This window comes from Lissotriton vulgaris, chromosome 10 (genome assembly GCF_964263255.1).
Source record: "Lissotriton vulgaris chromosome 10, aLisVul1.2, whole genome shotgun sequence".
NCBI lineage: Eukaryota > Metazoa > Chordata > Amphibia > Caudata > Salamandridae > Lissotriton > Lissotriton vulgaris.
In genome coordinates this window covers 330,006,922-330,079,010 of record NC_141698.1, presented here as the reverse complement: position 1 = coordinate 330,079,010, position 72,089 = coordinate 330,006,922, and positions in this window count along the sequence as shown.

Here is a 72,089-nt window from a genome sequence, read left to right as displayed (position 1 = left end):
GAAAACACTTAACTAAGGCAGATCTATTTAAAATGAGGTCAGGATCAAAAATAGGTATGAAATCAAGATAAAGAGTATCCACATTGTTTCTGATCTTAGGCACTGTTTTGGATATATGATCAGTTTCAACAACATCTGAAAAAGCAATAGCCGAAGGGTTAAGAGGTGGCTTTGGTTTGGAAACTATAATTGAAGTTGGATTTTTTTCTTTCACCACTTCAGTTTGCTCATCAAGATGTTGTTGACTTATGAGCGAATGATAATCTTCTTGTATGTTTGTTGAGTCAAGATCCACTGGATTGGAGTTATCCAGCGAGGGTTCTTGTTCACAATCAAAAATTATTTTCCTTTGCCTTTTTTTGTAAAATCTACGATTTGGTTTTCTTTTTTTGCATCGTTGTTTTTTTGATGCTTTTATTTCCTTTTTTTCTTCCCTTAATGATGAAATTTTTTCTAAAGTAGTAGGAGGGACTGGAGTTTCTTTATTTGATTGTGGAATGAAAATTGGGAAGATGGGGGGTAAAACATTACTTGAATTATCCTCTGGGGGCAATAAAGTCTCGATCTCCTGACTAATAAAAGCTACGCAATTACCATTAGATGGATTCTCCTTCCTTTGTACAGATGGTTCAGGAGTAACTGCAGTATTAGTATTAGTTTTAACGAGGGGATCTGACGATAAAAGTGCCTCAGGGGTTGCTTTTATATTTTTTATTTCCTCATTTGCTTCCATATTTAAATTATTAGATGGAGTGATTATTTTTTGGTCAAAAACGCCATCTAATCCTATTTTGTTACTCAGCAGTGCCTTTAAAATCAATGTTACTGTGTCTAATACATTATCTGATCCATTAACCATTCTTTCCAATAGCTGTAAAATTGATGAAATAAGCCGTTCCAGAGAAGATAAGGAATTCGAAATTACATTATCTTCTCTTGTAAAAGAATTTCCTAGATCTTTGTTATGGATATGAGTAGGACTGAGAAATAAGTTCATTTCAGGGGTGGAAATCTCTGAATTTTTTGACGGAGTACTACTATACAGATGTAACCTAGGGGTAGTTATAATATCCTGAGCATGAAAGGGGTTCTGTGTTTTAATTGATTCTTTCTGAGATTCAAGATTTATATCAGGGAGGGTGTAATCCTCTGGAAGGATATGCAAGGGGGAAGAGATTTTCGAATAGATTTTTTGGCTTACTTTAGAAGGAGAGAGAAAATTGTGTACTAGAGCCACAACAGGAAAGACAGAAGTGCTGCCTAAATCAGCAGCATCCACTGCTTTTCCTTGGGTTTCAAAAAGATAGTTAGTATCTCCCTCTTGATTTTTATTTAGTATATCATCTGGGGTGGGTAAAACTGTAATACCTGACAGTATACTATCATTTTTGACAACAGGAGAATCTTGTACATATTCCTTACAATTAATGTTAGTAGTTTTCGCAAGGGCCCCCTCCTGGTCTACTTTCTCCTTACCCTTATCCCATAAAGAATAAAGTTGACATTTACTCTTTAGTTGTAAAGCAGAGCCATCTTTGTTTCGTAATGGATTGGATTTAGTTTTAGAACAAGCTCTACCAACTAGAACTCTTCCTGATCTCAATTTCAATTTCTTGGTAGTCATGCTATCTAGAGGAACAGTGTACAATTACACACTAAAGAGGGGTGGCCCAGCCCTGCCTCAATCAGTCTCTGTCGGTCACAGTCGTTCCCGCCCTTGTCCCGGGCTTCTCCCGGCGCCCTCCCGCGCAGCGGAACACCCTAGTTGTAAATATACTGGCTGATAGGTGAGGGGGAGGAGCCTGCAGGGAGAGCGTCCCAGCTGTTACTACTTGGGAGTTGTGGGTGCTCCTGGGACTTGGAGTCCTGCGCCCACAACACGCTCGCAGCCCTGCAGGTCCCAACACCCAAGGGAAGGTTCCAAACACTGGCGCTGTGCAGAAATAGCCTCTGGCGAAGCGGGACCCGCGCAGCGGGTACCGCGAGTTGTAGGTTGATGAGAGGCAGAGAGTTCTGTACTCACAGGCAGCACGTCGAGCTCAGAGTCCAAAAAGCAGCAAGATTGCAGAGAAATCCTCAGGTGCAGGCAGGAGGCAGGTTTTTACAGCGTTGCCTAGCAAAGGGAGGAGCCTGCAGGGAGAGCGTCCCAGCTGTTACTACTTGGGAGTTGTGGGTGCTCCTGGGACTTGGAGTCCTGCGCCCACAACACGCTCGCAGCCCTGCAGGTCCCAACACCCAAGGGAAGGTTCCAAACACTGGCGCTGTGCAGAAATAGCCTCTGGCGAAGCGAGACCCACGCAGCGGGTACCGCGAGTTGTAGGTTGATGAGAGGCAGAGAGTTCTGTACTCACAGGCAGCACGTCGAGCTCAGAGCCCAAAAAGCAGCAAGATTGCAGAGAAATCCTCAGGTGCAGGCAGGAGGCAGGTTTTTACAGCGTTGCCTAGCAAAGGGAGGAGCCTGCAGGGAGAGCGTCCCAGCTGTTACTACTTGGGAGTTGTGGGTGCTCCTGGGACTTGGAGTCCTGCGCCCACAACACGCTCGCAGCCCTGCAGGTCCCAACACCCAAGGGAAGGTTCCAAACACTGGCGCTGTGCAGAAATAGCCTCTGGCGAAGCGAGACCCACGCAGCGGGTACCGCGAGTTGTAGGTTGATGAGAGGCAGAGAGTTCTGTACTCACAGGCAGCACGTCGAGCTCAGAGTCCAAAAAGCAGCAAGATTGCAGAGAAATCCTCAGGTGCAGGCAGGAGGCAGGTTTTTACAGCGTTGCCTAGCAAGGGGAGGAGCCTGCAGGGAGAGCGTCCCAGCTGTTACTACTTGGGAGTTGTGGGTGCTCCTGGGACTTGGAGTCCTGCGCCCACAACACGCTCGCAGCCCTGCAGGTCCCAACACCCAAGGGAAGGTTCCAAACACTGGCGCTGTGCAGAAATAGCCTCTGGCGAAGCGGGACCCGCGCAGCGGGTACCGCGAGTTGTAGGTTGATGAGAGGCAGAGAGTTCTGTACTCACAGGCAGCACGACGAGCTCAGAGTCCAAAAAGCAGCAAGATTGCAGAGAAATCCCCTCACACACCAACAGGCCCCTTGGTGTCATGCTTCATCATCGGGGCCTTCGCATCCCTCTACGGGACGCGGCGTGCTGCGACTCACAAATACGTAGGAGCACTGATAGTGAACTATGTGTGTGTGTGTGTGACACTTAATGTTTGGGAAGATATTTGGCGTATCTTCAATTGGTGTATGTCTCTGTCTATTGTGTGTCTTTTTCGTGTTTTGTTCCACAGGGTCCTTGAACCTCACTTTTGGTTCAACTTTACCCTCCCATGTATGGAATAATTTTTTCCTGATCCTGGACATCCACCTGTGATGTTTATTATGCTTTTGGTTTATCCTACAGGTACTATATCTTCAACGTCAATTGGGCGCAACAGAACTTATACATACGATAACACGTATAGGTACATTTCACCTAGTGCTTTTTGTAGAATACACTTTTACATTCAATCCCATGTGAGTAAGGTGAGGATAGTCGTGCATATCCTGGTGCTGAAGAAGGAGTCGCTGTACTCCGAAACATGTCGACGCACTTTTTGAGGTTGGTATACCCTAATACGTATAACTGACAACCTCGTCTTGCACCCCTTTCAACAATACCAGCCGAGGACATAATAAATATTTTTTCCTACGAGCCAGGTATTTTTTAACCTTCACTTTCTCACCTCACCACTCACTCCCCCTCTCACACACACACATAGTTCGCTATAAGTGCTCCTACGTATTCGTGAGTCGCAGCACGCCGCGTCCCGTAGAGGGATGCGAAGGCCCCGATGATGAAGCATGACACCAAGGGGCCTGTTGGTGTGTGAGGGGTATTCAAACAACACTGTGTGCTCCCCATCACTTTAGGGATCACTACCACCTTCTGAGTGGATTCTATTTTGTTGAAATGAATTGTCAGGGGAGACTGAATCCACTTCTCCCTCTCCCTCCCTACTTTGGTTGTATTTATCTCCATAAAATTGGCCAATTGTCACTGCACTACCTTTTTTTGCATTTTTGCTGTCGCTGGCAGCAGAGAAATAGGTCTACCATTATTCAGTTCCCCTGAATCAACATTAGGTTTTTTTATTAAGGGGCAGGAGAATGGCATGCTTCCATAAATCAGGGAAAATACCAGAGGTAAGGGAGGCGTTCCATATTTTGGACAACACATGGATGTAGAAATGTGCCAAGTCTTTCCGCAATTTAGGGGGTTATTCAGCAATCATGACTTGCATCCCTGGATCGCAGGCTGTGCCACCTTCTGGGTGATAGGAGCAAATTCTGAAAAAAGAAGCACCGGAACTCTCCTTTCAATCACATCTAATTTGGCCATTTCAACTACTGCTGAAAAAGAATTGTAGACCGTATGAATTTTATTATCAAAAATATCCGAAATTCTCTCACACAGTAACACAGAGGGCTGGGCCTTAATCATCAGTTCACGAGGTTTGAGAAAGGAATTGACAACCTTGAAAATTACCTTACCAGGTTTATCAGCGTTATCAATAAACTTAGCTATGTAGTCCCTCCTAGCCTCCTTCATCAATTTATACATTTCATTCAAGGATTTCTTATATATCATTTTAGCGGTAACATCATAGTCCACCCTCCACTGTTGTACCAGACGTTTGCACCTGCTTTTAATTGTCCTAAGTGACTCTGAGAACCATGGGGCTGAAGGGGATTTTCTAATAGATTTAGTGACTCTGGCTGGAGCAGTAGACTCTACTGCAGTGGCGATCCACTTATTTAAGGCCAGAGTATCTGCATTGGGATCCATAGATAATAGGGGTTTGCTGGCCTGCTGCATGATGTCTTGATAAATATACCCCTTAAATTACATGTACATTCCAAGTATGTGGCAATACATGCACCCAGGGCCTATAAATGATCTGCTAGTATTAGGTTACAAGACTCAATATGGCACATACTAAAGTAGCCATTTAAAATATGTTTCAGGCTTTGCCACTGCAGCCTCTGTGTGCAGTTTTAAACTGCCATTTTGTTGAGGCAAAATAAAACTTTTGGCAAGCCTAAACCTTCTTTTTAATACTGGGAAGCCTCCCTTACAGTCGACTTGGGCAGAGTGCATTGTATTTAAAAAGTAGGACTGACTGACTTAATTTTTACATGTCCTAACAATGAAGAACTCCTAAAGTAATTATTTTCTTTTTTAGGGCCTATCTCTCCTATTGAGTAATACCTTATCACATGTAATAAGTGTTAATTTTAGATTGGGAGCAGAGAAATATGCTGGTTGCACTCAAATAGATTTTAGTTTTCCATCCTCCTTAATGGTAAATCTGCATTTTAAGATACACTTCTGCAAATGGCACTTTTAGAAAGTTGGAATTTTCTTGTCCTAACCATGACCTCCTGCCATTGCCCTGGGTCAAATGACTGTGAATGGCATTGCTGCTGGGGTTTGTGTATTGAGTGTAGACAGTAATATAAAGGAGGGCTTAGGGATAGATAGGAGGGGCCATCCTGGCAGCATGACTAGGGAGAGGTTGTACCCTGTCAAAAGTGCACTTCAAAAGTCTTTGCCTTCTTCACACACAAAGAATAAGAAATCAGGCTTGATCAGCCTTTTGTCACCCCAACAGTTTGGAGCCTTTACAAGGGAAGTGTAAGAACTTCCAGAACCAGATGTGGGGTTAGGCCAGGAAATATTCGCACACCAAGGCTGGCACCAGGTATAAATACTAGATCTCTAGAGCTGTTCATCAGAACACTTCAGGACCCATGGAAGATTCAAAGAAAGGCTGCTCTTCTGCCAGAGGACTGCCCTGCTATTTGAAGGTTTGCCATACTGTCTGAGAAAGAAGATTAAAACTGCTTGCCTCCATCCCTTGATTTACCCAGTGTGACTCAAAGGCTCTGCTGGCTTACCTCTTGTGCGAGATACAGGGACACAACAAGCTTCAGAAGCCTCCCTGTAATTTCTTAGCTGACCTGCTACAACTGGACCTGCCTGGACATGCAACTGGATCTACCTGAGCATTATTGCTGGCCTTTGCTTGAGTGAGTCTTGATGCCCAAGAGGTGCCCTCCAGGTCCTGGACCCTTGGCTAGCATAAGTAGGAGCTCCTCCCTAAAGAAAATGTTAAACTCCTGAAGTTTGGCTTCCTCGCAATTGTGATTGAGCTCGTTCGTGTCAAGACTTTGCCTGTCATGATGATAGGCAATGTAAAGCTCTGGTATAACCTTCTCTTTGCACTGTCTCCGGCAACTGACAACACAAGATCTGCACTACACGTTATAGCAACAACATGCTGCAACAATCAAAAACATTAAGCTATAGCAGCAACCATCCATGACACCGGACCAGCTATTCGTGCTACAGCGATGATAGTCCATGACCCCAACCTGCTCTTCGTGCTACCGCAACTAACATCTGTGTCTCTCAACCTCCTCACAGCCTTCTCCAACTCAAATGGAATTCTTCATGCAGGACTTGAGTAGGTAAGTTTTCAGTGGTGCTAACCTCCTCTCTGTACACGACCCATGGTATATTGCTGTTGACCTGAACTTGTGAATTTTCCCCAGTCTAGTGCGACCATATGATCTTGTGTGGTGCATTATGCTTTTATGTGCTCTTTTTGTATTGAATAGCTCTGGTTCTACTGATAATATTTTTGCTATTCTGGTGTCTATTTATGTATTTATTAAAATTTACTATTTTTCTAAATTGGTTTGGGATTTTTATTGTGTTTTCGCTTTATTACTGTTTGTGTGCTGCATAAGTACATTACACATTGCGTCTAAGTCAGGGGTCTCCAACCATTTCTGTAGTGAAAGCTACTTCTGATCAGTGAAAATCATTGTGAAATACTGAAGGCCAAGCCACTCGAGCATTATTACCAGACACCCCTCTGTCCAGTTTCATTGAATTTAAGCCTAATGTCCATTTAGCTTAAGACTATAGTTTGAACAAAATAATTTGAATAAGGGCACCATGACAGGGCTGCCATGTGTGTCAGTGAGAGTGTGTTCTCTGGGAATGTGTGAATATGTTATTGTTATTCAGACTTATTAAGCGCACTGTAACCCTAGGGGCATCTTGGCGCTGAGATACATGTGCACTGCCGCCATAGTTTAAAATGTTACTATACAGGGACTTACGCTCTAGGGAATAGCCAGGTTTTTATTTTCCTTCTGAACTTAAACAAATCCTGCATCTGTCTTAGATCAGTTGGAAGACCATTCCAAAACCACGCTGCCGCAAAACTGAAGGCTCTTCCACCCGATTTTACTCTTTTAATCCTGGGTAATTTTAGCAGGTTAGCCAAGGAAGAGCGAAGACTGCGGGTGGGGGCATACCAGCTGAACTTAGTCCGCAGAGGTCTAGGCCCCATCCTAGCAGTGTCTTAAAAACAATACAAAATGATTTGAATTGTATCCTCTGGAGTAAATGGAGCCAATGCAGCTCCACCAGCGCCAGAGAGGTAACTGTTGTGGTTTTGATAGGGCAAGCTTTGACGCCACAGTCTGGATTCTCTGGAGTCTCCCAATCAGACACCTTGGGGGCTCCAGCAGCAACGCATTGCCATAGTCCAACCGACTCAGAATACCACTCCTTACTATTTGTGCTTATGCCTGAGTTGGTAACAACAGAATAATCTTCCAAAGTTCTCTAATGAGCGAAAAGCTGCTTCCCATGATTTTATTTACTTGACTTTCTAGGTTCAGCTTATCATTGAAGCTAACCCTTAGATTACGTACCATGGTAACGGGTATCAAAGGTGTTTCCGTGGGGATGGGTCAACAGCCCAATGGAATTGAAAATGGCACTTTACTTGCTGCACAGCAAAGTATCTCTGTTTTATCGCCATTAAATTGCAAGAAGTTGTTTCTCAACCAGTGCACGGTTTCTTGCATGCAGGTGTAGAAATTTCCCAGTGAAACCGCTTGATCTTCCTCCAGCGATAAAATAAGCTGAGTGTTGTCACTGTAGTTCACAAGGCTGACACTATGTGACTTGATTACTGCATCAGAGGGCTCATATAGGCGTTAAACAGTACTGGGCTGATTGCAGAACCCTGGGGTACCCCATGCCTAATTTTGACGAAGTTCGATTGATAGGGGGTAGAGCCACAGCCTGAAGTCTATTTGCCAGGTAAGATTGAAACCATTCCGGGGCTACGCTTACCACCCGTACTCTCTCCAATCTTGCTAGAAAAACTGTGTGGTTGACTGTATCCAATGCAGCAGACAGGTCCAATAAAATCAGTATAGCTGATTGTCCCCTGTTTGCTCACATTAGAAGATCATCCAAAAAGGTCACCAGAGCTGTCTCTGTCCCATGACCTGGGTGAAAACCAATTTGCACGTCCTCCAACTTGTTATTAATCTCCAAAAACTGGGAGAGTGCCCTACTTACCAGGCACTCTGTGATCTTCACTGGAAAGGGTAGGAGGGAGATGGGTCTATAGCTTTTAGGGCAGGTTGGGTCAAGCGCAGGTTTTTTCGAAAGAGATGTTAGTATTGCTTGCTTCCAGCTTAAGGGTACCAACCCGCTACTCAAGGACTGGTTGCACAGCTGTCGAAGTATCGGAAAGAGTCAGGTCCTAACTCTTTCTAGAGTTTATGAGGGAAGGGATCCATTGGGGAGCCGGAGGAAACTCCTAAGGCTATCATGTTACACTCCTCCTGAGACGGAAGATCAAAATGATCTAAAAAGACCACCTGATCTGCTGACTTAGCCCCACCGCAGCAGCCCTCTTACTTACTTGGTGATGACCTGCCATCTATCGCACCAAATATGACCAAGTCATCCGTTTTCAGCCCTTCAATGATTTTGCTTATTTTATCCTCGAAAAAAAGGTGGCTGAACTGTTACGTAACTCTTGAGTAGGCAGAATCTTATTTTTTGTACAATCTGGACTGGCAATATCCTTCAGAATTTTAAAGATACTCTTGGTGCTATTGGGTGCCTTCAGGCTCACTTCTGCACAATTTCCTTTTTATAGCTACCTATGTTCTCGTTCCATGTAACTTTATCTGTTTCTGCATACGCCTTCCTCCATTGCCGCTCTGCCTGTTTGCATTCCTTTTTTAAAGTCCTTAGTTTTTCATTGTACCACGGAGCAGAAGGTCTCCCCAACTTCCTAATATTCTTTAAAGGAGCAATCTGATCAAGCTTTCCAGTGACATGTCCGCAGAAAGTTGCAAAGTTCTGTTCCACCTGTTATTTGTGATCAAAAAACCCATCAACATTAAAAACAGTGGATAATTTTACCCTCTTCATGAGTCCTTTTCAGTCTCTGCCTAGGAAACTTCTTCCCTTCTTGATGGTGACTGCACTTGACCTGGGATTGACCACCTGAAACTTGACCAGGTAGTGATCAGACCAAACAACCGGTACAATATTTCCCATTCTGACAGTCTTTTTCAGCGAAGATCACATCCAGAACATGCCATCCTTTGTGAGTTGATTCTGTGATCAGCTGTGTTAGATTCAAATGCTCGCAGGACTGTATAAGATTGTTATACCCAGATTCCCAACTTCCATTGGCCCACAACTTAAAGTCTCCTAGAACTACCAATCTAGCATGGGTGAGTGCCATGTTACTAAATACGTCAGCCAAATCCTGCTGATGTTAAAGACATACTGTCCCGGGTGCCTGCAATATAATTTACCAGTCAGCCAATGTCCCTTACAATCTTTTAAACAGAAGCTCAGGCATTCAATGCCTGATACTTCATTAATATCCATTGGTGAGATGTCCCATACCTCCTTAAAGGTGATCCCAACAGTTTCACCTCTACCACTAGATCTTGGCTTGTGTAGCGCTTTATAGCCAGGTGGACACGTCAAGCCCAACTCCAAATCTGACCCGGGATGCTCCAGGTCTCTGTCATAAATAAGACATCCAAGTTATGTGTTTCCAACAGTAGTTGAATCTCCAAATGGTCTTTGGCAATGACCTCACATTAAGCAGGCGACATGTGTGTGTATGAATGGGATATATCTGTACGCGGGAATGAGAAACTGTGTTCTGTGTACTTGTGGCACAGGAAATACCTTTCACAAGATGTGGAACTGATTAACGTAGAAGACAAACATACAACCTTTTTATAATGGGAGAAATTAAAGTGCAAAAAATGTTCTACAAAAAAATGTTCATCACATGGAACATTTTTCTGTACTTTAAATTTCTGGTTCTTAAAAAATAGCTGTATTTTTCAGTTATAAATTAGGCTTTGGCCAAGTTCGTGGAGTCGCAGTATGTGAAACTCTGCGGAGTGGTCAAAAATCTCCACCACTTTATGCAGAGTTCCATGGGCAGGCAGAGTTACCTGGTGCACCTGTGTTTTTATGTCAAACGCAATGCAGAGTACATCCTCACATTGGAAACCACAAACGAACGGCACCCCGCGATATGCATGTGCACGGCCATCATGTTTTCTTACTCATGTTAATGGTGCTGGGCCTGTTTTTTTAATCCCTTCTTAATCTTTTTAATCCTCTGGCCTCCTAATTAATCTCACCCTAATTTTTATTTATTGTATTTGTGTGTATTTTCTGTTTTTTTTTATTGTATTTGTGTTTTTTTTAGACTTTTTGTATGTTTGTTTATTTTTCCCTTTAATTCCTTATTACTTCCTTTCTTCCTTCTTTTCTTCCTATCTTTTTCTACTTTTTTTTTCCACCCCACTCAGTGCCATGGCACAGCAGGGTGACCAGAGGACTGGCGGTGCCAGGTCTTCCTGATCAGCCAGCAGCAGGCACCTACCTTGCAGACGGTGGCACCGCCAAGGGATGCAGCCATGGGCAATCGTTTGTGAGGTGGAGGTGGCAGCACTAGTTTTTTGTGCAGCGCCACCTCTACTCTATTCTGGCAGCAGACGGCAGGCCTGGCAGCGGGTACCCCCTGCTGTAGCGTCAACTGCATTGGGGGAGAGTGCGCAGGTGTGCTCAGCATGCCGGCCAAGTCCAGGGCACCACCCAGCTCCTGATGCACCGCGGAATGGATATCCTAAACAGGGGGAAGGACCTGCTCGATGTGCTAGGAGTTGAGATTGCAGGGCTCAGTGAGTAATAATTATTTGTTGTGTTTGTGTTCTACAATGCTAACAGTTTTTTCCGAGTAGCATGCTGCTCAAACTCAGAGGTAAGTTTTTGTTCAGTTTACATTAAGAATATTATTACTTGATCCAGTATGAGCTAGGCAGATGCTCAGCACTACCTAATCGTACTCATCAGCACTCGCTTGGGCTGATTATTTAAGAAGCCATTGCAGACTCCTCTGTTCACCTGTCACCATAATGAATTAGTGAAATCAATGAGTTAGCGTTCTCTATGACTTTCTTTATGTAGGTCATACAGCCCAAACAATTTTGCATTGATGCTTTGCAAAAAAGGGAGCCTGAGTTGGTCCATCAAAGGAGTTGAAAATAAGAATAGAATCGAAGATCATTCATTTAAATGCATTTGTTCCAACTGTAGTTTATTTTATTAAGGACATTTGAAGTAGGAATTTTAAGATTAGTATGGCTAGCTGACTGACAGTCAATACTAGTACTATAGGTGATCTCATTTACATAAGTATAATGTTACTGCTGGTGCCTGTCATAATAATTTTGTGGAGATTAACTGTATCAGTTATTTATTTTTTTACCTTCTTTATTTCTTACATTAGCACACAAGGGCAAGAAGAGGGACAGCATAGAGGCAGGTCCAGGAAGATCTGGGGTGGAGGTACCGACAACCAGCGCCACTGCTGAGGGCTCTGCTCAGCCCAGTAAGTCCTAATATTTAATATTATTATTTACCTAATTTTTTCTATTATTTATTATTGTTATTTCCCTAACTTATACATCTGCACACTATTATACTACTTTAAGTGTTGCCTTATTTTTTTTTATAATGTCTCCTTTTTTTAACTCCTCTATCCAATTTTTGGTTAGTTTCTGTTATTCCTGCATTATCTTTTTCTCCTTTCTTCATTTTTTTTTGTTAGCAGATTTTTCCAGTCTCTACTAGCCAGTAGCACAAAATTGGGTGCTGCATCTGCATTCTCCTTGGCGATGCCCATCACATGCAGACAAACTCTCTTAAAACGTTCTTCAGTGCTAAGACCTGTAGATATCTTTTGCTTTACCCCGCAAAAGAGATCCAGTTTGCAGTGATGCACATGTAATCAGTCGCCTGAAAATTAATCCAAATGTCTGCCGTCAGGTGGACAGTGTGAACAACAATTTGTTGCAAAGCTTGTCTAACCAATTGCAGTGCATCGTGATGCAATGTTGGAACAGCAACGCTGGCAAAATAGGTCTGAATTGGAACCTTTTATTTTGAGCAGATGGCTGGCACACATTCTAAGAATCCCACTCTGTCCAAAAAGAAAAAGTAAGCAGGTCCAGCTGTCAGAATCCCATTTAAAATCCCCACTGAAAGTACACTAGAGGCCAGTGTCCAAACCAAGAAGCAGAAAATTATTGGAAACAAAAGTCAATGATTGGAAACTAAGCTGGCAGCATTGGAATCTTATGATGGCTGCCAGATCAGTTTCCATGTTGAGCACTAGTTGTTGGTCTTAAGGCATGAATGAAATGTGAGGTGCACACTGGTGAAAGAATGCACACTTCACTGAAGAGAATTCTTCAGAGAGCAGCATTATCTGTATTATCCACCACGAAAGTTCAGTCAGGGTAGTGACATCGCTTCTCTGCGTTGTTGTTGTGTCTCATGATATTGTTTTGCATCAAAGAGTCTGACAATGGAAGCAGTGTTTCAACTCTGAGTCTGCTTTCCTTATTGTTCCCATTGCAATAATGCAATAATAGTAAGAGCCGTGTTCAGTTTGAGACATTAGGGTGGAGAGTAATATTCAGTTTTAAAATTGCCTAACTCAAGCCTACACTAATGTATTAGAAAACAACACTGACTGTAGTTCTAAGCATTATTTACTTACCTGCTTAACATTTAAGGAAAGACTGTACAGAAACGATAAATTAAAAAATGTAAAGTTGATGTTCAAGAGAGGTCAACTGCAGCTAATAAAGATCAGTGCTTACCTATGTGTTCCAGAAGAATTGTCTTCTGCTGTCTTCTCCAGCAATTCTTGTACAAGTACTTCCTCTCGAAGAAATGACGAGAAACTATTTAATTTGCATGTACAGAATTATACTCTGTATAAAAGAGAATGACCAACTCAAAAGAGTAGAAATGCAGTTTTAGATGAAGAAGTCCAGCTTTAAAAGTTATCAGCATTTGCAAGAATATAACCTCATATTACACCAGAAGAGGAGATTACGTCTTAGACAAATTGTCTAGTAGCAATATGGTAAAATGTGTTGGAGAAGTAATTTAGTGCAGAGTAGATAGGATGTATACCCAAGGTTTGTGTTCTTTTGCAGTTTTCAACCTCTGCAAGGAAAGGCATACTATTAGCATCTATACTAATGCAGGTTAGAAGATAGGAGCACCTTCCAGGAAAAGAAAACAGCAATTGACAGGATTTCTCTTCCTTTTCTCACCATCCCCTTTCTTCTTGGTGAATAATTGAGAGAACGTACAGTGTTCCGGGTCGGGCATCGAGAACTATCATCATTCTGCTCCCATGCCAAGTCATAAATAAGAGCCTAATAACACCAGTGCTAACATTTTTCCCAGCTTCCCATTGTACAAAGTGTCATTGGGTAGTTCCGGTCTTAGGGCCCCTCCTGCCTCAACATGCCTGTAATAGTAGCCTGTTTTTGTTTTTCTGTGCCATTGACACAGGTGAATTTTGAGAAGTAGGTGATGGTAGACTGAGTGCACATTGTGGTGGGGCAGTTACTCAATCCTGTGATGTCTCCATCTGGCTCTGAGTATTGTGCCATTGTGAAATCTATGAGGTGGGAGATTCTGTTGGTGCACTTTTTGGGACAGGTCTGCTTTGCATGAGGATATCACCATCTTCTTCCTCATTATCGCCTCTCACTGTGATTGGACTTGTAGCTGATGTTCCTCGCTCCCCTCACTTTCACCACCACGACCATGTTCAGCAAAGTTTTTAAGGTGCTCCTCCCACCGGATTGCCTGATATTTTTTCCTATGGGTCATTTGACCTCCAGAACCATAATGTCAAACAGGCTTACCTCGACAAACACTTGTGTGGCAAATGGTGCATATTGCAATGTTCTCCTCATCTTTGCTAATCGCAAAAAAGTCCCAAACTGGGGAGGAGAACTTTTTATTGGGTCACTGCCAAACCTGAAGAAGAACTGGATATCGATGGGCATGTCGTTGATTGCCTCTCTACACTGCATATTTCTACTGAAGTAGTGGCTAGTGCTGGTCTCATCTGGAGCTTTGCATATATGGGAGCTTGCGGTGCTACCTGTGCAACATCCATCGGAGCAGGGGCAATAGTAATGTCAGACTCCTCTGTGTCACCTTCCACAATGAAAGACTTGTTGTTGTAATCCTCCTCATCATCCCGTTCCACAATTCTAAGGCTTTCAGGAACTTTTCTTTGCCCTTGCCTTTCCTGGCATCTCTCAGAATCTGGCAGGTCCACACCATGTCCTTATCATCATCATCAGAAGTGGTGCTTGAAAAAGATGGTGGAGTGGTACTCTTGCTTTCCTTTGCTCGAGGTCTGCGAGCTAAACATTCTAAAAGATGTAGTATTGCTGGCTGCAGCTGTTTTCCGTTTTGCTCTGTTCCTGGAAACAATAGGGAAATTCAACATCTCTGCTCGTCTGCATCACTATAATTGCAGAGGCTGCCTCACTGATAGACATGGAGCCAGATGTAGGTAATCTCGATTTACCTATTCTTAAATACCGAATCATACAGATTCGGTATTTAAGAGTAGGTAAATGGGATGTAGGTAATTTCACTTTTGAAATTACCGAATCGGAATGATTCGGTAATTACCGAATCTGTATTTACCGATTCGGTATTTGCCATTGATTCCTATGGGCCTTAAGGCCCATAGGAATCAATGCCAATTACCGAATTGGTAAATACCGATTCGGTAAAATTACCGAATTTGCAAGGGGAACAGGGTGTCACTTTGACACCCTTTTGCACCCCTCATTTGTGCATGGGTGCACATGTTGCTGACATACTTGCCCTTAGGGCATGTATGTCTGCAACATGGCATGTTTTTTAAAGCAAAAAAAATGCTTTTTGAAGGGTTTTCATTATTTACCACCAACTTCTAGTTGGTGGTAAATAACGATTCTTAAACCCTTGTAGTACTGATTACAGTGCTACCTACATGTTGAATTACAGAATCAGTTATTTTACCAATTTGGTATTTTACCGAATCGGAAAAATTACAAATTCGGTACATTTACCGATTCTGTAATTTAACATGCCCCTACTTCTCAATATCCAAATACCGGTCGGAAACGGCCGAAAATCGGTATTTTCGGCCGTTTCGGACCGGTAGTTGGATACCTACATCTGGCCCTTGGTCTTTTGCTTAGGTTGTGGTGATGCTGTTCATGTAGGAGTGCTGCTCCTACCTTTCTGCCCGTAAGCCAGTACGGCAGACACACAACATTGTCTGAAAAAGGCTTCGACCAACATACCGCCCAAGGCAAGCTTCTTATTTTCACTGTCCACCTTCTTGGCAGCAAATTTCTTTTGGGGCTATCTTAAAGTTCTCAGTTGGCAGTGGCACTAAGCCACACAAATGGATGAGATTGGAGGACTGACATGTGACCTCACTCTCAAGGTCTTCTGTTTGGTAGCGATGCGTCTAGTGGTGATGTTGCTTCTTCTCTTGTGCACCTAAAAGCAAACAAGCAAGAAAACATGTAGTGAAACATGGCATTGTTGCAGTTTTAGTACAGACAAAGGCAATATTAGTGTGGTTGGTTACTTAGGTAATAACCACTTTAGGGTCAAACCACCCCACCATCCAATAGGATGTAATTCCCCATCAGGATAACACACAATATACAGATAGAGATCTTCCCTTTATGTCCACATATTACAAAGAAGAAACCTGTGGTACTCAGTGAACTGCCTGGGTAAATGGACTAATATATATTTTTTAAATGGAGGCTAGTGTGCGCCTATGGCCGGAAATGTGGTCCAGGCGAAATGGAATAATCATCAAAAAAATTAAGCTATGCACCTATGGTGAATGGATGGATGGATGAAATGAGGAAAAAAGAAGATTTACTTTTATTAAATAACAACATTAAATAACAAAATGTAATATTAAAAAAGAATTACATCAAAAAGAGTAATATCCAATTGAAAATAAAAAGAATACCAAACAGAAAAAAATTAAAACAAGTAAGTTAAAAATAATTTAAAAAATGAAACAACAATAAACAAAAATTCAATCATTGCTGATGTTTGTATGGGAGAATGGGAAGAAATCTATAAGAAATCTATTGTGAGGCAAGGAAGTGCAAAATAAAAAATAAAAAAAAATCTATCTAATATATAAGCGCTATTTATCAAAATCATATTGTTATTATACATACTACAATGATCCTCAAGCATATCATTAAACTGATATCAAATCCATCCATGCAAGTCTATGGCATAGGCACACTGGCTGGATGCACAAAAGGGCTGCCAGCCAGTGCCACATGGTCAACAACAGCATCAAGCAAGGTGCATGGGGAACAAAGAGTGCATGCAAGCCAATGACAAAGGCACACTGGCTGCTAACCACATGGCCAAGCAACAACAGCAAGCAAGGAGGTTTTGGGGCACAAAGAATGCATGCAAGCCTATGGCAATGGCACACTGGCTGGATGCACAAAATGGCTGCAAGCCAGTACCTCATGCTCAAACAACAGCAGCGAGCAAGGCGGCATGGGTAACAAAGAAAGCATGCAAGCTTATGGCAAATCCCACTGCCTGAATGCACAAAACGACTGCCAGCCAGTGCCACATGGTCAAACAGTGAGCAAGGAGGCACAGAGAATAAAAGACACATGCAAGCTTATGACAAAGACACACTGGCTGGATGCACAAAATGGCTGCCAGCCAGTGCCATATTGTCAAGCAACAGCAGTGAGCAAGGAGGCATGGATAGCAAACAATACATGCAAGCCTGTGGCAAACACACACTACCTGTATGCACAATATGGCTGCCAACCGCATGGCCAAAGAAAAACAGCAAGCAAGGAGGCATGGGGAACAAAGAGAACACTTTCATGCCTAAGGACACAGACAACACAAAATAGCCCCCAGTCACATGGCTTAAAGAACAAAGACAAATCAATGGTGCCCTATGGAAAGCAATCACACACACTCTAGACAGAATAAGGTGAGATGGTAACACTGAAGAAAATACTATCATTAATTTAGCAATGCCAATAATCAAAATGAACAGAGTCATACATTTTTTAACACAATACACATCCTCCCAAGGCATCAAATATTACCCCACATATAAACTTTTTGTGCACAAAAAAGTAAAATATAAAACATACACCACATTTTTCATTTAATCCAATGACATCCGATCCCTACATGATGTTTTTAAACAACACACACCACTAAAACAGTTGTTTCATATGCACATGATTAGCACTGACCTGGCCTACTGGATGGCCCCTTTGCAGACTAGGCCACATATTAAAATAAATAAATATTGCAAATTTAACAAACATGAAGAAAATGTGCTGATCTCTGCAACATTGTTCCTTTAAAAAAGAAGAAAAAATAAATGCAAAAATATAACTAGGCCTATACTACAAATGCAGGCTACCCATCACAATAACTTTAACATTTGAATAAAAGTACAAATAACTACTGGTGCATGACCTCTATCAAACAAACAACACCCTTATACAAGAGTTTTCAAACTTACTTGTGAAATCTCAAATGCAAAGTAGTTAAATTCAACAGTATATGTTCAGCAGACAATGAGATAAATCTTTCAGCTCCAAATCCAAATGAAAAGTGACCAGGAGATGGACAAAACACTGGGAGGAGCCTGCTGTAGGGGAACAGGAAGTTGGAGTCTCTGGGGTACTTCATTCCTGTTGTAAAAAAGCTCAAAAAAGGCTTCTCGCACAAAAAAATAACTCCAACGCTCCCTTGGAGAAGAAAATTCACTCGAAAACCTCTTTAGCACCTTCTTGAGCACAAAAACTACTCGAGTGGTGTATCTGTGACTGCGATTGACGCTAAATTGGAGCCGTAACAACTGGAAGCCATGTGAGCATGTGAGAGATCTCACACTCATGCACACTCGCTAGTGGCTGAGAATATCTTGGCACTCAGGAACAAGTGGCAAATCAAATCTCAAGCGTGCAAATGGAATAAAAACTCAGCTTCATGCCCAGAATCCAGAATTCAGGCACTTCACGCTCCGCTGCAGAGTGGGGGTGTCCGAATTCCACAAACTCTGCGAGTAGAGCAGAGTTTATCACCCGGGCCTATTATAAATACTGGCTAGCAAGATGCCAGCCGTGAGTAAATGCAACACTTGAAATGGCAGAAAATTAAACTGAAAAGATAACTTTATTTTTATATGAATTCCATAGAAGTCATTATTTAAAGGCTTTTTACACCCAGTGGCCAGTGGACATGGTGCCATATTTCTAACAAAAAAATATTGCAATTTGTTTCAATAGGTGGAATTTAAAGTGACGAAATATGACGTAATTGGCTTAATTGAAACTTGAGAAAAACATTGATTAAATTTTTCATAGAACTATTTTTATCTACTTAAAATTTTTCTTATTTGAAAAAAACTACAGTATTTTTCAGTTATACATGTGGCACAGTGTCTACTGGCCCCAGGGAGCAAGAGGGCTACTGTTTGTAAATGCAACACTTTGAAATGGGATAAAGCATTCAGAAACATCATTTTGTTTTCATGCTCAAATACTGAGTTGACAAGTACTGCTATTTAATATTTAAATACCTTAGTGCTTCTGTTCTGTACCTCTGGGCCCTGGGTCAAAAACCTGACTCCAGCACTGCTCATTATCAGGCCCTGTTGTCTGAAGCCTAATGATAATAACTCAAAATAAACACAGCCTTCCCTTAACTTAACTTTGAAAGTAAAATGTGACCCAGAAACTATTTAAACATGAACTCAAGGCTGAGAGCTACTCTGAAGGTGTCTGTGATCTACAGGTAGCTAGCGATCAACAGGCTGGAGACATCTGCTCTAAGTTAAGCCTGACAGCTTAATGCCAAACTTCCAGTAAGTAAAGCATGGGTTAATTTATTGACTCTTGTGATTCACCCTGACAGGAATTGTGATTGTTGCCTGAGTGCAGCTTCCACCCTCATAAACCAATGACCCAATTTCGTACAACTACAGTTTATAAATAATATGCTCAACTGAACTTCATAGGTAGTTGATACCATACCAATGAGAAAATACAGGAACTTTGGAAGAAGCTTGCAGGAAGTGCAAAGAACAAAATCAAAGTTTAAGCTAATGCTTGACTCAGAAATCCAAGTTGGGGAGATTATAGCTTTTATGCTATCATGCTAACCAGGTAATGCATTACGTAAGCCTATACTTCGCCAATCAAGACTCAGGTTGGTGGAAAAGCCAAGATGACCCAGGTTTTTAACCATACAAAAGATACCTGTAAGATGATTCCTTATGAGTTCAATCCGCTAAGTTTCTTCACAAACTCACATTTTCTGAACTAGGTCCTTGATCATAACTCACCACAAACTGGAAGTTATTCAAAATACCTTAATCAACTAATCTGGTTTTAGTTTCCCACCATACCAACATTTCATTTTGTGCATTGATTCTGCCCTTATGAAATAAAATTCAGTTTGAAATGTCTGACTGCTTATCTCAAATAAATGAACTAATCATTAAGTTAATGTCCATGGCAATGCAGATTTTCAAAGGAGTCACACTCCTGGCAGTGGCAGAGAGATGGTAAAAAGTTTACATCATGTAGCAAGACTCACACAGTTTACAGTAATACCTGACTAAGGACAAATGTAAAATGTTCCTCAAGTAACTGATTACATGAAAGCATGTCTCAGCTCATGGCTCAACTCAGGAACATGGTTAAAAGCATTGCAAGAAACAGCTTAACACAGTTAAAAACATCACATAAATAAGGGTGGTGGAGGCGCATATGTTCATTGTTGCCTCTGTTCAATGTTTTACCATATTCAAGGCCTTCTGCCTTGCAAAACTTGAGGTTGGTAACCTGTCTAACACAGGGCCACGGAGTCACAGTGTTGTTTACCTAGTCCAGGGGTCTTAAAACTGTGGGGCGCGACCCTCAGGAGGGGCGTGGAAAGATGCGAAGGGGGTCGCGCCTTCACAGTCCTACTTCTTCCCAGGCCCAAGGGCTTCAGCCCCCCTCCTCCCTCGTCGTGTCTCTCAGCCCGGCTGCTGCTGCAGTGTAACTCGAGCTGTGGGCCGGGCTGGGCAGTGTCTGGAGTCATCTCCAACACGCCCAAGTTTTTCACAGGTCTTTAAAGACCATTTGCATATTTACTTGCCTTTGTAAACTGTTACAGAGGCTTAGTTTTTTCTTGGTTTCAGTGCCCCCTGGGCCCCCACTGTGCCTGTTCCTTACACTTGTATTTTACAATTACTGCTGTAGTGTGCAAATGTATTTAATGAAAAGGAATATAAAGTAGGGTTTGCCAAAAGAAAAATGCCTGCCTGTTTTGTTGAAAGAGCCTGCAACGATCTCCTCTTGACACTAAATAGACTTTTAAATGCAAAAGTATCTATGCATTAGTTATGTGACTTTTCTGTCTTTGTCAGTCAGGGATCATTGAGGCAGCCCTAGAATACAATTAAAAGTGCTTTCCATTTATATTTGTTGTTCGAAGTAGGCACAGATAAGTGCTTAAAATATAGTTTTAGGTGTCTGCTTATTTTTGTACCGACTGGGCCATCAAAATAATCTGCTGGCAACCCGAACCATGGGACTTTAAGTTTGTTGCAGGATCAGCACATTATTTATTTCCTCCACCCTCGATCCCCGATTAATGCCGCAGTAGTTTAACTTAGATCTTAAACTCTATGCTGCCGTCAAGAACATGCTGAGTTACTTCAAGTGTATGGAAATGCACCCTGCATTCAGACAACTCGCTCCTCATTCTGATCACCATGCACTCACACTGATCACCATACGCTCACACCATTCACCTGCTCACCCTGCACTCACAGTGATCACTCTGCACTCACAATGCACTTGCGTTGTTCACCCTATACCTCACCCTGCAGTCACACGAGTACACTACTCATCCTGCACTCATGTGACACTTCACTCACCTGATCCCTCACTGCTCAATAAGCAACTCACTCAAACAAGCCCATCAGTAATCATACATTCGTTCATCCCATTCTGAACTTGCATCCGCACCCAAATCTTCTCTTACCCTACTCTTGCACTGTTGCATCGCTCACCGTGCACTCACATGGGCACTCTTTTCACCCACACAGTATGCAGAGGGTTAATGTGCCTGCTACAAAGAACGAGTATCATGCAGATCACAGAACTGAGTGTGAGTAAACTATGAGTAGAGCTATAAAAAACATGAAATGTTTGTCAGAAAGGTGCTATAGAGAGATGAGGTGCATTGTTAAAGTGAGAGGTTGAATGGGGAGAGTTCAGATATTGTAAAAAGGGGTGAAAGAAAATGGCCTGCAAAGTGAGAGAAGGATCCGGGGTTAGGAGAAGAGAGAGGAATGGAAGGGAGGGGGTGAGAGGAAATCTGCATGGGTAAACTGCTTAACTCTGCACAAAACCGCCAGGTTTTTAAGGAACCCTGCCTCTACTGGCCATGGCCAGGTGAGCTTCTAATGTGGCAGCACGTATTCCTGCAAAGTGGAAGGCCCTTCTCAAAGGTTGACTAGAAATATTTCTGATGCTAATTGCTGTATTTTGGTTATAAATGGGTAATGATGGGGTGAAATCTTTCCTCAGTGTTACTGTGTGTAAAAAATGTCAAAATAATGAAGCAATGCTAACCAAAATATGCAGCATCACATAACATCACTTACATTTTCTTCCCACACAATTTAGTCAAGCCTGTCGCGTAATTTGGTCCTCACTTGCCTCATAATTCTAATAGCCCTGCCTACAGGTTTAGAAATTTTTGTCAGGAGGGGGTCCTTATGCCTCAAAATGTTGACAGGGGGGGTCTCGGCATCCAAAAGTTTGAAGACCTCTGACCTAGTCCCATGTATGTCTGGTGAATGTCATTTCGTTTTTCTACTCGCAACTGCATGCAATGCATTGTGGTACTAGGTAAGGAAACCACAGTGCCACAATTCTATTGTATTGTGTTGTGTTGTGGCTTATTGCAGCATTGATGTAGCACTACTACCCCTATGTGGGTCGTTGAGGCCTATACCTATACTAGTAGCACATTACAGCATGTAGGGTGTGTGAAGGATGTTGTTTTTGTTTTGATCCCATGTGGGGTAGTGTTTCCATGTCATGCTTGATAACCACCAAGGTGTGATTATCGTCTTATGAGATGCAGCACATAGCAGTGTGTGAGTCAGGTCTGCATTTCTATGATGTTGAGCATGCTGATAGCTTTGAAAAGTTCTGCAGGTCCCTTTATAGTATTTCATATGATATTGTGTGCTGAGCTGGTTACTGCACTGGGGTGTCCAATCTGAGATTTTTTGTATAGTTCTGGTCCTGAACTGGATTGGTTTGAGGAAGAAAGAAGTGGAGAGAGAGATCTGTTGGGATGGAAAATGTTACCACTGTGCGATGCAAAGAAGTGGTCAGATCATATTGATATTCGGGACCTGCAGTGAACGGACTAAATTAAGGTCCTCCAAAATTGTCCTGAAATGTGTGAGGGAGATCTCTTCTGTTAGTCCATGCCTGCTTATTGGGTGATGTTTGGCTATAGAGTGGTGGTGATGGACAACCTGCATAGCAGATATGTCTTATGTCAATTTAATAGGTATAAATTACTGTTAGACTTGGCATCCTTAGGATGGTTACCGCTGACTTTTTGCCTCTACCCCCCGCATTTTTGACCATGTATTGGTTTTGTTTGATGCTTTGGGCACTTTGCCACTGCTGATCAGTGCAAGTGCTCCCTGTGTAAATTTTGATAATGGTTGGTTGTCCATGATTGCCATATTTGATTTACGGGTAAGTCTCTAACAAAGTGCACTGAGTAAGACAGGGCCTGCAAATCAAAATGCTACTAGTGAGCTTGCAGCTAGGTTGTCCCACCTGCATGAATGGTCCTGTAAATTTGTCTCAGACCAGGAACTGCAGTGTTTGTGCACGCAGTTGTTAACTGCCATGTTGACCTGGTGAGTCCATCCAATCATCAGGCCAAAAAAACAACTCACCAGGCCGTAAACCTCCCTTTATTTACATGTAAGGCACCCCTCAGGTAGGCCCAGGTACCCCCTTGGTTAGGTTGCAGTGTATGTGAAAGGTAGGACATGTACTGGTGTATTTTACATGTCCTGTTAGTGAAAAACTGTGCATTTCGTTTTTCACTTTTGAAAGGCTCTCTGTCCTTTAGGCTATCATTGGAGCTGCATTGTACAATTTTACATGTGTAACTTTCAATTGGGTACAGCTAGAAATTTGGAGTGTAGGCTCTCTGAATCAGTATTTAATGACACATCTGCTCTTAAAGGTGGTTTTTAAATTGTGTGTTTGAAAATGCCACTTTCAGAAAGTGGGTATTTCCTTGTTTAACCATCTTGTGTGTCTCTGCCTCTTTGTGTATTCGCTGGCTGGTTTTTGGAGTGGCAGGAGCTAGGGATGTGCATTCACTTTAGATAGTACAGTCACAAGGAGGGTTGAAGTGTGCCCTGCCTGTCTAGAGCGACTCATAGCTAGGCTGAATAGACCTGTTTGCATTTAGTGTGGTGTGAGGTGTTTTCACTAGCACCTTAATAGGCTGCGTCTGCTCTGGGCAACGCTGTCTTCCCCCTCTCCTGTAGTGAAGCGGGACCAAGGAGGACATACATGTTTTTTACTGAGCTCAGAGACTCTTGCAAAAAAGACTAAAAAGAGAAAATGGGGTATAAGCATTAGACCTGAAACCCCAGAACTTTAGGTTACGTCTTTAATCAAGAAGAATCGCTGACAAGGAATAAGAGGTGAAGAGCTGTAATTAGGAGTACTGCTCCTTTGCTGTGTGTTGCTTTGCTGGGTTGGTCTGCAGTTGCTGCTTCTGCCAAGGAGAGGGGAAAGACTGGATATTTGCGGTGAACCTGCTTGTGAAGAATCTGAAATGGCTTGTGTGTGCTGGCCTCCTGTTCTGAAGTCTCAGGGACACAAAGACTTCACCACCAGCTTCCTTGAAATCCAGTGCTGGGGGTTATGACTTGCCAGGAGGTGCCTGTTACAGTTCTGGGCCTTTGGAGGTTGTTCCTTTTGCTGGGAGCTGAAAGAGCTTGAAGAAATCAAGAAAATCAACGCATCGCCTTACTAGTGCCTGTTTTTATTTCTGGTGCAGCACCACAAGAAATTTCCATGTTCTGCCGCTTTGCGGCCGAAGAATCAACACAGCGCCTGCCAGCGGCTGAAATATCCACTGCATGCCGAGTCCGGTGCACCGATCTCTGAAGTTTGAGATCACCCCACTGACTCAGCACAGGCCCTGCTATGTGGCTGAAGAATTAACGCATCATAGGACTGAAGCTGAAGAGATCGACACAGCCACTGTTTGCTGATACCACCTTGCCTACCAGTAATTCCAGGTTTTGACACATCACATCTGTGTGCAAACTTTTCCAATGCATCACCTGCAGACCAGAACCATCTTGGAATTGACGCATCACTTCCCCTATAGTCTGGATTCAACGCACCTCTTCTCTTTGTGCAGCAGAACTGTTGCATCGCCTCCTCAAGGACTCAGAAACTGACACAGAGCTGTGTTTCTTTTTCGTTCCCCTCCCTGCTGCTGTTTTACCCTGTCAAAGTTGGCTCATTTGCAGTACTTTGTGTAAAAGGCACAATTCTATACTTTTCTATGGACAGAATTTCTTGAACCTTTTAAAAGTCATATTTTGAAATGTGAACGTTGGAATTTTGTTGTTTTGGTCTGCTTCAGTTTAGATAAAGATACTTTATTTTTCTAAACTGGTGTGGTGTCCATTAGTAGTGTTTTCACTATTACTGTGTGTCTGGGTGCAAATAGTTTACACATTGCCTCTGGGATGAGCATGACTGCTCTGTCAAGCTACCAAGGGGTTGAGCACAGGTTATCTTGGGTGTTTAACTCTGTTACCCTGACTACAAGCAAGGGTCACAAATTGAATAAGGTGCATACCTCTACGTGGCGGAGTCCAAGATGGCAGAGTGAGGACTCTGCTTGCGGCGGACCAGGAGCTTTCTTCCTCCTCTCAGCAATGTCGGCAGCGCTAATAGATCGCTAAAACCTCCCGACCCTGATAGCCTGATTCAACGAGACTGGGTGGCGACGAAGCGGAGAAACATACGGAACCTAAGTACTCAACGAGACGGAGTGGTGAAATACACACAAAGTTCTACTTCGACTCACCCGTGGTGGCTGTTTGCCTGACGCGAGGCATTGGATTCGGATCAGAGTCCTTTGTGAAGAGCTTTTCTGGGCTAACCGCCTCTGGTCTCTGGCGCTCATTGCAGCGTTCATGGCGGCGTAAGGAGAGAGCGATCTCTCGGAGGTATCAGCTGGGCTGGGCGCTACTGGCCGACCGTGTCAGTGCAACGCACCGATCACCCCTGTGCTGTGTGGCGAGCTGCGGCAGTGCTCGGACCGACGAGGAAGAACGCTGGAAACTTTGTTGCAACTTGGTTGCAACTGTTACAACTGTCTTTTTTACGGTCGGAGTCTGACGGATGCTGTGGCATACAACGAGGATTTGGCGAGCTGTGAAGGTCTGGCTTGAGAGGCGGATCACTCGCTCTGGGATCGTCGTGTTTGGTCTGGCCAAACCAAGGCTTCCAACTGCAACTGTAACTGCAACTACAGAAGGCATGTCACCCAAACACCCTCCGCGAACCACGCAAAATACTAAAAATTCAACGACAGCTGCGGCAGCAGCGATCGTTATACCCGTATCTATGCCTATGGCGGCAGATTCAACGGCAGCCCCTGCCCCAGTTCAACAGACTACAGGGATGTCAATAACCAAGACGCCGGGAGGAGCCGAGAAACCGGCAGCGAGCGTGGCAGTGAACGCGGAAACAGAAGTAGAAGTGGCAACGCTAGTCTCATCAGTCCAAGGAGGGAAAGACAACCCCAATAAAACTGCTATTATCAAGGGGAGCGATAAGAAGATGGCAGGTAAGACGATCCTGCGTCCTCCTTTACTAAATTGTGGAACAGTCCCTATAAAAATGATGTCCAAAAAAAATACAGACACTAATGAAAGTGCTAAAGTCGGGACAAATACAGGGAAAGATGGAATTACAGTTAATAATAATGGTGATGATTCTGCTCAGCTATCTAATACTCCTACCCTGACTGAAGGCAATAAGACTCAGGAGATAATAGAATTGGAAAGTCCTGAGACAACAATAGGGGTAGAGGTGGCAAATGGGATGGTAAATGAGAGATTCCAACCATTAAACACAGCTAAACCATTATTATAGGATGCTACTTCAGACTGTGTTTCCAAAACTACAGAAATTTCTTCAAGGATGGAAACTACCATAGGCAATGGCAAAAATGCAATGGAAGAAATTAACAATCTTGCCACGGGACCCATGAGTAATCACGGGATAGAACAAACTCTGGACCTTAATGAGGAACACCTTTCTTCTGAGGATTGTGATTATGACACAGAGGAGGAACTGGACAAATCTGCGAATAAGACTTTGAATAAGCTACCTCCACGGAAACGCAGAGGTAAAGCCAAGACGATTCACAACAAAAGAGGTAGAACTCTGTCCAACCTGGCAGCAGGAGCAATCCCCTTGATCACAAGAAAAACTGCTATTGACAAAAGCCCGCTAAGAAAGTGGATGGGGGCTAAGGGATTAGTTAAAAATATGACTCTAAGGCTCTCTGGGGGTAGCCCTACAGACAATGACAATGAGATACAGCAACTTCAGGAAACTGGGTCTTATTCAATGACGCAAACTCCTAATCTTATCACTAACAAACAGGCTAGTGAACAAATCACAGGGGGAAATGAATTCCTATTAGCTGCTTCCTCATTGGATCCAGTAACCTCAGCAGACTTGGGCTTGGACTCTGAATTAAATAAGTCATACGTTGATAGCAGGAAGGCAAAACCAACGGAAGTGCCCAAGCTGGGTAATGCTGACCACCCCCAGCTAGATGCTATCTTAAAGCTCCTTGTAAACCAAAGGGTAGAATCGGAGGCACACTATCAGCAGTTAAAAAACGACAATATAAGACTGCAAACCTCAATAACTGATATAGCCTCCATATTAAAGGGGGTCACACAGGAGATAACAGAGCTCCAACAGCGTACAGTTTTGGTGGAAGAAAGAACACAACGGGTTGATGCCAATGTGGAGCGCCATGACACAGTACTAACTCAGCTCCAGGGGAAAGTAGAGGACCTGGAAAACCGCTTAAGAAGATCAAATCTTAAACTGTATGGAATCCCGGAAGGGGCAGAGGGGTCTGACCCTAGGGCCTTTTTGGTGAGACTGATGCCCCGCGCATTCCCGGATCTCTCCGACTGGGACTGGGACTCCCAAGTTCAAAGAGCACATCGACTACCTCTTGGCCAAAAACGCCTGAATAGCAAATTCCCACGCCCATTTCTGATTTATTTTGGCAATTTTTTGCTACGGCAAGCGGTGTGGCAAAAAGCTAAACCCAACACTCCTATAACTATCGATAACTTTACTATTTTTGCTCGTTCGGATTTAAGCAAAGTTACGATGGATAAGAGATGGGAAATGCGCAAATTAATTGACCCAATTAATAAATTGGGTGGCTTAGCATATCTGCAGGAACCTGCTCGACTTAAAGTGATTATGAAAGGACATACAAACTTCTTTAATGAAGTACAGGAAGCACAGGCATTCTTAACCAGTGTCAATAAGAGTAAATAGCCACAGAGTTGAAATGAAAGAGTGGGGGCTTATATTTATCTCTGTATGATGGAAATACAGACTAAACAGACATATCTATCTGACGGTATCAGGAGGGAAAAAAGGGGGGGAGAAGGGAAAGGGGGGGGAAATAAATAAATAAATAAATAAACTTCTGTTACCCTATCTATATATGATGAATCAATACTATTAGCAGACACAAAGACACTAAATGTAGAGGGGGGAAGGCCCTAGGTTTCTAGCTGCAAGTGCTGCCTCATCAACGGCAGCAGTAGGTAAGGGGGGAGGGGAGGGAAGGTCTTCGCAGTTTGGGGAGGGAGTGTGTGGGGTGGACGGGCGGAGGAAGGGTTGGGGGAAAAGGGGGGAAAAAATATTTTCAACCTGGTAGAAAGACTCGAGGAGAGATTTATGTTTGCAAAGTACTTTTTTATATATTTGGGAGAACACAAAATTATGCTGATAATAGGTATCATTGATTATACTTACTATTTTAAAGATCCAAAGTATTAGATGTTTGGTATGGAACGTCTCAGGGTTAAACAATAAGCGTAAGAGACATTTAGTCGCTGAAGAACTAAGTTTATATAATCCCCATCTAGTATTTCTATCAGAAACTCATATCATAGATAGTGATAAGAAGCTGCTGAATCAACTGGGCTTCGAGATGATTGTCAACTCAGCAGCTGCCTCTCATATTAGAGGGGTGGCTATATTAAAAGACAAAAGATTCAAGGTAGAAATAACTAGCCGCAATCTGATAAATGGGGGAGGTGGGCAATCACTCAACTCTGTCATAACAATGTGAAGCTTGTAGCATGTGTTGTATATGGACCAAACAGAGAAGATCCTAGAGTATTTGAACAATTAAATATAGCCCTATTAGACTGGGAAGGAGAAGTTATAATTATGGGTGATTTTAATTGCATCATGAATTGTCAGACGGATACAACACGCCCAGGTAATTATATTCGAATGCCTAAAACCAGAACATCTATCTTAAATTTATGTAAGCTACATAATGTTAGAGATGTTTGGAGTTCACTATATCCAAACACCCCAGGCTATACATACTACTCTGCTCCTCACAAACTATGTTCACGTTTAGAGACATGGCTTTAATATCAGACTCGTTGATGAGATCCACAACAACAATGGTCATACACCCACGTATTACATCTGATCACAACCCTATTATGGTTGAACGAATTACCTCTCAAAAACGCAATCCTCCTAGAGCTTTTACGTTTCCAAGGAATTTAATATCAAATATGATTTTCATCACACAACTGAAACAACATATTATAGAATTTCTGATCTTTAATAGAAACACTGCCTCATGCCTAACAGTATGGGACACATGTAAAGCCAGTATCAGAGGGTTTACACAGACTTTTGTTCTAAAACAAAATCAAGAAAGACGCAAATGTAACTTAACCCTGATTTCGGATATTGCCGCAGAAGAGACAAAACTAGTAGAGGCTTTAAGAGGAAATCTTTCAACTCTGGCTATTAATACAAACCTTAGTCAGCTAAAATGTAAGACCAAAGAAACTTTATTAAAAAAAATGGAGTGCACAAATTCACAAATACAAATTTACACAATATGAGGGGGGTGACAAAATTGGGAAAATTTTAGCATTTAAAGTAGCAGAGGATAGAGCAGAGTCTACGATTTCACAAATTATAGGGGTCGATAATAAGAGATATAATCAGACAGATAATATAATACAACAATTCGCCAAATATTATGAAATTTTGTATACACCGGAGAATACGCCTAATGGCAATACAATTGATAATTATCTAAAAGAAAATCCAACTAATAAAATAACAACATATGAAGCAGAAAATCTGGCTTTAGAAATAACTAGAGAAGAACTAAAAGAAGCCATAAAATCACTACCATTAGGTAAAGCCGCTGAGGAGGATACTATTCCTTTGGAATTATATAAATCATGCCTGGAAGAGCTAACACCCCTTCTTCTAGAAGTAGTTACTCATATAAGCAGAACAGGGTCCGCTCCACACTCTTGGACTAAAGCGAAAATTGTTTTTTTTCACAAAAAGGGTAAACCTAACGAGGAGATGGGCTCATACAGACCTATCTCCTTAATTAATGCTGACGCTAAGATATTTGCAAAATGCTTAGCAAGAAGACTTGCACCACTAATGCCTAAAATAGTAAGCACGCAACAACACGGGTTTGAAACGGGGAGGGACACATCAGCCCATGTAAACACGGCAATAACAGCTTTCGACATAGCAGAGGTAGAGTCTACTCCCTTAGCAATGATAATGCTTGATGCTGAAAAAGCATTTGATCGGGTGGGGTGGGACTATCTATGGCACATAATGGGACATATGGGGTTCGGCAGAAACTTTTTAAATGGGATTCGGGCACTTTATGACAATCCATCCGCATACACTAGTTATGGTGGTCTTACGTCAAATTATTTTTCAATCAGGAGAGGCACACGTCAAGGGTGCCCCTAATCACCTTTATTATTTGCCTTATCATTAGAACCGTTTTTAAAGGCTTTGGATAATCAACCAGAAATAATATCCTTTAAAACCAGCAGGCAGAGCTTAAAAATAACTGCTTATGCGGATGACATTGCTATTTATTCGACTGAAGTCACTGACTCTCTGAGAGCAATCAATCTGGAAGCATCCAAATTTGGCAATGTATCTGGCTATAAACTAAACACTCATAAAACTCAAACAATAGCTAATTTTGATCCCCCCAACCAATGCCTGAAGTTTGTAAGACCGCGACCTATCTTGGAGTACAAATCACCTCAGATATTAAAGAGTTAAATAAGATTAATTATAATAAACTAATGAAAACTACCACTTCGAATTTAAAAAAATGGCACCGACTTCCATTAAATTTAATCGGTAGAATAAATCTAATAAAAATGAAAATTATACCCAGATACTTATATTTATTTAGATCAATCCCTTTGGCACAAAATAGGCTTTTTTTAAAGAACTAGATAGCGTCTTCTGTAACTTTATCTGGGGATATAAGAAGGCTAGGAGATCGCTAAAGGTGTTAAAAAATCAAATCGGATCCGGCGGCCTTAATTTTCCCGATCTGAAACTCTACTTCTGGGCCTCATTTATAAGGCGTATTAGATCCTTATTAGACACAGAGGATTTGCTTTTCTACCACCATTTATTACTAAAAGGAGATTCCAAACAATTTTTACTTCGCATTACAGACCCCAACTTCTACAAAAGGGTTAAATTTAAGACCGCACGGGATATAGTAAAAATATGGAAAGATATACTTATCCACTGCAAAAGCACCATATTTCACACCCAATTAATCCTATGGGATAATCCTGGACTACCTAGCATATTCAGTGATGGGGAATCTCGAAGGTGGCAATCGAAAGGAATTGCGGTACTAGGGGACTTATATACTTCTCAAGGCATAATGGATTTTCGCACCTTAAAACAAATATATGGACTGTTTGACACACATGAGTTTAAATATAGGCAAATATACGACTTTCTAGTGCGGAAGAATATAATTAAAATCTTGTCGAGCAGGGGTATTTGGGATATCATAAACTCTAAAAAGGAAAAATCAATAATCAGTTTGGCATATAAGTTCTTTATAGACTTAAGAACGGACGATAACGAAGTATTAGCTAATAAATGGATCTTAAAACTGGGAACTAACATAACAGGAAAATAAATAAGCAAATCGTACACTAATATTCATCATCATGTTAGATCTTCTAGCCTACGACTACAGCAGTACAGAACTATATATATGTTATACTATACCCCAGAAAAGATTTCTAAATGGACTCCAAATAACACCTTGGGAGAGAAAACCAAAAGCCCAAAATGTGAAGAATACGCAGCAGATCTTGTACATATGCTGTTTACATGCCCAAAACTTGGGAAGTTCTGGGAAGAAGTGGGGAAAATCTTATCTATAAAAAATGTTTCCAGTACACCAATAACAGCCCCTGTGGTAATACTAGGTCTACATACTACAAATCAACCACACTCCGTATTGTTATCCATTTTATTTTCCTGTGCTAAACTAACTTTAGCTAGGGCCTGGATCAACCCTAACCCACCCAACGCCTTGGAATGGTGGTATTTGGTTAATGAAGTTAAAACTATGGAAGGCACGTTAGCAGAACTTAGAGGTGTCAAATCACTGCAGAAATATGAGAGAATCTGGGGGAAATTAGAATCGAATTGAATTGACATTTATATCTGAATTTTTTTTTTTCTTCTGAAATTTTACTCTAACGTTTGTTTAGTATTGTTAATTTATAATATGAAACGTGATTATGTATGTACATGATGAACTTGCTTAATTTGAAATAATATTTGAATGTTTTTGTAACTTTATACCAGGTGAAAATAAAATAAATCTCCCAAAAAAAAAAAGGTGCATACCTCTGCCAACTAGAGACCCCCCTTTTAACAGTTACATACTTACATGCATAATGAAAGCAGTTTGCATGATGAGTTGTTTGCAATTCATGGGCTGTAAGCTGAGGATTGTGCTTCAAGATGCAGCCATTTTCTGGGCTCTATTACCACAATGCATATAGTGCAGTTATCTAGGAAATAGTCATGTTTTCAACTGTCTTCAGTAGTGTATATGCTCCTTGGTTCTTCTAAGGTTGACTGGGAGAGAGTTCCAGAGCTTAGCAGCTGTCACTTTGAAAGCGGGTCTCGCATGGATTTCTTATGGTAAGGTGGTCTGATGATAACTGGTACAAGCCTGGGGCACACTGTTCAGTTTGGTTTGTATTGCTTACATTTAAATTACAGTTATAACAGTCTTTTTACTTGGGTGGCACTGTGTCAATGTTGAGTGACTTGAGCATTGTGCTTCTAGCTATTGGTAGCAAGTGGAGCGATTGCAAGACTGGGGTCATGCATTCTCTTCGGTGAAGGTGGAGAAGAAGAATTGTGGCAGCAGTTTGGGTGAGCTGTGTTTTGAGCATAATGATGTGGGTGTGACAAGGTGTAAGTTGGTGCCATAGTCAAACTTAGAGATTATGAGGATGGCTTGCAGTTTATGTTAGTATGCAAGGTATGGGAAGATCTGACAAAGTGTTTTTATTGTGTAGAAGGCAAGCTTTGTGACGTTGTTAGCATTCAATATCAGGGATACATCTGAATTCTAGCTTCTATTGGTGTTGTTAGAGGGGCTTCAAACTCCTTAGAGCATATGGAGGTAGGCTGATAGTTTTGCCATTGTCCATATGTCATAATCTCTGTCTTTTTGGCGTTGAGCTTTATATGATTATTTATTAACCAAGTGTTTAAGGCACAAAGGGAGTCATTGAGTCTTGAATTATAGAGGTCTTCGGGGATATCTATTTTTAAAATGATTTGGGTGTCATCTGCATAGTTGCAAGAGGCGAAATTGTATGATTTAATCCAATTTGGGTAGGGGGTCAGGCAGATCTTGAATAATAGAGGGGATATAAGGGACCTTAGGAATCCCAGTGTTGCTTGTGGAGGCAATGTGAAAGGGGTAGGAAGTCTAAACTTTGTCTGTCTGTGAGATAAAAAAGCAATCCATTTTCAATGATTCCAATATTGTGACATATATGCCATACTCTTTGGTGGTTGACCATGTCAAATGCCGCTGATAAAACCAGAAGTAATAAGACACTACTTTGTTTTTGTCCACTGTGAGATTTAGCTCATACTAGATGGATATGATGGCTGACTCTGAGGCCTGTGCCTTATCTAAAACAGTAAGCCAGAATGTTGGGTAAAGTCAGATACGTGAGTAGGCACTGCTTTTTAAAATATTTTTCCTGAGAATGGTCCATGTGATATTGACCTGCAGTATGCCGGATTAGATGGGTTGAATTTTTTATTTTTGAGGAGTGGTCTCACAAAATGGGCCATTTTTAGCTCTGATGTCAATAAACCTAGTTCCATTGACTTGTTGAGTGGGGGTCTGGCTACTTCTCCTGCAGATATTGAGTGAAGGATATCTTTAAAGATTCTTGGCAATATTGGTATGTCACAGTGCTGCCTGCTTGTAGGTGACCATCACATTTCCCTAACTAGGACTGCCATACAATGTGTAGTGGTCCCAGGCAAGGAAACAACACAGTTGCCCCAACACACCAGGGGCAAAAAAGTTCCTGCAGACCAGGAAATGTCTTTCAGGAAAAACAAAACTTAGAGCCAACAGATCACTCATGGTACCCACTCAGCCAATGCATAAATGCCTTCAATGGAGAAGCTACAGCAGCAATTCCACCAAAAATTCAAAAACCCCTGTTCAGCTGGCACAGGTTTCCAACTATGGCAGCTAGTTCTCTGTGAGATGAGCTATAAACTCTCCCATGGGAGGTAGAATCTTTGCTCACTTGGTGAGCCAATGAGTCAACAGCTGGGCTCTAAATTATCCTCGCTGTCATTATTAATTCCCGCAAATCATTAGCTAGTGTCACTCAACAATTCCAATTATTTTTTCTCGGTAAATAATTCCATGCTATGACGTCAGCCACCATGGGTTTCATTTTTTCATCACTTTTAAAAGACTCTAATGAATATGAACAAATGTTGGGCCTGATTTAGTGTTCGGCAGACAGGTTACTCAAACGTGACGGATATCCTGTCAGTCAGAATTACAAGTGTCTTTGGCTATTATGCACTTGTATTACAGCAGACCGGATATCTGTCAAATCTTAACCAGGCCTTATGTTTCAAATAATGTGGATCTTCTGTATGTTTATAATTCACATGGAATCTAGCAATCATCTTCATTAATGTATTGCTTAAAAGTCAAATTCAAACTCTGTAGATATTGATTTTATATAATACAAAATGTCATCATTAAAAAAACATATTTTTTCATGTGATCATTATTATCCCTGTAGCACATGAGTAAATACTGAATTAAAGTTGCTCATTTCTACCACTGGATAATTCAACTTCAATTAATGTAATTGAATTGGTGTCTTCTATATATCATAAGATCAACATTTTCAATCACGTCTGCCTTACTAAATTGTGCATGTAAAGTGTGCTTCAGTTCCAAATATCATTCTTCATGCTATCCTTTATATTTACTGTGAAAGGAAATTGAAACATCTGTTGTTTGCCAAAAAAGAAAAAGACTTAGTGGTCATTACAATGGCATCATTGTGGTCCTTGGGACCGCCCGCCGGTAGCACCCGCTGCTATGTTAAACAGGCATGTAGTGTGTGTCCCTGCACTACGTGGCAGGCGCCATGCAGTGCCTGCCACTTAGTGCAATGAAATGTAGGGAATACCCCCCCAACACAAGGGGGGACACAACAGGCCCCTAAATCCAATCCCCGCCAGCTTTTCCATGGCAGGTTCACTGCCACCACTTTCAAGATGCTGACCGCTCCACCAGGCAATCGCTACAATTGCCTGTGGCGGAAGCGGGCGGGCCATCTTTACGACCATTACGGACCTGAAACAATTACCCTACCATCGTAATTTGGCAGGAGAAGAAATAGGGCTAATTAAAGGAGTGAGTCCAGTAAAAATTACTGTAAAAGAAGATGCCAAATACCTATATGTTCCACAATATAAATTGACACCAGAAATAATTGAAGGAGTAACGCCAGTGATTAACAAAATGATTGAACAAGGAATCTGAAAGAGATAATGAGAAGTCCATGTAATTCAACATAAATGGGGCTGAAAAAGCCAAAGGGCACTTTTAGGATATTGCAATATTTAAGAAAAGAAAAGTAAACAGTTGTTTAATGTTGTCCAATTGTACCAAATCCAGCAGTAATACTACATCAAATTCCACATGATGCAGAGTGGTACACAGTTATTGATTTGTGTAATGCATTCTTTACAGTTCCACTACACCCTGAAAGCCAGTCAATTTTTGCCTTTTCGTTTGGCGAACGTATTTTGGCATGGTGCCGAATTCCTCAAGGGTACACTGAGAGTCCTTCTATTTCCAATCAGATATTGAAGAAATCATTAGAAAGTTTGAACATGCCAGAGAAATCTGTACTGGTCCAATATATTGATAACCTACTAGTGGCATCACAGACCAAAGAAGCTTGCATATCTGATACTATTGCCTTGTTAAATGATTTGGAAGAAGGGGGATATAAAGTGTCTCAATAAAAACTACAGTTTTGTCAACAAGAAGTGCAATATTTAGGTCATAAAATTGGAAAAAGGGTGAGAAAAGTGACCTTAGAACGAATCAAGATTATCAGAGGGATGAATCCACCAAAGACACAAAAGCAAGTGAGAATGTTTTTGGGAATGGTTGGTTACTGTCGACAGTGGATAAGTGGATTTTCACTAATTGCAAAGTCTTTACGAAGATTGACAAAAGGGGATCTAAAAGATCATATAGTGTTGAATGAAATAGAGATGGAAGCATTTGAACAATTAAAACCAGTTTATATGAAGCACCAGAGCTAGGCATGCCTGATTATGACAAAGAATTTGAACTGTATTGCAGTGAAAGAGAAGGGTGTGCATTGCCAGTTTTGATTCAAAGGCATGGACAAATGAGAAGATCCATTGCATATTTCTCAGCAGTTTTGAATCCAGTAGCAAGAGCATTACCTGGGTGTCTGAAAGCCGTAGCTGCCACAAGCGTGAGCTTGGAACAGAGTGAAGGTATAGTGATGGGGTACCCAGTTAAGGTGTTTGTGCCATATTCAGTTGAGATTCTCCTTACCAGGACTAAAACGCAGTTCATGACAAATAATTATCTGACGAGGTATGAAAAGGTGATTGTGGGTGCAGACAACGTGACAGTTGCAAGATGTGTCAATGTGAATCCTTCCACCTTGTTGCCTGATACTTTGGAAGTGGAAGTCAAAGATGATATTAATCATAAATGTTTGAATGTGCTTGAGTATTGTACTAAGCCAAGACCTGACATTAAAGATGAACCTTTGGAGGAGTCAGACTATGGGCTGTTTGTGCATGGTTCCTGTTTGAGAACAGATGAAGGAACTTTGACTGCAGCATATTCTATGTGTACAGTAGCGGATGGTATGGAAGTATCTTGTCTGAAAGGAATACGTTCTGCCCAAGTGGCTGAGCTGATTCCTTTGATTCGAGCATGAAAATTGGGAAATATGTCCGAATTACCATAGTGACTGATAGTCAATATGGATTTGGAGTTGTCCATGACTCTGGACAACCGAGGTCCCAAAGAGGCTATATAACCTCTGCAGGATCTCCAATCAGAAATTGTGAATTTGTGAGAATGTTACTTGAGGCGATACAGCTACCAGAAAGAATAGCAGTGGTAAAGTGTGCTGCTCACAAAAATGGAGATGATTACATCAGAGAGGGCAACTGATTTGCCGATGCCATAGCCCAATATTGTGCTAGAAATTTTGCATCCATAAATCGGGACAGAGAAAAAGAACATGTTTCAAGTCCTTTAATGCTTACTAACATAGTTGAGACTTGGCAGGAAGTGAGACAATTGCAAGAAGAGGTAAGTGATCAGGAAAAAGGCAGAGAGAAAAAATCAGGTTGTAGACAAAGAGAGGAAGATGAAATTTGTGTATATAAAAATGAAAGATGAGTTATGCCCAATGGCATGATCTCAAATATGGCCCGAATGTACCATGGACAGGCCCATATTGGCAGGGACACAATGATTAGACTTTTCAGACAGACTTGGTATAATCCCAAGTTCTGTGTAATAGTAGAGACTTTATGTCAGAGATGTCTAATATGTCAACAATTTAATCCAGGAAAAAAACTGTTGTGAGTTTGGGAACCATAGGACGGGAGGGAGGTCATTTTACTAGGATGCAGTTGGACTTTACAGAGATGCCACCATGTAAGAAATTGATGTACATGCTTGTGCTCATCTCCTTTTTTCACGAAGGGTAGAAGCTTTCCCAACCAGGAGAAATGATGGAGTAACTGTAGTAAAACTCCTTTTAAGAGAAGTCATTCCACGGTTTGGATTTCCAGTAACAATTGCAACAGACAGAGGAAGTCACTTCCAAAATGAACTCATACAATTGATATGTGAAGCATTGGACATTCGTCAAAAGCTGCATTGTACCTACTGACCAGAAGCTTCTGGGGTAGTTGAGTAAGTTAATGGAACAATCAAAAACAGACTGGGAAAGATGTGATTGGCCACTGGACTTAAATGGCCTGATGCTTTGCCACTTGTTCTAATGACCTTAAGGAGCAGAAAAACAGGTTTAAGTCCTCATGAGATTTTGATGGGACGAATATTGAGACAAGCATTTGTACCTGTCAACAAACTGCTATCTATAAATGATGATATCAAACTGGACTATTGTAAGGGCCTGTCTGACACTGTGACCTCTGTGTTTCACCAGGTTGGAACTGATGCGTGTACTCAGGAAGAACATCCAACTCATGATTTGAGTCCTGGAGACTGGGTTCGAATAAAGGTACACAGAAGGAGATATTGCCTGGTTCCACGCTGGGATAAACCACATCAAGTAATTCTGGTCAGCACTACCGCAGTAAAATGTGCAGGTGTGAAAAGTTGGGTACACGCTAGCCACACCATCAGACTACCTGAAGCTGCAAATCAGCATTTGGAAGAGGCAGATACAAGTTCAGACTCTGACACAGAAGAGAAAACAGACAAAACTCCAGATCAGAAAGATCGACCTGTGAGGCGACATCTGGATATTTCAGATCCAAGATCAGCATCAGAAGCAGAGGCTGAGATAATCGAAATTCCAGTTCTTGAAGATCGACCTGAAAGTCGACATCTGTAAGTAACAAAAGCCAGTTTGGACACTGAAAAGGAACGAGACAAAACTGGTGAAACTGAAACAATCTACAAATCAAACAGAGAAATCAGAGAAAAGGAACATAGATCTTGAAACTGGGGAAAAGAAAATAACTCACAAAAAGGATGAGATTCCAAGTACCAGTTATGGAGAAGTTCCTTGTAAAAGAACTGAATTAACAAGAGAAAAACATGATGCAGTAGTTGAACCAGAAATCATAAAGTTCAAAATAAGAGGAAATTAAATAAGGTCTGAAACTGAGTCTGATGAAAGTGAAGGAGAAACAGCTCTGAGAAAGAGTCCCAGAAAAATAGCCTGGAAAGTTGAACGTGAAATATTAGAGCCTGTGATTAAAAAGCCAAGAAAAGGAGATAATTGGCCTACAGAAATTAAAGGACCAAAGTTCAAGTTGATAAATGTAAATGAGGAGCAAAAAGAACAAGTGGAAGAAATAACAAGTAAAGAAAGTCAGAAAGAAGGAAATAAAGACATTTTGAAGAGATCAAAGAGAGTGAGGAAACCAAACCAGAAATATAAATCACCTGAATGGATCTATATAGCTTTGCCTGATATACAAGTTGAAAGCTGTCCAGAAATCCAAAGTGACTCTGGGGAGTGGAAATTGTACTGTGATTAAATCAAAAAACCCGGATGACAAATTGAAAAGAAAAAGTCAAGTGAAGTAAAAGAAACAGAGACATAAATAACCAAAGTATTTTAAGGGACACATATTTTTCATGTGCAAAAGAGTGAAAAGTCATTATAAAGGAGAATTAATTGTGAAGAGTACTTATTGGAAAAAAATGCCTGTAAACAACACTAGTAGATCTAGGTGTGTTATGTTGTGTAAATTGTGTAGAATGTGGTTAATTTGTACAGGTTTGTTAATTGCTTATATGGTTTATGTTAGCATTATTATTTCATTTCAACCGCATTTTGAACATTCATTTGGAGAAAAGGATTACAACAAGAGTGAAAAGATGCATGATTTAAAAAGTAAAATAGGACTTGTGGATAAAACTGATCTTCACAAAGATAGATCTATTACTGATTTTTCAAATAATGTTTTTGCTAGATTATTGAGAGAGTATGTTGAGACGATGGATGCACGAGACTTCTAAGTGTGTATCCAGTTACCAGCATCTGTATCAGAAGGAATGACCTATCCCCACCTTCCTTTGACTTATGGAATGACTTGTATTGTAATAGCTAGTCTATTTTATAAAACGGGCAAGTTAGAATATTATTATTCTGATATAGATGACATTTTTGCTAAATTTCCTGCAATACCTAGAATGAACAAAGTGAAACCTGCTAAAGTTTTAGGTGAATTTTTCTTGGAAACAAATTAATTAACTATAAAGTATGCTTTTAAAAATAATCAAACATTTAAATTAAAAAAGGAGGAGAAGGCACTTTTAGAGATGGCGGAAGACTGGAGAATTGTATATCAGAGAAAAGCAACTGCAAGTAAAATGAAATCCTCAGCATGGAAAATTGATGAAGAGAATTATGAAAAAAGGTCACACTAATGTAGCATTAGGAATAGATTTCTCCCAACAGGGAAAACTGTATTTTCAACGAGACACTACTGTGTATGATAATTATTTTGTGGGAGCAAGTGATTGTAAAGACACCTATAGAATTATTGGGGGATGGGGATTCAAAGTGGAAAATGATCCTGTTTTTCCTGGAATTTATTTTATATGTGGAAACAAAGCTTATTATAGATTGCCTGATCATTGGTATGGTACGTGCTACGTGGGTCTGGTCTTTCCCAACATTTTTCATGTAGATAGAGGAACTAATGGAAATCATGGGATAGGTAAGCCATTAACACGTAGGAGAAGAGAAAGTTTACTAGAGACAGTAGGTGATATTTTTGGAGCATTGATATCAGCAGTGGGGATATTATTGAATGCAAATAACATTCGAAAATTATCAACAATAGTAGATCTTTTATCAACAAGTACTGATGGAGGATTTTTATTGGTAAATACTGACATGGTTGCCATGAGAGCTATGGTAATGCAAAATAGACGTCCTCTTGATATTTATTTGGGAAAAGAAGGAGGAATCTGTGGCATATTGAAAGTGCAACATTGTTCTACATACATACGGGATAAAAGTCAGAACATTCAAAGATATATTAAAAAACATTACTGAATTGCATAAATAAATTATCCCACTGGAGGTTGAGGGTGCTTTAGAGAAACGTGGTAAGAGTTTTTCTACTGTAAAGAAGTGGTTTGCAGAAATAGGTAGTTTGTTATTAGGAAAAATACTTTTTAATATTGAGACTAGGGTGTATCTGTATTAGAAAAAGAAAAGCTGAAAGAAAATTAAAAATAAATATAGAAAAAAATAAGCAAAGAGAACGTGAAATGGGAGAAATTGAACTAGAGAAGCTTAAAGAAAAATTGTATGAAAATTCAAAAGGACGAAATATGAGAGATACTAAAGTCTAAACTGAAGAACCTGAAACATGTTCTTAGAAAAATTTAGTTGGGATGATTTGAGGTAATAAATCACCAAAGGGGGGAGTTGATGGAGCAGTAGAGAGACGAAAATGTTTGTGTACCCCTTACAAAGTTAATCTCTCATAACCATAATAGTATTAACGGAGTGAAGCATGTAAACGAATTAACAAAATATATGTAAAAATTGATATCACACGTGGGGAAACTAATTGCTGTTTGCAAAAATAACGAATGAAAACAAGATGACTAACATGGAGCTGTGATAATATATATTGGATTAAATAAGAGTGTATTTGAGCTTATGTTAAAAGGCTTTTCGTGGCAAAAGAGAATGCAAATGGTAGGTAAAATGGCGCTTACATGTACGCTTTTACTAGGTAACATTTAACGGGGAAATTAGAATAGTGGGAGGTAAACAGAAGGGCTAATATTCTAAATCTATTTTCTGTAATGTTTATTTTTCGCATTAGTTCCTATTTGAGGCCTGCGGGCTAGTCTGAAAGATGATTGTTTACCGAATTAATGGCAAACCTCCAGAAAATATGGCCCTCACCCATGCGTGGTGCGCGAGAAATGTAAGCGGACGGCCTGTGCTCGGAGTGAGAGATGTCAAGCTCAGCTTGACTAAATGAGCAGGAGATGTGCCAAAGGCTGCCTGCATCTAAAAGCTTGAGAAAGGAAGCTTAACAAATACAATAATGAAAAACTGATACAAGGAATGGATGAAAAACACCAATTTCTATTGATATCGTGAGAAAACATTGGAGAATGACATGGAAAAATGTAAACTGGTTTGAACAAGGAGTACATGAAGTGATCATCTCCACCCCTCTAATGGACCAATCAGAAATGACTGTGGACCCTAAAAGTTTCAATTTTAAGTTAGATAGTTAGAGAAAAAGGGTATAAAAGACCTTGCGAAAACGAGAGAAAAGAATTGGCTCCATGGATTCTATTTTGCACCACGACATGCTGTCGGTTTGAACAATTTATGTGGTGCTTGAGACTTTGAAATATTTTTGGACTTTAACTTTGATGGAGCAGAAAAGATGATCGATTGCAGAGATTTCATGTCAGAAGGGAGGCATTGAAGAGAATAAAGAGACAGACAGTTGGGAACCTGTTAAATGCGACTCAGTCATTTACCTATGATTGGTAATATATTTTTCTAGATTTCATTTTTCATTAACATGCACTAATAAATGTTTTAAAATTCTTTCTTGTATAAAGAATGAGCTAAATTCATTCCCTAAAAGAAATAAGTAAACTATTGAAATTTTAAACTCGAGTTTGTTGTTTATTAATTTAATAAAGTCTTGGCAAAATTAAATGTTAACAGTTATAAGGAAATCCGTGATTGAGCTGGTCTTAATCGCCATTAACTGACTTCTACTAGTTGGTCCATCGACCGAATAGCGGAGTACCTTGATGTATTGTTTTCCTCGTATTCAGGCTAGACGATAACTTTGAAATGTATATAACTTATAAAGTACCGATCTTAGGTACCCCGCTAACCAGCAGCTCGCCTTCTTTTCATTTATTCGGGAGCGGTATTGTGTGTGAATGTGTGACTCTAGGTGTATTGGGCCCCACGATGAGTAAAAGTAAAATTGCTCCTGGGTGAGTGGGATGAGTATTGAGGGTTGTTGGAGAGCTTAGCAGGATCACCTACCACTCCTGCATCCTTTTGTTCCCCTTGGCCCCGCCCCCAAAGACACAGCAGTAAAGGAAAAATGAAACGAAAATAAAATGTGTTTATTATCGTTTTAGTTTTCCTTTCCTGCCGTTTTGAGGCAATTGGCGAGGGGGAGACTCTCCTCTGCCATAGAGGAGGAGTTGCCCCTGGAGCAAAGGTGTGTGCATGGTATCAGCAGCCAAATTGTGCATGAGCGCTAGGGAGAAAGTAGGATAGTGCTAAATCAACGTCCTGCCCTCTCCCTCTCACACAGCGCAGCATTTTTGGGTGCTGTGCTACGTTGCATGGCATTTTTGTAAATATACCCCAAAGTGTTTTGTCAATCACCGCATAGGAATCCAGGATAAAGGAACAATAGCAGATATAGTTATGTAAACTTAAGCATGCTGTTTGACGTTGATAAAACCAACTCAATTGTTGATTTCAGTGCTAAACTGAGCCACTTTGGGCACATGCTGACTCATTTGTGGGGAACTGAACACATTTTTGCTAAACAGACTTTGATCCAGAGCAAGAGAGAGAGAATTAAAAAAGGGAGAAAGAAAGAGTATGAGAAAGAGGGAAGAATAGGGACAAATGTAGAAAGCAATTATGAAAAAGAACCTGCAAAGATTTAAATGTTTACTTGGTTCTGCTGAAAGTGCCTCGTGGTATCCATGAACGGAAAGGTGTGTGACGAAATAAATCATTCCTACGAGTCCTCTTCCTTATGTGAAGTGGCAAATAAACAACCTGTAGTGTTTAGATCAATTAAAAATGCTCCTTCTACAAGAGTGTGCCATCTCAAAGGCACCGTTGCCCTTTTAAAGCACTTAATTAGACATCATCCGCGCTTGGGTTCATGAAAAAGTCAAAATAGTCGGATTTAAAATGCCTGCCTGCAAGAAAGATTTAATTGAAAAGCTGATTAAGAAATGCGGGAATAAAGGAACGGGTAAATGAATGTAAACAACATAACACTCCTGCAAATTGTGCATTGCTTGGAGCAAAGAGAAGAACAAATGATTTTCCACTCGAAAAGAGAGCTGGTATAAATAATACAAATCTTCCTGATTGAGACAAAGCATGATTTGAGAATCATTAACAACACTGTGAAAAGTAAGTCTGTGCAAAATTCATAGATGAGCATGTTAACCCAATCATGAATTCAGTTATAAAGAGCGAGATGCATTGAAAAGAACGGTAGCACAGAAACTGCATACATTTGGACATTTAAACTATTCAGAGCACATACTCATAGGTCAAGCCGCTCAGATTGTTGATGATGTAACACATATGCTGTGAGGTAATATATATCCTATCCCATTTCTGTCATTTAACAAATAGCAAATATGCTCGGTAGCCCACTTTCAGCCAGATTCATCAATGTCCCGATTTGCGAGTCCTTAATAGCGATTATTAAGTATTCGCTATTAATGACTTGCAAAACGGGATTCATGTAGAAATCGCAATATTATTTGCGATTCCTACAGCTTCCTTATTTGCGATTAGCAAATTGCTAATCGCAAACAAGGAATGACTCCCCATGCATTCTTATGGGCCTAGGAATGCATAGGGAGTCATTCCTTGTTTGCGATTAGCAATTTGCTAATCGCAAATAACGATGTGATTTCAAGGGTGCCAGGGGTGTCCAAAGGACACCCTGTAGCACCCCTGAAATGTAAATGTAGACTGATGTTGCGCACACACATGTCCAAAGGACATGTGTGTGTGTAACATACAACTTAGAAAAATGCACTAAGTGCATTTTTTAAAGTTTTCGCTATTTACCACAAAGTCAGACTTCTCGGTAAATAGCGGCCAAAAATAGCGATTTTGCAATTCAAAAATGGTTCATGAATTGCATTTAAGGAATCTCAAATAGAGATTCCTTAAATGCAATTCCTCGCAATTTAGCGATTTCGCAATTTGAGATTCTTGCACATGGGATGATGAATCCCAAATGCAAAAATTGCGCTCGCAAAGGGCCAGATTCTCAGAATCTGGCCCTTTGCGAGCCGATTTTTCAATGATGAATCTGGCTGTAGATGTAAGGCATGGATAATGGCTAAGACGCTGATTTACAGTTTGGCAGACAAAGTACTCAGCCACAAACATGGGAGATTACCAAGTCCCTCAAACCCTCATTCCGCCCGCTCTATTCTGAGTTGGGTGTGCTGCCAGGTTTCAGATGGCGGTGCCCCATTAGAAACCTACACTGACAGATGAGGAGCCATCAGTATACAAACATTAGATTGCCCGTCCTATTTACAGATGACAGTCTGATGTTCTTTGTTTCTGCTGGACCTCACACGTGTTGCCTTGTTTTCCCCCAACTTTTTGCCTTCCAATCTTCTGTGTTTGCTGACTTTGTTTTTGGTGATATTAGGACTCTGCGCACGTTACCACTTCTAATCAGTGCTAACGTGCTTGTGCACTCTCGTTTAAATATGGTAACATTGACATACTCCCAACTGGCTCATTTAATTTTCTGATAAGTCCCTAGTATAGTGGTACTACATGTAACCAGGGCTTGTAAATTAAATGCTACTAGTGGGCCTACAGCACAGATTGTTCAACCCATTTAAGTAGCCCATTAAAACAATGTCTCAGGGCTGCCATTGCAGTCTACATGTGCAGTTTAAAACTCACATTTCTACCAGGCAAATTAAACCTTTTGCAAGGCCCATATCTATGGTGAGGCCTACCTCTCCTATAGGATAACATAGGGGTCCCTTATTACATTTAATAAGTGGTAACCTGCAATTGAGAGCAGATAGGAATGTCAAATTTGGTTTCTAAAAACCTGTAATTTAAAACCCTCCTTAAAGGTGAAGTCAGATTTTAAGTCACAATTCTGAACATGCCACTTATAGAAAGTAGGGGACAGATTTACAATCCCCTTGCAACATCTTAACAACAGTGTTGCATCACTTCTGTGACGCAACAGCATCGTAAAACTATGCAAGAGATTTACAACAAGATGTATCTAGTGAAATGCGTCACGCTGTAAAGCCCTGCGCTACATTATACCTTTGTCAGGTATTATGTATGCTGGGTGGGCGTTCCGTCGCAAGGAAGCCCTGTAAAAATGACCCAGTGAAATCTACAAGATTTCACAGAGTCACTTTTATGTCCCCACTGCATCAAAACCTTATGCCAGCTTGTAGCAGACGTAAGGGGTGATGCAGCACAGTAGGTATAGGCCGCCCCTGAACATTGCTGGAGTTGTGTCGAGCTTGCGACACAACTCCAGCAATGTGCTGCCCTTACGACATAAGCTGCGACACGCATCTGACTATCCTTAAGCCACGGTGCATAGCATGGTAAATGCGAGGCAACCGTGGTGGCGCAAGGGTATTCCTACATGTCGCATCTCTAGTGGTGCATCGCTGCTAATATGCAGGGACGCGCCAGTCCTTGTAAATCTGCCCCTTGGTATTTTCTTGTCATAACCATTTGGTGGCTGCCACCTGTATCCTGGGTCACATGAGCAGGTGAAGCTGGCAGTTGCTCTGTGTGTGTTGCTCCCAGAAAGTTGGACAAAGGGGCAATAGTAAGTAAGTAAGTAAATATTTATTTGTTGATTACTTAAAATAATTACAATCAGCAAAGTATATGTCCAAAACAGAATTAGATAAAAAAAATATGCAGATACAGTGTGCATTTATACTAAGCCAAAATCTACAGCTAAGCCCTAACATAGTTTGTTTGACTGTTTGCAAGGGGCAATAGGTTTGTTGGCAGGATGGGCCATCTCCAACTTGATTAGGGGGTGAGCTGTCACCTACCACACTTTCACATCACAAAGGCTCCTGCCCAGCACACACACAAAGTGTTTTGGCACTAATCTTTTTTGACCCCCAGGAAAACTGCCCCAGGGCATTTGAGGTAGGAACATTCCTAAAACTTCTCAGGGTAGGAACCTCCAGAACCTTCTCCTACTTCAAAGTGGGCACCAGGTATAAATACTAGACCCTCAGATCCAACTCTTCAGTACACCTCGAGACCTGTGGTGAGACAGTGTAACGCATCACCTTGTAGCCTCACATCGGAACCACTGCTGCGCAATACAATCTTGATACAGGACTACGCAGCTCTCTGAAGCCACCACTGCACAACGCATACTCTATGCAGGACCTCACATCACAGTCTTGCAGCTCCCCAGAAATGCAGCTGCATGACACATCCACGTCCTGGACCTTGCATCGCAGTCCCGTATCCCATCGAAACTGTTGATGCGTGATGCATTTTCCACACAGATCTTGCAATGTTTAGCAACCAAGATTTAAGGTACTTTGTTCAGCACACCTAACTTGGTCCCCATATCTGATCTGCCCTCCATCTCAAGGGTTATCTTTATCTGAGAGCTTTTTTCCCAGTGGTGTATGGGAGGTGTAAGTATGGGGCCCAGGGTGTAGATTGGTGACACTCACCAATCTACTCCTTGGGCCCTATACTTGCACGTCACATTGAGGGTACTCGTCAAGCAATGAAGCACCAGCCTGACGAGGAGCAAGCGTTACGATGAAGAGGGATACCTGCATTGTCTGGAAAACTGTCCAAGTCTCCCCCATTTAAAAAAATCCTAACACTGATCCAAATTTCCATCCCATCTTGCTGCTTCCTCTTCATAGAAAATCCTTAGAGAACATCATAAACAAGCAGCTCTCTGCATTTTTGGAAGAACATATGCTCTTTGATCCCTCTAAGTTAGGCTTTAGAGCAGTGTTCTTCAAACTGTGGGGCGCGCCTCCCCAGGGGTCTGCGACACCATCCCAGGGGGGGCGCGCACTCGACCCTGATATCTTACCTTTGTTGTCCTCCGCAAATGGGAATTTCTTTCATTAGAGAACTCCCGGTGACAGAGTGCTGGAGGGGGGAGGGAAGAGAAATCATTGGGCATGACTCGCCCATGCTTTTGTTTGCAAAGTGCTAACTGTTTACCATCCCAAGAGGGGGTTAATATGTAGCGCTGAAATGCTTCAGCTGCATTGGGAGGCAGGACGTAAACTCAGCTAAAACCAAAAGCAAAGGAAGAGACAGTCCTGTTCCTTTGCATTCGATTTCAAAGCGAAGGAGATTCCTTGCCTCCCACTGTAGCTGAAATGAATGTTCCATAGCTGCCAAGGTTTAAGATTGCTTTGTGTGACACTTTTATAATTTCAGTGTAATTATGAGTTACATTTCAACTACTGAGTGACACTTTTCTTGTGAGCAAAATCAAGCAGTAATGACGAGGGAAATGTATATAAACATTAGAAATGACACACATATTGGAGCAATAATTCAATGTATTCACTTGTATGAATTTTAGACCGCCTTGGCTGCAGAGTTTATGAGTTATCAGATCTTTAAAAACAATTTCTCTAATATCAAAATTTGCATTGTGTTTCTTGGCTTTTTATTCCATAGGATAACTCTGTTATTTAATGACAGAATCATACATTGACTTGAAAGTCATGATTGGCTAAATATATTTACGAACAAGCTACCTGAGAGCTTCACAATATTGAATGGCTTTTAAATGTGACATATTGTTTTCGATTGGCATGCTGCCACCGGCATTCCTATTTGATTATATTTTCCGAAATTCAAATGCTTTGTATGATTGTGGCGGTATTTAATTCACAGTTCTTCTTACCCCCATTCACAGTCCTCCTTCCTGTCACCTCACTCAGGTAAACTTGTGTGCCATCCTGCTCACTGCCACTTGGATCGCCGGTGGAAAAGACCTATGTCGATTGGATAGTAAAGACTGTGGGCCTTGTAAAGGTTTTTTCCACCTCGTCGCCACTGTAGCAGACACAGTGTCTCTACCAGGCCGGCAGTAGCTGGGCCGCCAAATCTACAGTTGTCTTCTGTTAAACAGACACATACATACATGAGTAAAAAATACATCAAAGCTGCAGGTCAGCCATGCCAGCATGGTAATCTTGTCATCACTTGTGGCTCCTGACTGTAGGCCTCCCAAAGCAGAAGGTGGTGAGCCCATCCTAAACTAAAATCCCCCATGCTGTGGTAGTGCTCTTCCGTGGCATGGTTCTGCCCTACTACTAATACTACACTAACCTAGTCATATAGTTAAAAAACCTGCAACAGCAATCTATTCACGGCAGCAGCGGATAAGTGTTTAAAAAGATGTAATTGATAACTACTGTTTAGTTAATAGATATGGCCAATGATATGTACGCGGCGGTCGATTATGTAGTGTACTAGATTCCAGAAATTTCTGTCAGGTGGTGGGGGGGCCCAACATTGAAAACAATTCAGCTGGGGGGGCTCAACCTACAAAAGTTTGAAGACCTCTGCTTTAGAGTATTGCACAGGACAGCTACTACACTAGCCTCAGTCATTGATACCATTAGATGATGCCTGGATGCGGGCACCCCAATGATTTGTGTGCTTCTGGACCTGACTGCAGCATTGAACATGGTTCTCCATGATATCCTAATTCGCAGGCTGCATGAAATGCTGGCTGCATTGACATGGGGGATATGGAAAATTACTTCAATGGTTTATTGATTTACTGAAAGATTATATGCAAACCATTTCCTTGAAGCCAGTTAAGTCATGCACCATGCCTGTCAGGAAGCGGGTACTGCAGGGATCCATGTTAAGCCCCACCTTATTTAGCATCTATGTTGCCTCACTAGCAAAAATCGTCAAGGCTTCAAGATAACTTCCTATGCCGATGACACTCAGCTGGTTATCTCATTCAGTCAGGATCTGGAACAGGTGAAATCCTGCTTCTCTGTATGAGGGAAAGAGCTCTCTGGATGTCCAGCAACTGTTCAACTAAACCGAGAAAAAAAAGACAAGTAAAGCTCAGTATCTGTGGAAACCAGATTGGTGGCCATCTGAACTAGGATCATCCCCCAAACAAGTAGTAAAAAATCTCATTGTCAAGTTAGATACTACTTTGTCAATAAAAGAACATGAATTTGTGGAACTTGCTTCCCCACTATGTGATTACTAAAAAAAAAGCATTTCCTTGGCTTTCCCCCGATTCCTAAAAAAAACCCTAGTCCAAGCCGTACTCACTAGTTGCTTTGACTACAGAAATGCCGTACTTTTAGCTGCCACTGAGACTTTGTTGTATAAACTTTAGGTGGTGCAGAATACCACTGCCAGACTAGTAAGCAATCTATGATTTGGTACTTCATCCCCTCCAGTTTAAACTCTCTGCACTGGCTACCTATCAGATAAGGAAAAGGTTAATTTTTAAGTTGTGCTGGCTCACCCACAAATCCCCGAGTGGCAACGCTCCATCCCACTTGCAAAATAGTCAGATATCATCACTCGATCAGACTGCTGAGAACCACAGATAAAGCCTTACTTTATATTACACGGATCTATACATCTAAATTCAGCAGGAGTTCTTTCTCCTAACTTCCGCCACTCCACTGGAACATGCTTTCTCTACATATTCATCTGTGTACAGAGCTAAGAAAGTTTAAAAACTTCTAAAAATATGGTTGTTTTAGCTAGCTTTGCCTGCCTTTTATTCAGCCAAGCGCCAAGATATTCCTTTGGGTATGATTTGTTGCGCTACACCAATTAATGCTAACATAACATAACACAATATAACATACCATAACAAAACAATATCCTCCGTCACCCTTATGGACAGAGCAAAGATGCAGAGGTCTAAATCATGCCCTTAACCAACACAATGCGACACAATAAGATGATGCAGTAACTGAACTATTAAAGAATGAAGAGCCAGGTTTTTAAAAGATTCAAAGTCTATCTAGATACTACTTCCCTCATGGCATTGCAGCTAGAGGAGGCCTGGCCACCCTCCCCACCTATTCCAATGTCAAAACTGTAGTCAACAAGGCAATCAAACGGACCTCCTTTTTAATAGACAAAACAGCCTTCACAAAAAAAAAACATGCCTGGGCCCTGATCCAAGGCTATCAGTGACTGAAACCCCAACCCCACCTGCTAGACCACTTTTCCCAGAAGAAAAAGCACTACCTAATGTTACTACGGCTGGGGTCATTTCCATCAAAATACTTGATACCAAAATGGAAATACCCCTAGCAATCCAAGGAATGCTGCTTATGTGGAGGAGGGGACGAGTCTTTTCTACATTTACTAAGCATCTGCCCCTCCCTAGCAGAGACCCGAAGAACAGTCCTCTGGGAAGCCTTTAGGAAGGAACAAATAAGGTCATGTAGATTAGCCTTCATTCAATGCCTTGGAGGACTATCAATCCAACTGTCCTGTGGAGCCATAAAATTCCTGAAAAAAGCCGCAACAGAACTTGAACAAAAGGAAAACATTAACTAACTTAATAAGTTTTAGTACTACCCGTCCAGAAATTCACTTTTCGAATCGCCTGTATGTGTTATACTCATCTGTTTTTATTCCAAAATGTAGATTTCGTGTATGGTGGTTTCCCACCCATTTATGATTTTTTATGAAATCAAATAAAAGTATTTATTCATTTACATCTAGATACTACTATGAATTCTGGAATCTAGAATCAGACTTTGCAAGTATGTGTGGCCACTTTGTGTTCCTTAAAATTTTCAGCATTGCACTAGACATGGCAAGTTGAATCCATGCGGTTGATGAGTGCAATGAAAGATTAAATGCCAAGTAGTGCATTCTAAACACCATAACCTTCCAGGTTCTTTTATTTATTAGCCATGCTGGCAACATTCTTAGTAATCAAAATATTAAGGCAATCATTGTAAGGGAGCTCAAACAGCCCAGAATAGCTATTGTAATGAACATACAAATCAAAAGAACGTTGCATATGGTGCTCAGTGTCTCAGTGATCACACAATATAAGCAGTGAGGGTGAATATTGGTGTGCATATGGAAAAGTAAATTCCTTTGACAAAAATAAAATGTCTGGTTATGTTAATATAGTTACACCAAGTACTCACCCATATATTTGAGTAGACAAGTGGTCCGGTTGCTGTAAGGCTGGCATTTCGACCTTTGGTCTTAAATACAAGGTCATCATCAAGAGAAAACAATGAGGTGCACTGTGAGGATAGTGTTGGTTCCAGAAAATCAATCACTGAAGCACTTTAATTTAGATCAAGGATGGGGAATTCACCCATTAATTTACAGAGGGGGTTCAAAGTCATATCAAAATTCAAATAAGATTATGTGAGACTGTTCTAGAGTCAATCAGCCTGATTCATGAACACCGAAATCTGCGATTTTCAAATTGCGATTAACAGCGAATCGCAATTTAGAAATCGCAGATCGGTATTCATGAAATTTACCGAGAAAAAAATGCGATCCGCACGCGGCCGCAAAAAGCGTTTGCGAGTTACGGAAATCGCAGAATAATCGCTATTTTCGGCAACATCCATGTAGGAATTGCGATATCGCAAATAGCGATATCGCTAATTGCGAGATCGCTAATTGCGAGATCGCAAAATGCGAGATCGCAAAATCGCGAGATCAGGAAAACGGGAAGTCGCATTTCGAGCACAGTGATGACATCACAACCAGGAAGCAGCCAGTTCCCACCCCCATTCACAACAGTGAGGCAGAGCTCGAGGCAGCAACTAACTCAGCTCCTACCAGGACACAAGCAAACTTGCTATTCCACACCCAATCTCACTGCAGCAATGGTAGAGGAGGCTGTACCAGGGCCCAGCAACACCGGGCGCAAGAGGAAAATGAAATTCTCCGAACAGGAGTTGGAGCACCTCATCGAAGGGGTGGTTGAGAACCACTCAAAACTGTTTGGGAGAGAACCAAGGAGGGTTCCTGAGCAGGAGAAAAGGCGAATCTGGGTCGGGACAGCGGCCACAGTGAACTCCGTGGGCGTGGCACACAGGTCACTGGAGGAACTCAAGAAGAGGTGGTACGACCTCCGAGGTCGTGCCAAGGAGAAGGTGGCCGAGAGGCTGGGCGAGACCCTGGCCACTGGAGGGGGAGGACCTACAGTCCCTCCCAACACCCCCATGGAGGACCGCGTCGAGGTTAAGTTGGAGCCCGAGGCGTGCATTGAGGTCACCAGATTGGACTCATCCCGCCCCACCCAAGAGAGCCAAGGTAAGTGGCATGCAACTGCGACCCTGTCCACTATCAATGGCCATGACCCTATAGCCTCCCATAATGTTCCAAAGTCATGCCATCCGTGCACATTAGGTAATGCCCTAAAGCATTGTGGGACATGTAGTCTGCCCACAATGTGCAAGTACCCCAATGCAGCCAGACAGGTCCCAAAGTACGCAATGCCACAGCCAGTCAGGGAATGTCATCCAGCATCCAGCATGCATGTAGCAAATGCATGTGTGACAGATACATGCAACTAATGAACGTCCACTTCCCCTCACAGGTGGCGCAGACAGCAGCGACAGTGACAGGCTGCTCATCGATGAGCAACCACAGGATGCCGAGGAGGTGCCATCACCAACACATCCTGCACCAACAGGCGCAGCACCTACTCCTGCAGCCAGGCCCACAGCATCTGCGCCTCCACCATCAGGCGCAGCACCTACCCCCGCAGTCAGGCCCACAGCATCTGCGCCTCCACCATCAGGTGCACCACCTCCCCCTGCAGCCAGGCCCACAGCATCTGGGCCTCCACCATCAGGCGCAGCACCTCTGCCTACCTCAACGCCACCAGCGGCTGGAGCCTCCACATCTGGTCCAGCGACTGCGGTGACACAGCGCCCACCCACTGTGGCCAGCCAGCAGAGCAGGCATGGCAGGGCTCGCCTGCAGAACAATGCACACAGCGGCAGGAGGGGGATGGAAGTGCGCTTGCCGAGCATGAGCATTGAGCGTAGGATGCTACGCATTCACCAGCTGCAGGCACGCCGGCAAGGGGCCATACAAATGCAGCTACATAACATTGGCCGCAATGTGGCAAATGTGGCAGAGAGGATGGACCGCATGACGGCAGCCATGGAGGCCAACACTGCTGCGCTAATATCGCAGCGCAACACCGCCCGCCGCCACCACCGGCAGCTACTGACGCGGCTGTCCGCATACACCAGATCCAACTACGTGATAGGGAATGCGACGTCCCAGCTCTCGCGACGGTCCCTGGTGCAGCAGCAGCAGTTAATCCAATGCTGTGAGGATGTGGCCAGAGTGTTAGAGCACCTCACCACTGCCGTACTGGCACTCCATCCCACTCTACCAGGCAATGTCGGGGGGGACGATGCCAGCGAGGGCACCTCCAGTGTGAGCAGCCTGTCTGCCTCACAGGTTGCGGTGTTACGACGTAGCACCAGGCCCACTGCAGGGTCACGCGCGGTGGCAGAGGAGGAGCCGGAGAGGCGCTTGGGTGCTGCGCGCCGGAGGCGCACCTGAGTAACATGTACTTTTACAGGGACATGCTGACACTACAAGCCTGCCCTGTGTTTTGGACGCAGCAGCATGGGGCAATACTGATTGCATAAGAAGGATGGCAACTTGCACTATTATTGTGAATCCAATGATAATATTTATTCTTGCATCATACATTGGCGTCCTGTCATTATTTCCATTTGCATGCAATTGTGATTTGTTGGGTGAGGGGAGTGGGTGCACTAGAAACTGTTCATTGTGATGTGGTTGCGGCGTCTGTGGCCCTAAGCTGGGTTCTCCCCGCGTGCATGGCGCACATGTGCAGGTGGCCGGTCGTCCCCTTCCGACTCACTGCCAGAGATGTCTACAGGTATCCGGCGCTTGGTAGCAATGTTGTGTAGTATTGCACACACAGCCACAATGCGGCAGCACACATCAGGACTGTAGTACATGGCCCCACCTGTCTTGTGAAGTATGCGGAATCTGCTCTTCAGTAGCCCAAAAGTCCTCTCAATGCAATTCCTTGTGCGTATGTGTGATACGTTGTAACGCCGTTGCTGTGGTGTAGCAGGGCTGAGGTATGGGGTGAGGAGGTATTCACGCAGGGCGTAGCCACTGTCACCTGAATGAGAGGAGCATAGGGTGAGTGCCTGTGCAGCGCAGCTACTTCATCGCAGTGTGACATTGTGGGCAAAGTTTACTTACCAAGTAGGTGTCCTTCCCCGAAGTCTCCCCTGGCCAGTCGTGTGTGGAGGCCGCTGTGCCGGAATATGAATGAGTCATGTGTACTCCCCGGGTACTGTGCCACTATGTCCGTGATGTATGTCTTAGCATTTCAGACCATCTGGATGTTGAGGGAGTGGTAGGACTTGCGATTGCGGTACATGTACTCCGTTGCAGCTGGTGGGCAGATGTGGATGTGGGTAGAGTCAATGCATCATATCACGTGTGGGAAATGGGCGACATTGTAGAATTGAAGCTTGGTCTCATCCAAATCCTGTTGGCTTGTTGGAAATGTGATGTGGTGGTGTAGCTGGGTCAGCATTGCGTCAAGGAAACTCCCTAGGCAGCGGGACATGGTGGGCTGGGATATCCCCCCAGCAGCCGCAACTATCCCCTGGAAGCTCCCGGAGGCCAGGAGGTGCAGGCTACACAATACCTGGACATGTGTTGGCACGGCATTGGTCCGCCTTGTTGGGTGTTGCATCAGGGGGTCAAGGTCCTGAATTAGCTTGATGATCATTGCCCCATTCAGGCGGTACTTTGCATATATTTGCTCTCTGGTTTGGCCCAGCAGGGTGACCCGCTGGCGGAATATCCTGTCCTGGATTCTGCGTCTCCTCCGTGCTGCTCGCTGTAGCCTTCGCCGCCTGACCACCATGTACATTCCTGGCATTGTGACACTCCTTATGCTGATGCTGCTTCTCCTTAAGTGTGTTTGGTCAGGCCAGCACCAGTTGCTGATTGGCCAACGGTTTTTCAAATTTTTTTTACTATGGGTTTGATGGTTACCATCTGCTTTGGGTTGTTCTTAAATTGCGCCTCGCAAACTGCGATTTTGGGTTTTTTCGCTAATTGCGATTTTTCATGAATCCCGATTGCGATGATATTGCGATTTCGCTATTTTTTTCTCAGATTCCGTGATTTCTCGCTATTTCCGATTCGCAAATTGTCTACTGCCGGGATTCTGCGAATCTTTTTGCGGTTTCGCAATTCTGTGTTAGAGATTTCGCTATTATCGTGGTGAATACCGATTAGGGAAATTGCGCCAGCGATAGCATTTTCGCAGCTATTGCGAGCGCAATTTTGCTTCATGAATCAGGCTGTATATCTTTTAGGTTGCTATGAATAACTCAGGGCCATATTTCACTCTTGCATGACACAATATGGTGCAAGAGACGCAAATCTCAAGTCATACTTTTAAAGCTATGCAAAACACTTTTGCGTGGCTTTAAATTGCTTCAAAAATCTGGAGTAATGCAACACAGCACATATAGAAATAGGAAAAATCCTCCCATGATTGTTTTTTTCAGGAATGTGCACCTTGCTGTACAAAAACAACCCTGCTTACAACACAGTCACCCTTGCACCATGGTGCAAGGGTGCCTGCATTGGTGCTAGGCTGCCAAATGGCACCAGTGCGAGGGAAAAGGACAGGAATGTGCAATACTGGATAAATACTTAAATATAAAGGAACAATGGTCCCTCACAACATAGGTTATGAACAGTAATTAACACAGAAATACAATGACATCAATTTCATAGGAATCCCAATGGACTTGATAGTTTTATTTAAATCAAAATATAAGCCACAAAAATATAAATAGCACCATTGCACATATTTGCAATAAAGAAATCAACAGGTATGTGTCAATATATGGGCAAGGGCATGCCACACAATGACTTTGTCAAAAATTCAACCACGGTTCGATCTATGGTCACAATGGTGTAAAAAATAGCCAATGTAAATTCAATAGAAGTGCTACTGAGAGTCTAGAGGATAGGCTGACAACTGAACTAATTGGAGGTAGCGAATATATACCATGCATCATTTCGGAAGATACATTTAGAAGGATTATGAATGGTAGCTAGCGGATTCTAGGAATTCGAGCCGGACCAAGATCTGACTAGGAGAGTATAAGGTAAATGTCAGGAATTGGAGTTCAATTAAGAAAACGAGTTGCACAAAAGACCAGAATCAGTGTGTGAAAGTTGTCGTACTGGATAATTATGGCACACTCCTGTCCTTTACCTGTGACGCAGGGCAGTGCAACAAGATGACTTGCTCATATAAACTAAACTCATAAATATACCCCTCAATGTGTAGACATACAGCCATTTGAGAGATATGGCATCTCACATTTTCAAGAGCTGGACACATATGGAGGAATTTCTTAAATGCTTCCGTTGCCATCACATTCATGCTATCGTATAAGCATGCACTGCCTAGAGTCTAGGCAGTGCATGCTTATACGATAGCAGGTGCTGTCTAGGCCCTAGACAGTACCAAGGTGGGAAGAAATGGATGCTTACAAACAGCTGTACACAATAAAACCCACTGACAAGATACACATACATGTACAAACATACATGTTATGTTGGTGAGAAAGTAAGCCACACAAAATAATATATCCACACAGGTTAACATCACTCATACCAAGATTTATCACGAATAGGTCATCATACAATATTAGAGTCTTACCCAAGTGTCACACAATAGAGAAACTCATTGTTGTGTTATGAGCTTTGTGAACATAAAATCCCATCAAACATGCGGAAGTAACATTTTTGAAGGTGCTCGATCTGCAAAAAGTCCGTAATAGGGATTGTGGTTTCATGTCCCACTCTGGTGGGATTTGAAAATCATGACACAGTGAGAAAATCCCTCTTTTTAACTGATTATCCAATTTTTCGCAGACTGCTATTGCTGCTCTTTAAACTCCTGCTGTCCAGTTCCCTGTGCTGTGCTCAGACCCCCTTAAATGGTAACATTGGCTATTGTCCAGAAGGCATTTTTAACTTTCCAGTAATACCATAATATATAGTACAGAAAGTACACCCATAATATGAAAGGTTAACTATCACTTGTAGACTGAAGCACATAGTATACCATCCTCTAAGCTGACAAGGGATACATGGCTTCAGGCGTACCTGTGTTGCCTAACTGCTGCAGATTTTAAACCTGTAGGCAAACCTGTCAAAATAATTCTCTGTCAAAAGGAATGAACCTTACTTTAAAATATTAAGTAAACCACCCCTTAGTAGAACTTGTAGCCCACAAGGCAGGTTGAATAATAATTAAAAGTGGACAATGTGAGAATTTAAGGTTGCAATCTTTTTAGCCCCCAAAAGCTCTTTTTACTGTATAGGACTGTAACCATTCATATGAGGAAAAACTAGAGTGCAATTAAATACCATGTTGGTAACTTTAGGTTGGAATTAGCTATAGAGTACATTCAATCACCATTTTCGTATTTATTCAAAGCCCAATTCAATGATTAAGTTAGATATTTGACAAATATACAGTGCTAGACCTGGCATCCTTGACGTAGTTTTCCCTGACTTTTTGCCTTCTGACCTCTTGTTGTTGACTGTTTTGCTGGTTTTAGGTTTCTGTGCACATTTACACTGCTGTCCAGTGCTAAAGTGCATGTGCTCTGAAACTACAGCATGGCAACATCGGTTTATCTACAATTACCATATTTGATTTACTTATAAGTCTCTCGTAAAGTGCCCTGCATGTACCCAGGGCCTAGAAATCAAATGCTACTAGTGGGCCTGCAGCACTGATTGTGCCACCCACCTAAGTAGGTCTCTAAATATATCTCAGGCCTACTACTGTAAATGCTGGATGAGCAGTTTTAAACTGATATGCTTACCGCCATGTTAACGTACTTGCCAGGCCCAAACTTTCCTTTTTATTACATATAGGTCACCTCTAAGGTAGGCTTTGGGCAGCCCATGGACAGGTTGCTGTGAATTTTGTCCAGGTTGTGAAATGCTCAAATTTGTTTTTCACTAGTGCAAGGCCTATCTCTGTTATAGGATAACATTGGGATTGTCTTATTATTGTGGGAGGGAGGAGCTGACACTATACACCTGAAAGGGCATTGTCCTGTCCCCACACAAAGAACGGCATACCTTCCTGGAGTGAGTATGGATCCAGGGCGGGAAAGGCAGGGTCTTGTGCACTTCAAAACATCTCTTTGAAGTCTCCCCTTGTCAAAAGCCAAACTGTCTATATGTCCTGGGCCTCGGACACCACTAACTCAGAACACTTCTGGAACTGAGGATATTCTACCAGAAAGAAGGACTACTTTTCTGTAGGAGGGACTGCCACTCTGCTGAACTGCTTTGATGTGTTGGCCTGCTGGTTGCTGCTTCTTGCCTGGGAGTGAGAAGGACTGGACCTGCATCTCTACATCCTAGAACCTAAGTAATCTCCAAGGGCTTGTTGGCTTCTCTCCTCCCCTGCTTCTGAAGTCTCTGGGATATCAAAGACTTCACCTCTGTTCTTTTACCCAGCACCTGGACTTTGCTTGCTGCATGTCTGACTATGCCAGTGGTGCCAATCCAGTCCAGTGCCATTGGAAATGTTTTTCAACAGCTCCGTCTGAAAATAACCTGTGCATCGACGCCACTGTGGCATTTGGAAGCAACGCAGCCTTCTGCGAGATCTGATCACTGCTACTGCCAGAATTGGTACCAGCGCATTGCATTCGGAATGGCACATCGCCTACAGAATCACTACTTTGGAACCAATGCATTGCTACCACTGCGTGGAGAAGATCAACGCAATGCCCCTCTGCGCTGGATTAACCCGACACATCTCATTCGGAACAGCGGTACTCCAGAATTGGCGCGTCCTCCACAAAACCGATGCATCACCACTACTGCGTGGAGAAATCTGGTGCAACTTCTCAACTGCATGGGGATCATTCTACTGCACCTAACATTTCGTGCTGCGACAAGGTTTAGGGACTTTAACTCAACAGGCCCTGCATGGGTGCTGTAGTCAGCCTGTGATTCATTGCAGGTGGCCTGAACTCTTGATTGTGTCCCAGTCCAGTGCAACCATTTTACCCTGTTAAACTCTATTTACTTCTAAGCCCTATTTGGACACATCTTTTAAAATTGATATTGTGACTTCTACTTATTGCATTTATGTCGTTTTGGTCTTGCTTTGTTCATAATTTAATAATCTATTTTTCTAAACTGGTGTGGAGTCTTTGTGTGGAGTTTTCATCATGTTTCTATTGGAAGTGTTGCACAAATACTTTATACATTGCCTGACTGTGCTGTGCCAAGTTACCAGAGGGTGAGCACAGGGTAATTTAAAGTGTGTAACTGACTTACCCTGACTAGGATTCTGCTTCTTGCTTTGACAGGGTGCATAGCTCTGCCAACCAGATACCTATCTTCTAAGATACAGGAAAACTAACTTTTGAAACATAAGTTTGGCTGAAGCTCTAGTAGGTTAATTAGCATTTGTTTGCTGGTAAAGTGCTGTCAGAGTAGAAACAATGACTTCAGCTTTTTGACATGGGTGTGAGGTGTGTGACTCATTTCTCAGAACCGGCAGTTGTGGAAGGTTCAGGAACCTCATTAACTTGAAAGGGACCAGTGTGAGAACTGTCCATACAATAGTCAACAGTAAATTGAGGCATGGGAATAGGGGTTCTTTTATGTCAGGACTAATTGTGGCAAGACTGGTTCACTTCATGTGAGGGCGGGGGTTGGTCACAGAACCAGGTTTGTGTGCTTGAGGAAGAGGGTACTGCTCATTTCTATCGGCACACACCTAGGTGGGGCGCCAGCCTCCTTAAAGAGGAGAGAGTTTCTGCCATCTTGATTTTCAGAGAGAATGATACACTATGGGATAATTTGCAGTAAGACAAAAAAGATTTACTCAAAATGGGTATTGGTTACCCATAGGAAGTTTTTTCCATTAGTTAGGCAGGACTCACCCCCACAAACTCACACACGGTCATATGGAAGACAAGCAGGGGACTGAACTTACTGTTTATGAGCTGTGTGAAGAGTAAGACCTGAACGGCGGACCTGCTCCTGCATTTGCCCAGGACACAGAAGTGGACTTCAAGTGTCAGTTGACTGAGGTCATCTGTGACTACATTGTAATCAAAAGATGAAAGAGGCCTTTTCATTCAGTAACCAGTTGATCAGTGACAAGTTGACCTGGACTGGACTGTGCTGGTGGACTCTAATGGAGTGGGTCCTGAACTCTAACTGCTGTACCTGAGGACCTGGAATACTTAAAAGTAATTAAAAGGAGCTACTCCAAAAAGTTAGAAAAGTTGGGACTTAGAAAATGTTCAACCCTCGGAGACCAGGACTAGCTACCCAGTTCTGGCCCAAAAGTGTGAACTCATAAGTCAAGAAAAGGCTGGTCCCACTCTGAGATTTTTACTGGCTGAAAGATGATTTCCGAAGACCTGGCAGCTAAACTGTGTTAGGTTTGAAATTCCCATTCCTGCAATGCACTTGTTTCATGCTATATTAGGTTAGCAGTGTGTGGCTAAATAGACGCCATTTGTATCTACGTTATGCAACCCACTGAGTTATCCCCGTAATGTGCAATCTTCAGTTAGTGAGTGTGACTCCATTTTGCATTTTGTAATCCCTATTAGGCTGCTCAAACTATGCCTGAACAAGGCCTCATTACTCGTATTGCTTGCTTCAGCAGAACACTGTATTTGCTTAATATTATCTCTTCTGTTCAAGGCTATTTTTTGACTTACTAATGAATAGGCCATTCTGTCCTCACATACCTATCTGAGTGTGTAGTTCTGCTCCCACATTAAGAGAAGCTGAGGCTTATTACTGCAACCTTGAGTTTCCGATAACATGTACCCATCTGGCAGTTGATAGCTCATCCCTCTATGTCCACTTTGTTCATGCCCAGGCCAGTAACTTTCCACTGTGGGCATGGTTGGAGGCTTTTTGGAAATTCATTACATGTTGTAGACTGCTGGGGGGGTCAGTCCCTCGGCATACATCGTAGGGTGCAGGTCAGGATGGACTCCTCTGCTGAGTATTGCTAATAAATTGTATGTTTGTATTCTCTACTGTCTGACCGAGGCTTCATTCTTGGGAAGGCATAGCTGGTGGTTGTAAGTATCCCGAGTGGCCCCTAGGGTCCAATTCCTACAGTTGGCGCCCGAATAGGGAACCGCAAGGTGACCCCACTCACCCAAAAACGAGTTGCATGGTCGGGTTTTGTCCAGTCGGGCAGGTAGATTGGGCTACCCCACACGATCGAGCTTGGTTCTCCCAGATGCCCCGCTCATCTGATTGGGCAACTCCTCGTCTAGTGGTCACCGGCTGGGGTCCTGAGAAGGCGAAACCTTGGAGTTGACCGTTTGGTCCGAAGAGTCGGCAGTGGAGAGTAATTTGACTCGACCTGAGTGCACCAGGTGAGTGATTTGATTCTTGAAAAAAATAGCGCCATTCTTGATCGGCACGAGCCTGCGGGCTGTGTCCTGATATAGTCTCCTGACTGTCTTGGTGCAGTTTTCAGACTGCCTTGCTTGAACAGCACCAGCCAACGGGCTGTGTCTTGGTATGGTCTTTTGGGCTGTCTTGGTTTGAACTTGGTGGGTTTGCGGACCCTTTTTAAAAGACACAGAGTGTTTGCGAACAATCTGTCAGGCCAACTGGTAATTTGGTTTTTCCTCAAAAAGGTCTGGGGCTAGAGCCTGTCTTCTATAACTTGGTATATTCTCTGGACTGCAGTGGGTGGTTTTCGGACCATTTTGGTTTAGTTCTCTAGCTATTTTTCTCTTGTTTACTTTTCCTTTTATTATTTTGGTTGGTGTTATACTTATTTGTTGGGGATAGCATATTTGTCTTCTATTAAGATGCCTTGCTTAAGTAAGTTAGGGTGCTTCAGATGTCGATGTTGTTCCACTGATGCTCGATTGGAAGAGGGCTAGCCTGCGCCTCCGGAGGGTTCCCCAATTTTTGACATATACGTCAAGCATTGGATTGGCCCTTTTATGTTTAGCACATTGTGGCATAAATATATGAGGGACAATACTAAGCTACAATGGCCACCTACTAGTTTGTTTGATGAACACAAATTTTATTTCTTGCAGGACAAATTATTCGCTAAAAAGAGCAGGCAGTCGATGTTTGTTTCTCTAGGAGTATGGCAGAAAGAAGCATAGCAATGGCGTGTGAGAGCAGAGAAAGAGGCCCGGAAGAGACAGACGCCAACTATAACATAGAAAGCGGTGGTCTATGAATGGGAAAAGATAGAGAAGGCCATAGAATATGCAGATAGAAAGTTCTGTTTACAGACTGATAAATGTTATGTTACTAGACAGGATTTGTTGAAGAACTATTGGATTCACGCCCCTACCTCCTTATGCCCCTAAACGAATATACCCAACAGTTCCAACGTCCCAGTCTACGGCCCCTAGTGCTGCCTTCTCTAGTGTTTCTGTTTCTAGCACTACTGCCTCAGCCCGGCCCCACTTGCTTCTCCTCTACCCAGGCCAGCCACAAGGGCGGCAGCTGTTAGCTCTCCTGCCCTGTCCATTGGTTCCGTTTCAACTGCTACAACCCCTTTCACCCCTACAACACTGTCTCCCTACATGATGGTACATGTCTCTGCATCCGCTCGTTCCCCCTTTGGGTGTGACACCTCAAACACTGTCAAATGTTGACACGCCTGTGCCTGGGAGACATGAAGCAAATTGGGCGCAGCGCAAGACCGCATGGAGAGAGAGTTGGTGTGTTCTGCTGTGGGTGATGAGAAAAAGCAAATGGTGGTGAACCAAACAGCTCAGTGGGCCCGTAATGCGATCTATAGTGTGGAAGATGTGTGGACTGTGATGAAAGATTGTGAGCCCTACATATAGCAGCATGCTCTTAAGCACGTCGGCCATGCTAATAGGACTGTGAGAATAGTGTTTTCAGGGTGTCGCAGCGCAGATCATCTATGACATACGGGACAGAGTATATGCTACAGGTATGGCTCCCAATGAGGTTTTCAGTAATGTAACAACATTAGTGGGTTACAGAGGCAGATTGCTCCAAAAGGTTCCCACAACAGTGCCACAGGACCCCATGAGGGAGGTCAATCCCATTTACCATCCTGCGTGACTTCACAGACACTGTAATTAGGCCACGAGTCGATTCTCGGTTTCAGGAGCAGTGGATCTATACTCCTTGGAAGAGTAGTGAGGTCCTATCCCTAAAGAGTCAGCTGCCGGACCCTTGGAAAAAGCCCACTCCATATTATAAAGAATTGATGGAGGGGGCCTCCTCCACAGTGATGACGTTAGCTGATATTGAGTTGTTATTCGTTCTGCTGGCACCGGTAGATATATTGAGGCCGGTACTTACGCAGGATCATGCACTGGAGTTGGGTGGCTAATCGGATGAGATCAAGGCATAGGATAAGATGTGTAACTCTTGCGACAAGCCGAAAGCGGAGCTCCTAGCTTTGGGATAAGTAGACTGCGTGTCGTCAGAAGAGGGATGAAATTGCGTCTGATTTCTTTACTAGTTTTGAAGGGGTGTATTTAGATTTTAGTGGTCATGACCTGTCATAAGAGGGTGGTGTTTGTTTGTTTGTTAACAGATTTGTAAGCAGGAGGGACATTGGTTTAATGAGTGTCTGGAGTTGTTGCAGAAAGGAGAGGCCCGAGAGGTCGAGGGTTTAGAGGACGTGGACGAGGAAGAGGAGGCCGAGGGGAGATGCAGTCAGAGAATACATCACACAATCAACGGAGCTGGAACTATTTTGATGACCCTTGAGGTTGACAGTACTATCACGATGACTATGATATGGATGAGGTGACGGGGTTGTCCCATAGCTAGGACAGCCAGGGACAGTGTGAGGTACCAGTTCCGGTGCCTGTAGATCAGCACGTTCCCTATGTTACGGTGGATTTGCAGGGTACGACCAAGAAATTTTTAGTTGATACAAGGGCTATGAATTGCTTTGTGTCCGGTTCACTGGTCCCGGGGGCAGCTCTGTCTGGCTAAAATAATGTGTTGGTAGGCTTTTCAGGCATGCCGTTGTTAGCCCCATTTCCAAACTTCTTGCTTTGACTATTAACCCCGTCACAGTTGATTCACCATTTCTATTAATATCAAATGTTGGGGAGAATTTGTTGGGATTGGATTTGTTAAAAAGGTTACATGCAACAATATTTTGTTCTCCTGATGGTGTATATATGACTATTGGCCACAGATAGCCCATGCAAAGCAGTGCATCGCAAAATATGCTCCTCTCCCCACGGAGTTCAAGAACATGCAACGCACATTGTGGGCTACAGGGGATATGGATGTGAGGTTGCTCCAGATCCAAACGGTCTACATCCAGATAAAGGACACCGCCAAATTGCCACGCATTCCTCAGTACAAGATCTCGCAAACAGGAGAAAAGGCTTTATTGCAAATAATTTAGGATTTGATTAAGTCTAGTGTGGTTGAAGAGATAGTGGCAAATGGTTGTAATCGCCCTATACTTCCTATTCTTAAAAAGACACCCTTGGACTCTTCTGATGCCCACCCTGGTGTTTACTGGTTTGTTATAGACCTTAGAGACATAAACAAAATAGTGGTTCCCCAGTACCCAGTGGTCCCAGACATTACCATGATCTTGACAATGATTCGACCGTCAGCAAAATTATTTTCCGTTATCAATTTAAAGAATGCTTTCTTCAGCATACCAATCCATACAGATAGCAGATATCTGTTTGGATTTGCTGTAGCCGGTTGGAGCTTTAGATTCTGCTGTGCTCCACAAGGCTATACAGAAAGTCCTAGTATTTACAGCCAAGCTTTGAAAGCTCAATTGGATTCTTTGGAGCGACCCCCTGGTAATGTGCTGCTGCAGTATGTTGATGACTTCCTTGTGGCTTTGGACACTGAGGATGGTTGCAAAGAAGCCAAAGTTGATTTATTGTTGCATTTGGCACACCATGGACACAAGGTGTCACTTTTGAAATTTCAATATTGTCAACAGGAGGCCACCTATTTAGGTCACCTACTGTCGAAGGAGGGTTGCAGACTAACACCTGAACGCATAGCTGCTATTACTAATATGCCTGTTCCTGAGACCCAACACGAGGTACGTGCATTCAGTGGGATAACGAAACCCCTAATTTACCTGACCACCAAAGATGTGCATGAAGCCCTGCCTTGGACATCTGCATGCCAGCAAGCTTTTGAGCAATTAAAGGTTGCGCTTTGCTGTGCTCCTGTGCTTGGTACTTCTGATTACCAGAAGCCTTTTGTGCTCTACGTCCATGAGGCGGATGGTTGCGCGTTTTCTGTTCTAACACAGGGTTTCGGAGGTAAGCAGAGACCCTGGGCTTATTTCTCTGCCAGACTTGATAACGTTGCCAGAGCTCTCCCGAGCTGTCTGAGAGCTGCCAGGCTGGTGGCAGTTTCTATCAAACAATCGGCAGGGCTCGTCCTTGATACTGATCTCACAGTATTGGTACCTCATGCTGTGGATACGCTATTGAATAAGACAAAGCAGCAGTACCTTACTCTTGTTTCAAACTACCAGATGGCACTACGTCTGGAGCCTATGCAATCACAACGTTACACTCTGTAGTTGAGACATTCCGTATCCCATATCAATCGGCTCAAGCTGCAGAGTTGATTTCCCTCTTTAGGGCTTGTGAGTTGAGTGAGGGATTGACTGTTAATGTCTACACTGACAGCCAGTACGCCTTTGGGGTGGCCAATCATTTTGGGTGCCTCTGGGTGAAGAGAGGGTTCTTGATGTCGCATGGACTGCGAATACAGAATGGCCCATTGATACATAGATTACTGTCTGCATTGACACTTCCCGATAAAATAGCAATCATGATATGTAGCGCTCATAAAGCCATCACAGATGATGTTGGGAAGGGAAAATGTGTTTGCAGATCAGACAGCTAAAGAAACAGCTCGATCAAAGATAAAAAGAAATTGTGGCAGATCCTGCTAGGTCCGTCCCAAACAATGAAATGTGCGAGGGCACATTAGAAAATGTCAGGAAAATACAGAGTGAGGTGACCGTAGATGAACTGGCAATATGGGAGGAGAATACAGGGCATTTGGAGGAGGATGGGTGCTGGACTGATTTATCTGGGAAACAGAGATGGTTGCTGCCCAATTCGTATGTGCATCATGTTGTTACCATGGCCCATGGACCAGCGCATATTAGTGCCAACGTAATGTGCAAGCTACTGGACCCAGTATGGCAGAATAATATTATCTCTAAGGTAGCCACACACCTAGTGAAGAATTGTATCATATTTTTGAAGCATAATCCTGGGAAAGGTACTCCTATACCCGTTGGAACTTTGCACCGCCTTCCTTCCCTTTCACGGTTCTCCAGAATGATTTCATCGAAATGAAGGAGTTAGCAATTTCAAGTATGTGCTAGTAGTGATTTGCGCATTTAGTAAATGGATTGAGGCTTACCCCACTAAATAGAGTACAGCTATGGTGACAGCGAAGGCACTATAAAGAGTTCTTCCCGCGCTATGGATTGCCACGTGTGATTTGGAGTGACAACAGAAGCCACTTCAATTTAAAAGTCAATGAATTGGCGTGCAAAGGCTTGCATATTAGGCAGAAGTTTCATGCAGCAAACTACCCCCAGTAAGCAGGCATGGTTGAGAAGTACAATGGTACTCGCAAACTGAAGTTATCAAAGATCCAAGAAAGACAGGACTATGATGACCAAATGCGTTACTCTTGGCTTTATTATCTACCAGAGTGACAGCGCATTCAAGAACAGGGTTGTCCCCATATGAGGTGGTCTTTGGATGCACTGCCAACATCTGGGGCACCCCAAGAGCCAAGCGCTTCTCTGAGACAGAGTACCCCCTGCTTGTAGACTATCTGTATGTGTTAACTAATGATCTCCATTCTATCTATCAACAGATTCATGCCACGCTGCAACCAGTGCCAGAGGTGCTCGGGCATAAGATACAGCCCGAAGATTTTGTTCTTGTCAAGAACATTCAACGGAGGACCTGCTTGCAGCCGAGGTGGATGGAGCCCCTCTTTGTCCTGCTCCTAACTCCCACAGCTGTCAAGCTTGAAGGCAGAAAGCAGTGGGTGCATGCCACCCACGTCAAACGGATACCCCTCCTGCTCTCGCTCCCGTATGATCGATGGGCCCTTGAAGGCATTGTGGACCAGGAAGGAGAGCGGGTGCCACGCTTCGTTCCCTTCTCTGACACCCGATTGAGGTGGGCACAGACAGACAAAGAAAGTGACGTAGCCTTGTTGGAGGCGGTCCCACCAGAGATAAGGGCCGCCCCAGCTAACCCCATTTCCAATACACCTGAATCTGAGTCTCAATGCCCATCTGACCCTGAGTTTCAACCCCTTTTTGTTGACAAGACAGTGCCTGGAGTCACCAGGTACAACCTGTGGCCCCAAAAGAAGGACGGTGCACCAGCTGAACAGGCGAGGAGTTATGGAAGGACTTGAGCTTAGGGCGCCAGTGCTGTGCTATGGTGCCTGAATTAGACTAGAGTGAGCTACACTGGTGCTCTGCCCTGACACTGGACAGGATCGTTGAGGGTACTTGCCCAGATAGGAGGGTGCCCTATCCTTAAAGAAGAGGATTTGGTTTTTAGCAAGGGCTGCGATCGCTCACCTCCCCTGTGGAAGTGCCTCATAGCACCGTCGTGGATGAACAATAGGAGCCTGCCAGCGAGGCTCTTGATGGACCCTGAGTGATTTGTGCCCCTATGGTCGGTTGTATTTTTGTGGCTCCAATTCTTAAGATGTCTTTCTATGTACCCACTTGGCCATGCAAACATGAAAAAGGAACAGCCCCAGGTGGCCCCTCTATTACAGCAGAATGGTCCTGTGTGGTCTAGTTGGTCTACTGGGAGTAGGGTAGTAGTAGTAGTAGGCATCCTCATAGTAACGCTAACACTATTTAGTGTAGTCTGGTATTTAGAAGAGCAGCATCCTGTGCACACTCTGGTAGGGACTAGCCCGGTGCCACCTAAACACCTGTTTGTTACACTAGCCACGCATAAAGAGAGACATAGACAAACTTATACAGAGAACACTTTTTTCAGATGCTTCATCAGGTGCACAGTACCACTAATGCCACAAATTGTTGGGTGTGTGGGTTACTCCCCTCTGTTATGCACAAGAATGATTTGCTGGTGTCATTGCCCCTGTCATATTTGGGTGGCTGTGAGGCATGGTCCCAATTGCTTTCTATGGTATGCCTGCATTATCATGCTGAAGCTATAAAAATGGTACAGTCTGATTACAAGGCCGTGTTGGAGTATATAGTGGTACACTAGGGATATACACCTGGGGAAGATGGCAAGGAGGGTACCCTGCATCAAGAAGCTTGCATGAACCTTTTTGAAGCTAATGAGAATGTCTCTTGGTTACAAAATTAAATGCAAGATTTCCAAGGATTATATTTTACTGAATACTTCAAATGTTTCCGCGAACGGAATATCACTGAAGACAAAGCCATGCCGGTCCCTGTGATCAATGCAACAGCTAGTTTTGGTGTTGATGGCTCAGGAAATGTTCCTGTAGGGCAGAGCAGCCCATCTTTGCTTACATCTCCGAATGTATACTTAAACAGTATGGGAACAGGCTTATACATGGCTTCCCAGGGGATGGTTTGGTCGGTGTTTTGTCTCTTTCCTCTTAACTTCCGTTTACATTGACCTGTGTTCATACCAGGACGTCCCCTGCTGGTGCCGTGTCCCTGTCTGCTGCCCCTCGCTGCTGCTGGGAAGTCGAGGCCCTCCTCCACCGGGAAGGCTCCCGCCTGCGCCTCATACCTGGTGGGCATTAAGTATTCGGTTTGTTCTGCTGCCTGCTTTATTGTGCCCTGCCTCGTATTTTTGTCTCCTTTATCTGTGTTGTCTCTGTTTCCTGTTATCTTTGTGCGCCTGTATCTGTTGCACTGTCTCTCTGTACTCTGATTTAGCTAACTGTTGCCTGTAATTTGTTGCCTACTTCTCTGTGCGCTTCTTGTCAACTGTTGCCCTCTGTTTTGCCCATTTCTGTGCCCTTGTGCTGTGCCATTTCTCCTGCCCGCTCCCCGCACTCCCCGCTTTCCTTTCCCGCCGCTGCTCCCCGGTGGTCCGCCCCCCCCTCTCCCATTTGCTTTCCGCCACCCGACACCCAGCTGCTCCTCCCCCCCTCCACCCCTTCTTAATGCAGGCCGGTGCGCGGCCGCGCGACTGGCGCGCCGGAGGTGCGCCAGAGGTAAGCCCGTCTGCGCCCGTCCATGCCTGGACCACACCCAGCGCCAGAATCCCTGGCCCCCGCACCCCCACTGCACCCGACCAAGACTCAGCTACGACACAGACTCCCTCCATGCTCTCAACACTGGCCGAGACCAACGTTGCAACCAGGCCGCCCCGAAACACATCTCCTGCCGCATCTGCAGATTCACCTGTGACAGAACCATCAAACCACCATGAACCACACCCAACCACCTCCGCTGCATACTCCTCAACACCCCTCCGCACGCAAACACGCCATCGAGCTCTGGGACCTGCTCGACACCAGAGGCCCGGACATAGCCTTCCTGACGGAGACGTGGTGGAACGACTCCTCTGCACCAGACATTGCCATGGCCATCCCAGACGGATACAAGATCACCCGCAGGGACCACGCCAACGGCATCGGAGGAGGAATAGCCATCATCCACAATTCCACCCTCAAGGTCTCCACGCAGTCGACACCCTCAACACCGGCGAACACCTGCACTTCCGGATCCACCCTGACCCCAACACCACCCTCAGAGGAACTCCCATCTAAAGACCCCCCGGACCACGGGCCCGCTTCAGCGACTCCATCGCCGACCTCGCCAGCACCCACGCACTCGCCTCCACGGACTATATCCTCCTCGGGGACCTGAACTTCCACCTCGAGAACAACAATGACGCCAACTCCTCCATGCTGATTGACAACCTTGCCAACCTCGGCCTCAGACAACTCGTCACTGTGCCCACTCACGCCACCGGCCACACGCTGGACGCCGGCTTCTCCACAAGCACCCACGTCACCTTCAACCACACCACCGAACCCCACTGGACCGACCACCGCTGCATTCACTTCACCTTCAAAAAACCAACCACGGACCATCGCACCCAACAGCTGTCTTGCCGCTGCTGGAGCAAAGTCACCGAAGATCAGCTGATCAACACCCTCTCCTAGAACCCACCCACCGACCCCACCAACCCAGACGCCGCAGCCCGCAACCTCAGACAGTGGATCAACGACTGTGCCAACACCCTTGCCCCACTGAAGAAACCCTCCAACAACCACGCCATCAAGAGAGCCACCTGGTTCACCGATGAGCTCCTGGCCTTCAAGCGCGCAAACTGGAGAAGAAATGGCTCCACGAACGCACACAGGACAACCATGCAGCCATCAAGGACGCCACCCGCAGACACCACCACCTCATCAGATCAGCGAAGAGATCCTCCTTCAAAGACCGCCTGGATAACAACGCATATTTACAACAAGGGGTGGTGAGGGACAGAGTCTCTGAATTAAACAGAAAGCTCTCACCCAGTCAAGAGATCAGGGCTAGATCCAACACCGTTTTTTAGCTCACTGCACCATCCCAGTTTCAGAACCTGGCTGTATGCAAATTAGTCTGTTCCTGTCCCAGTGCATGATGGGAACAGGACAAACCAAACTACAAAAGCCAATTCTTACACTGGGAAGGAAACAAGCTCCCGGGGACCGGTTTCTGGCATTACAGCCGTCTTCGGCCCGGTTTGCTTGAATCCTGATGGTGCAATGAGCAAGGGTCTCACATCTGAGAATACCCTTCCACGCTTAGGGTGGACAAAAATATTTACAACAAGGGGTGGTGAGGGACAGAGTCTCTGAATTAAACAGAAAGCTCTCACCCAGTCAAGAGATCAGGGCTAGATCCAACACCGTTTTTTAGCTCACTGCACCATCCCAGTTTCAGAACCTGGCTGTATGCAAATTAGTCTGTTCCTGTCCCAGTGCATGATGGGAACAGGACAAACCAAACTACAAAAGCCAATTCTTACACTGGGAAGGAAACAAGCTCCCGGGGACCGGTTTCTGGCATTACAGCCGTCTTCGGCCCGGTTTGCTTGAATCCTGATGGTGCAATGAGCAAGGGTCTCACATCTGAGAATACCCTTCCACGCTTAGGGTGGACAAAAATATTTACAACAAGGGGTGGTGAGGGACAGAGTCTCTGAATTAAACAGAAAGCTCTCACCCAGTCAAGAGATCAGGGCTAGATCCAACACCGTTTTTTAGCTCACTGCACCATCCCAGTTTCAGAACCTGGCTGTATGCAAATTAGTCTGTTCCTGTCCCAGTGCATGATGGGAACAGGACAAACCAAACTACAAAAGCCAATTCTTACACTGGGAAGGAAACAAGCTCCCGGGG